The following is a 68639-nucleotide window of genomic DNA, read 5'->3' as shown; positions in this document are numbered from 1 at the left end:
GGAGGGCGCGGACGAGGTCATCCCGGACGGGGATTGTTCGGAAGATCTCCGACGAGGGGAACGGCGAGTGGAGGAAGAATCCGACCTTGGCGCGAGGGAATCGCTTGCGGAGGAAGGTGGGGAGCGCCAGGAGGTGGTAGTCGTGGATCCAGACGAGGTCCTCGTCGGGGCTGAGCACCTCGGTGAGGCGGTCGGCGAAGGCTCTGTTCGCCGAGAGGAAGGAGTGGTAGAGCGTCCGCTGGAACGGGAGGCCGCCGAGCGACGACGGCGTCAGCGGGAGGAGGTAATGGAGGAGCGGCCAGAGGTAGTGCTTGCAGAAGCCGTGGTAGAACCGGTGGTGGAGGTCGCTGGGCAGGTAGACCGGCAGGCAGGAGAAATTGGCCAGCAGGTAGTTGGACAGCTCATCGGAGGCCGCCTCCGCCGCGGCCGCCGGGAGGGTGCCGATGTGGAGGACGGGCGCGCTGGCGGGCAGCCCCGAGCGGAGCTGGTAGGCGACGGTGCCGGCGTCGACGGTGAAGGCGAAGCCGAAGGGCGCGGCCGGGTCGGGCGCGGCGCGGAGCGGCAGGCGGTGGGAGACGATCACGCGGCGCGGCGGCGTGGGCGGCGACGTGGGCGAGGCCGGGGACGCGACGGACATGACGCGCGGGAGGCGGAGCGGCGTGGGCGACGGCAGGGGCACCTCGTCGGCCGCAGCGAGGTCGAGGAGGTTGTGGCAGGAGAGCGAAGGCATCGCCAACCTGTCCCGTCCCCACCACCCCTATTCCTATCCGCGGGTGGTGCTGCAGAGGCGGAGGTGGCGGCGATGGCGCATGAAGAGAGGAGGATCGAAGCGCCGCGACGCGACGAGGAGGGTGCGGCGGTGGGGAGTTGGAGATGGATGGATCGATCGATCGCTTTTGCCGAAGCTTCTGGGGATAAGAACGGGGGGCGAGGAGGTGGGTCTCTAGCCGGGGAAGGAGGAGGAAGGGAGGTATAAATATGGCAAGCTGGATATGCGTGTGCCCCCGTTCTCACCGTGAGTAGGCGCCTAGGCGGTGTGATGGCATGGCACGGGGCTTATCCATAATTTCCACATCGCAACGCAGGCCGCCCGCTGCGCAGAAATGACGGGACTGACCCCCGCCGCGACGTGGGTATGGTTGGATGGGGGGGGGAGTGGATAGGTGTGTGTCGCGGTCGCCTGACGGTTGGGGTTATCTATCCGTCTGCCTCGCGCCGTATCCGTTCCGCGCTTGTCGAGTCGTCGTCCCCGGCCTGCCCGCCCCCTTTGGCCCGTTGGTCTTGGGCCTCTGCTTTGCTTCCCTTGCGGGCGGGATACGACGCCGCTGCGCCTGCGGTGCAGACGTACTCGCGTTCGCGTGCGTTATACTCCCTCCGTTACAAATGGCAGGTCGCAGCTGCGTGCGGCGAACTACCTGGTAGATGGATAGGATACTCACACCGGTGCCACGCTCCGGTGGATGACAGGTGGGGGCGGGCAGGAGGTTGAAGAAGGCTGTTGCTTTGTTTATGCTCGCAGGTGTTTCGCCATGACTGGTTGGGCTGAAATTGAATTATGGGATTAGGTGCTCAAACAAATCAGGGGGTACTTTGGGTCTGATAAATTATGAAGCCATGCTAATTGGGCTCCAGAACAGCAGGTTGAAGTTATTACTGAATCAACGGAATGATTTAAACCCTGTGTAATTTGACCACTCTTTAATTGCTCGTTGCACCAGTGGAGTCGCCGAATGTGGATGGAATCAAAACGGGCTACCTCAACATTGGCAGGATGGTGATACGTATGATCAAGGCTACGTGACACGGTTTGGGGTGTCCGAACATCGATTTCGTAGAAAATGTGGTCCTGATGTTGGGATCAACTGCGATCTGATGGCACAATAGAACCATAAATAAGACTATGGTTAATATGATAGGAATAGGATCACGAGATGCACTAATGCTCTTTCTTTTTTTTCTTTTTCTTTTTACTCAGAAAGAGATGCACAAGTACTCTGATGTGTGAGAGGTGGGGGATAACTATAAGGTTGAAGATCTTTGATTTGTCTATGCTCATAAATGGAATAAGGTATTATTATTACTGTCTCTATATAAAATAAATAGTAATTTCTATAAACCAATCTTTTTTATGGACCACTAGAAGTCTATGCCACTAAGATACGCAAAAGATTCATGGACTAATGGTACATAAAAAAGGAGAACATTTTATGGACCAATATGATCCAAGTAGGCTCCACAATATTTTGTAGTATCACATGATACTAAATAGACCAAAGCATTTTGTGGAGTCAGGTCAAAAAATGGGGTCCATTTTAGATAAAAAGAAAATTGCGCCCACGATAATCCCATGGGTATTGGTGGGCCTAGTCGAGCTCGAACTTTCTGTTTGTTTACATTTTGAAAATAAATTAAATAAATTGTCTGTATAGGTTCGGATTGGCCTAAATTTTTTTCGGAGCTAGTTTTTGCTGGGCTGATAAAATCAGACACTCTTGGACTAGGTCTAAAATGGTCGAGTCTAATACTAAATAGTACTAAATAGTGAGGGATATGGGTAACCATAGATCCTCACCGATCAGAATGCTGACCGGACCTGATAATTGGGCCCGCCCGACCATGGCGTGCGGGCTAAGGACATGAAGTTACCTAGAGTGCACGACAAGGCAACTAAACTGTCCAAATCCACCCGGATATTATGGGACGAGTATTGTAATCCGACTTAGAATACCTTCCATGAAAAGACAGAGTAGATTAGATCTAAAATAACTTGTAACTCTAGGTCGTCGGACTATATAAGGCAGCTAAGAGCGCCCTCCTGGAGCATCGGATCATTGAGCAATGCAATCCACCAATATACAGAACGTAGGGTATTACTCTTTCGAGGCCCGAACCTGTCTAAAACCCTTGTGTCCCCTTCATGTTCTCGTGATTACCATCGAATTCTTGGTTTTGTGACCGCCCTCGCCTACAAATCAACCACTTGGGTAACCCCTAGGTGGATTGCCGGGCTCATAACTCCGACAGTTGGCGCGTCAGGTAGGAGGTTGCGAGATCCCCTTTTTTTGACCTTGATGGCATCCCGTCCTCATGTTATTTTTCCCGAGAGCATGAAGGACTTCCTCAACAACCTAGTCCAGATCAATTTCGGGACCATGCCGGCGGATTCACTCCCGACCACTTTCTCCATCAACTCAACGGTTTCCGCCACCTCGGCGACTTCCACCGACTTGGCTACTTCTGTTGACTTGGCAACTCCTGTCAAGTCGGCTTCCATCGAATCCGTTCCAGCGGAATAGGTTCTTCATCCAAGGGTCATCATGCCGCTTGTCCAGCAAGAGGCTAGCTCTCCCTCTCTGAGAGGGTTCCAGACCTGATCATCGGCTCCCCGCTCGAACTGCGGAACTCGGCTTCCGAGTACTCCGTCAGGCTTGGCCAAGGTTTTCAAATCCGATCTGAAAAGCCTCCCGAACCCACCCAGTCTCCGGATTGTGGCGAATTCCAGACGTCCCGCATCGTTCTCACACCCAACCCTTATGAAAGCGACGACGAAAGCAACTCATCTACACCAGACCGTCAAGCCTTCATTGTCTCCATTGACGAACCACCTCATGACGGCGAAACGGAATCTCAAGAAGAAGGCCGTAATGCCAGAAACTGAAACCGTGCAGAACGACTTCAACAGAAGCAAGCGAGCGCCCAGCAGCAACATGCGGCAATCGCTAACGTAGCAGGCGACCAGCGCCAGCAACTGCACCATGAGCAAGACAAAGTCGACCAAGGCGGTGGTCGTGAACGACACAGGCATCACACGCGAGCCTGCAATCCGCTAGCTGACCTCATTCAGGCCGGGAACAACATCCTCGCTACACCCTAAGCTAACCTGGGGGCTGCAGTGGCCGAGCTAAACAACCTTAAGATTTATATCAGGTCCGATGAGCTAAAGCGTGACTTCAGGCTGCTACTATCCAGCTGGAGGCACGATCCAATGAATGACATGCACACTCCCAGTCCTCATCCTCCGGGCATTCCCGCTGTAGATCTGGGTACAACAAATCTGATCGTCGCCGAGGTGAACGCAGGGATGGCCGCCTACCCCGAATCAACGAAGAAGAAGTAGATCGGAACGATGTTCTAGCTGGCAATCCACAGGCGGGACAAGATACGAATCCACATGCCGGACAAGCTGCGAACCTACAAGCCGCCCAACCTGTCAACCCACCAGCAGTCCAGCCGCCCAATCCTCCAGTTAACAACGCCGTCAACAATGATCATCAACAACATAACAACGACAACCGCCCCCATGGCGGGAGAAACCACGATGGAGACAGAGGCCGATCGTAACGGTAGCACGATCTCCGGGATGACCTGCACAAGCTTCGCCAAAACCGTGACGTCCGTGCCGACTTAAATAAACGCCACAACAAGTGCGATGAGTATGAGCTTCTTTGCCGCGCCGAGTACGATCGCGACTATGGCGCTCCTATACCAAACCACCTTCGCCTGTAAATCAACCACTTGGGTAACCCCCAGGCGGACTGGCGGGCTCATAACTCCGACAAGTAGTATTAGATATGCTCTAAGAAAAGAAAATTCCATATGCAAGTTTAACTACCTTGGGGCTGGCCAAGGTGATGGACGGCTAAATTGTGAGATATCATAGCAAAGAGCTAAAGATGGTGTAATAATAGAAAATAGTTTGAAATACAAAGAGAATTCTCGAGCAATGCAATGGAGTAAGGACTACATTGCATACATGCTCCTACTATAAGGGTAAGCTAACATCAATTGAGTGTTTCAATCCTTGCGGCTTCCCAACATCTAATTCTTTTTGGCACATCAGATGTATTCTGCAATTGCGCTAGAGGCATCTTCTTGCCAACGGCCAAGTTATAGGAAAATGCACCATCATTTATAACATCTACGAAGTACTGTACAGTATGTTGTGGCATTTGCTCGTTAAAATCGGGTTAGCGTGACGTCACCTAATAAGCAATTACACCGTAATGCAACTGGAAAATTTGGGCTGGCTCATGAATTGACCAAACAATCCTACTCCAGCGCATAACCCTGCGGCGTTATTCGGAAGTTACCTTGATTTGTTTCACAGGTCCGTGCTCTTTTCAGGGGATACAAACCGGCCGCGGCCGAGGTATCTCCGCATGTCGGAGGTACATGCCGCGTTAACAGTAGTAAACGCCATCGTCGTCACCGCGTCAAGCGCCCTTCCCTCCTCTGCACACACAGCTGTAAAATGGCTGTGGTCTGTGGACCATGCTGCGCTCGTCTACCGCTGCTGCACCGCACGTCCCCACGCTCCCCGGGTGACCGACTGACCGTCAAGTGCCGGTCACCCGCGACAGGATAAGCTCAGGGCCCTCGCCGTCGCGCGTGCCGTGGCTGCCAGGCTGGGCGCAGGCCCCCGGGCAGGAAGCCTGGACCCACCCAATCCGATGCCGCCGCTCACGTGGACTCCTGCCCGGACAGCTGGGCGTTGGTTGTGTGCCACGTGGGAGGTGGGCACCGAGGCCTCTCTCCCAGCCGCGTGCCTTCGCCATGCCGAGTTGCCGACCTCACCGTTCAGCAGGCCGTGGAATGAGCTGCGCGCTTGGACGTGTACGCATGCCTATCACAACGCCTCAGACTTTTCTTTTTAATAAATCTAAAAAAGGTTAAGTCTCCGACTTTTCTTTTGTAGAAAAACTAAAAAAAGTTTTAAGTCTGCGACTTTTATAGGAGAAGTGGAGTTCCGTGCATACACAAATATCTCCAAACACTGGTAGCTATAGCAGCCAGACGTTATCCGATCTACTACTCCACGCGTCAGCTGGAGCACTACTATTCCTACACGTCTGCGGATGATTTTTCTTTCAAAAATTATTAGATGCGAATGCGATGCAGCAAGCCGAATAAATAAGATCCGGCAGACTGGCAGCAACCAGCAAGGGTCATTGCTGAGCTGCCCAAAGTTATTTCGGCGTCATGGCGAATTTGGCAAGCAAGAGAGGAACAATCACTCCATTTCGGGCAGCTCATGGCAGCTGCTGCAGCGGAGAGTGTGGGTCTCGTTATGGCAATCACGGGCGAGCAAACTGAACAAGCGATTGCCTGCCGCTGCTGGCTTGCATGCGGCGCATGGTATCGCAGGCAGGGAGCCATAAATCGCTGAAGCGCCACGTCCATGCCCTCCAAGGGATCTTTGCTGCTGCAAAGCCAGTGCCGTTTGCGGGCAACCGTCGTTTTTAAAGTGGTTGGGCGCGCGGCATGTGCACCGCACGTACGTAGAGAAGTTACAGGCCTCCACGTAGATGTTACTGCGATCATACGCGGAGAGAATTAAGCCGTACGCGTGGAGCAGTCACCGGCACACCAAGCTACACGTCGGTGTAGTGTTACCGGGGTCAAACAGTACCAGCAACGTGGTGGGGCCCGCCGGACGCAACCGCCACCCAACGTACCGCCCCTACTCCTACCTCGTATGCACGACACGTCACGGTCGCAGCAGGTTGACGTGAGCAGCAATAACGGCGTGGCCGGAGCGCCGCCGTCCGCGGGACCGACGCGCGACCGCGACACGCCACGTGGCCGCCTTGCGGGTCCACATCATCGGCCAATCGCGTCAACGAAAACCCGATAGGGGGGCGTCTCAAACGCATGTAGATTGACCGTTCCGAATCGGATTAGCATTGACAATTCCGCGGGAAGAAAAGAGAATACACAGACGAAAGAGGTGGTCGTACACGGTCGGCTAAATTAGGTCACACGTTTTATACAAATGGAATCCACGGCCCACGACAATTTACGCGAGCGGGATTGTTAGGGGCCATGGAAACGGAATTTCGGCACCGTATTTCATATTTATGTTCCAAGAGGATCACGAAAGAATCTATTTAGTTCATAGATGAAATAGAAATAATACATAGTTTCATCTTTTGATGTTTCCAAAACTACATGCAAGATAAAGATATTAGAAACAGTATACACATGATTTTATTCCCATGAAACCACTTTATTCTCTTACCTTATAAATAATGTGTCATGTCATCAAAATTGTATACGTGGCAGCTCATTTATTGTCCATAAAATTTCCATCGAGAATGACTAGGAAAAAAAAAGCAAAAGGCACTACAGAAAGAGAGGTGCTGTAATCACGGATCCGTATCCGCTCGTCGATCCTATCCAATTTGTTTTAGCCGTGGGGAGGAGGGCGGTAGGAGGCCCACACGGCGCGGGTGTGGGGCCGCGGGACCCTTCTAAAGGCAACGAGAAAAAGAAGCGGATGGCGTAGCACGCGGCGGTGCGTCCCCACGTTATCCCCTTCGCCCCCTCGCGTGGGCCCCGCGTTCCGTGCCGCGTAAGCCACTGGCGCGGTGGACCCGCTCCTCGTGCGAACAGGAGTATCAGCAGTGGTCTGGAGGACCCCCCAAAGCCCGTACGGACCGCCTCATTCCATACTGCAACTTGCTGCCGCTGATCCTATCCTAAACAGCCAAGGGTCTTCGTCCACACTGTAACGCCATGTGCTCTACTACCAACTGCTGCTAATTACTGGTTCCTGCTCGTCATCGTCGTTACAACCTGTGTGTTAACTACTGCTGCAAGGTGAACGGGTCCATGACCATTATTACCATGAGAGAGAGAGAGAGATCAGACAAAGATAGGCAGAGAGAGAGGTTGACACGATCCGGCTGGCATGGGAAAACAAGAAACTGTGAAAGGAACGCTCGCTCGCGCCCATCAAAGTCACTTATCTTGATCCGAAAGTAAAGCACGCGATCGGCCAGCTGCAAAAGGCAAAATCCTAGGACGACAGGGATAACATTAACAAAGCGTTTTCGCATGCATGGGGCGGCGACCCAGACCCAGCTCTTTTGGCGATCGATTAAACACTGTTGCTGCTACAGTTAGTCGGGAGAGGGTAGGAGTACGACCCCCTTGTGGTCTACTGTGTCTCGGTGATCGAGTTAGGTACGAGAGGGAAAATCTTTTCTGGTTGCAGATGAAACAGTAGTGTCACCGTGGGCCCCGACATGGATTTGCCCGCGACGTGAAGGATGTGCCTGCTGCGGTATTTTTAAAAACCGGCAACTCTCTGACAGTGCAGCAACTCTTAGCTAGATCGATGGTCTACTCCACGCGGCTAATTAACTACTCGATCGGATTAGCAGTGCAAGTAATCCACGGATAAGGCTACTTGCTCGCCACTACTGCTAGGCATGTGACCGCGCACTATACTATTGTTAGCAGAAGTGCTACCTCTATTTTACTACGCCACGAATCCACGATGGTGGCCGTAGCGTTTCCGTAGCGACGACTGTGAAAATTGAAGTCTCCGCGCAGTTCCGACCGGTCTCTGAATCGTTTTTTACGTTTCGGTCAGTTTTTTTTTCCACTGATGGGAACTGTACGTATTAGCACGTACAGTGGTGGTCAGGTAAACGCTCACGACTCTTCCGCAACAGCTCGCCCTCAGCTTCCACGCAACTTGGCCAATGGTTGCCACGCTCCGTCCTCCACCGCACTCGTCGCCGCCGTCTCCGTCGAGCCGGAGACCTGTCGGCGTCGCCGCCGTCGCGCCTCCGATCTCTTGTCGGCATCTATGCATCGTATCACTCGCGACAGAAATGTATCAACCCCGCCGCGCCGCTTCAAAGCGCGCGCGTCGTGCGCTCATGCCGGGAAACCGCCGGGCCGCCGCCGTGCCGCGGCCGTCGCGATGATGCCGTGCGCGTCACGCAGGGGGTAGCTCCCCGGCCAGACAGAAGTCAGCGCCAGGAGTCACGTGGCGCTGGCTCGACGCGACGCGCGCGAGCCTTCGTTTCCAGGCTCGTGACCTCGATTGCTCGCGCGTTCCACGGCGAGACGTGATGATACGCCGATACCGCCTCGCTGTCGCGCGTCCTGTGGCTCTGTCGGATACGGGGCCGTTGGGACGTTACTGCTGCGCCTGCACGGGAGCCGAGCGGCGAACCGCGGGTTACCATGTGTAAAGCGCAGCGAACAACCTCGTGCAGCAACCAAAAATGTCTGTTCCAAGTCGCACTTAGGTAGTGCGCATGGTGCGATGTTGTTGGCCATCTTGGGTTACTTCTTTCGTGTCTTCAACTTTAACCCTCTCCGCAACAAACCAGACGTTGTGAGGGAGCGACACACGCTAGATATTTCATCGATGGGCCACACCTGTTGTTGTTCCTTCGAAAGGATGGCACTTGCATTTCAGGTCTGGAACAGAGGCGAAGTTTTCGCTACAGCGATCCGAGTGTGAAAGAAGGCCAGGTGTCAACGAACACCCCAGAGAGAGGATTCACTGTGCGCCGGAAAGCTCAAGTGCTCCACTGCACCTCACTGCACGTCTGCATGCACACCTATCATTCTCCCTGGAAAAAAAGCACCGACTCGACGGGACATGTGTGCGCCGCCGCGCGGTGACAGCGCGCGGCGCCACTGCTCCGAGCACTCGATCCATGCAGGATTATTCTTGCCTTGGACTCCATGATCCATCCCGTGCCATGTCGCGCCCCAGCCAGGCAGCGGGCACGCCCGTTTTGACCCCGATCGCGCTCAGAACATGCTCCGTTCCCGGCGCGCGGCTCTTTTCGCTTCCCCCGCCGAAATGCTTGACGAGTGACGACGCCCTGGCCCTGGGTTTTAGCATTAGCTCCTCGATCGGGCCCCGGGCGGCACCACCACCCCTCGCGGTCGCGGCCCAGCTGCCCCTCGACGTGCCCATGCCGTGCCGACACGCGGCGCGCGCGGTGAAACTGCCGGGCGGGGGCGGCAACCCAGCCGAGCGTCCCCGCATGCCGGCAGGGGCGGCCCCAAGCGGTCAACCCCTCGTGCCGAGCCGTGTTCCACGGCGCGGCGCGGCAGGACAGCCGTCTGGGTCTCGGTTTCCTTCCTCCGGCCTCTGACGCCAGAAAAATTCGGCGGAATCACCCGTGCCCTCCGTGGCGAGAATGCCGTGTTCTTTTGCTAACCCGCGCACTGATCCCTGACGCACTCCTGCGCCCGTCAGTTCGGGCGGCGTCCGACCAGACGCAACTACTACTACTACTACCGCTGCACTGCTAAAACTAAAAGGAATTCCATTGAAATTTCGTCAGAGTAGCGTCGTTGGTGGTCAAATGATTGGTCCCATCCAAATCCAATGCTGGCGATAAGATTTTTGGGCCGGTCTGAACCACAAAGACCGGGGGGATCAGCTCTACCTCGCGCTCGCTGCTCAGGATGAGGATAACGAGGAGCAGCAGCAGCAGTTGGGCGGGCGGGTAGTAGTGGATGTGATTTGCTTTTGCTTTCCGGCAGATTTCCGGCTCATTGCGAGATCTTTGCCGTGATTGTATGGGTTTGACTTGGACGTACGTTCTGCCGGTAAACTAAATTGCTGCTTGTTTAAGCTCACGATTAAAGCCTGGGCAGCCTAGGGCAGCATTATGTCTCTAGATCTTCTTCTCGAGTGGTAGCAATTGCAAATCCTCGAGGTGGATCGGATCAGATCGGGGACGGTACAAGTTGAGAGGCCGGACCATGCTAGTATAGGCACCACGGCAGTGATCTGTACCTGGGGAGGAAGCCAAGTCTGGCGGCAGCAGGTCATGTTCCGGGCATTTTGGCACCGTTCATTGGCCCGCGGACATGCTTGGCGCCAAACACGTAATTCCTCCGTTCTAGATTATATATCATTTTAATTTTTTTAAGACTCGAACTATTTTATGTTTGATCAAAATTATAAAAAGATTACAAAGATTTGTGACACCAAATAGTATACTATGAAAATATATTTAATGAAGAATCTAATAGTACTTATTTGGTATAATAAATGTTAGTACTTTATTGATATAAATTTGATCAAACTTGAGATGCTTTGATTTAAAAAAAAATGAAATAGCTTACAATTTGTAGGAAGGAGTACACAGGTATTCCGGGAGATGACTTTAGTTATTGCTAAAGTTGGAGACGGACGCGTGATCTTATCTGGTTATCTTCGCACCCTGTGCCAATCTGCATGCTGCTAGGATATCATATCCGCGGGCGCCGTACGCCGTGGCAACTTGGCCAACGCCAGGTTTGAAAAGAATTGGCAGTCGTTGCAAGTTGCAACGACTCCCTGCATCGTATCCATCTTGAATTCGTAGTATACAAGGAGAAACTTATGGTCATGATAAAATTTCCATTCCATCCGTAGATCGACTAGTTGTGTGTACGCACATGCATTGTCGCTGCATCGTGCACTTACACGCACGCATGATGAACTGCTGAGGACGGCATGCCCATTTGCTATTTCCTGCCGCCGGCTGCTGGGACTTCACATGGCCACGGGGCTGCGAGCCTGCAACCATGCTTGACCAACGACCTGCATGCCGCTGATCGCCGTCGGTGTTTGGAACGGAGGGAGTACTCCCCGAATCAACAACTTCGTACACAGGTAGTTTTAACTAATCCTGTGGTGAAATGATTTGGTACGCAGGACGGGAGACAAGACCCGGAGCTGAGCGACGTGTGTGTTCCCGGCACGACAGGGCTACCACCACCAGCAGCTGCCGCCCCCGCCGGAATCGTGGAAAAAGTTGGTACGGCTAGGGCAGTATTCCTCCAGTAACTTCTGCATCCATTCCATGGCGACGGAGCGCCGGTGCCGCACGCAACAGCTAACCTCACACTACGCAGGGCGAGGGGTAGCTCGGTCGCAGCATCTCACCACGCCTGCCCTGCTGCGGCTAGGATAAGGACCCGGAGACAGGAAGCGACACGGAGCGAGACAGCAGCAGGAGGAGCTCCATGCGTGTGTGGCACTGCTTCGTGTCCAGAAGACCGGAACTCCCGGGTCATGGCTCGTGCTCTTACATTTTCTGGGAGCATCGCAATCCGGATGGAGATTCCGGCCGGGAGTATTACCATCGGGGCAGACAGACGGACACGATTGGGATGGGACCAAAAATGGGGATAAACAAAGGCACGTTTGGGTTGCCGAAGTAAGCCGAACTGGTCGTGCAGCCGGGGAACCGGCCCGGCGCGGATACGTGTCACCGGCGCCATTCGCCGGCTGACATGGCCGTCCGCGACTTCTCTCTTTCCCGTTGTTCAGAGATGACCGATCGCCATTCGTCGGTTGGCAGGGCGCGCGGCGGGTCATTATGTTTTTGATCGATAGAATAGAAGTGGTTAGATTGTTCAAATCCCCCGATTACTGAATCGCTAGTACGCACCGTCACGCCGCGCTTTATGCCCGCACGACGACGTCGTCTTGCGGTACGTCGGTACCTGACCCAAAAACGCGACGAAAAAGCAGGCCTCCGATACTCGAATGGATAAGCGCGGCAGGCAGGAAGAGGGAGTCGAGGGAGGAGGAACGGTCCGAGCAAATGCTACGCGACCTTTGGACACGGTCCGGCCAATCCTCTTGGCTCCCTGCCCGGGTCCGTTGGGCACAGGCAGAGCCAGTGGCTAGGCAGCTAGCAGAGGACGCGATCAATGGGCTGTTGCCCGATGGCAACGGAGTGGCAGGGCGCGTCGTGCTCGTGCCCAGAGTCTTCTGCAGACAGAGCGAGCGAGTACAAGGGCGCAACTACCGCCGGGATGGACGTGTGCTACGCCCAATGGCAATGGGGGCGCGGGGTCCGTAGACGTTAGGTGCGGGGAGAGGAGGTTCGTACATGGCTGCTCGCAACTGTTGCGTGGTGCCTTATCCGGATTCGATTCTAGAAGGGTAGGGGGGTGGGGGGGTGAGCCGGTTGGTCGATTGGACTGGGGTTGTTAATTGCTGCTCTCCATCGATCGTCTCGTGATTAAGGAAGGATAGGACAGGGCCGGTGCCGTACCGACGAGTTGAGTACAGTTACGACGCGAACGGACGAACAGTGGGGCGTCGCTGTGATGATGATGCCATTCCCCTCCGTCCTGTGATGATGGCATGCCCTTCGTCATCATGGGTCGTGCCGGGCCGCCGAGGCAGCAGAATGTGGTTGTGTGTGAGGCCACGGGAGAGGGTCCGGATTAACAGCAGTTCGTGAAGGTTGGCAGCTGCCAGTCATCTGCACAAACAGCCACAACACAGGAGAATCGGATATGAGCAGAGCAGAGCAGATGGAGATTAGCGAGTGCTGCGGTTCGTGTTTTGTACATGGTGGGCCATTTTGCCCCACTACTCCGAATGGGCCAACTTATGGCCCATTTTAAGTCCACAAGGCAGCTGATGGCAGTCGACAAATGGCCTTCACATAGGTCGCATGGACCGAAGAGAGAAAGATCAACAAGACTTGAAAAATATTAGGGGTGTTCGGGAGACAGGGGCTAAACTTTAGCCCTGTCATATTGGATGTTCGGATGCTAATTAGGACGACTAAATATGAGCTAATTACAAAACTAATAGCAGAACCCCTAGGCTCAATCGCGAGACGAATCTATTAAGCCTAATTAATCCATCATTAGCGAATGGTTACTGTAGCACCACATTGTCAAATCATAGACTAATTAGGCTTAATAGATTCGTCTCGCGATTTAGCCTAGGGGTTGTGCAATTAGTTTTGTAATTAACTAATGTTTAATACTCCTAATTTAATACTCCTAATTAGTGTCCAAACATCCGAGGTGACGGGGCTAAAATTTATTTCTTTGTTTGCACACCTTCTTACACACGTTGTCCATCAAACAGGTAGTGCATACCACTCGACTGAGCCACAACAAATGACAATAACCACACGTACAAGTTATTTTTTTACATCTTCCTGAAGGAAGCTCGAACAGTTCTGTACCAAGAAACCATAAAGTCAACCATGTCACGAACCCGTAAGAAAATGAACGAACCAACCACTAAACTGCACAAAAACCTGTAACTTCCCACACTATCTTACACAAATGAAAAGAGAAACCAAAACCACCAGAGTTAGCGTCTATTTGCCATACTGAAGGAGCTGACTTTCATTGGTGTAGCGACCACGAGAGGAGCCTCAGGAGAGTCATTAGTCGCGAACTTCTCATGCATGAAGCGGCTGTCAACGATTGATTCATCCTTGAGGACTACCTTGTAGCAGTAGCAGCTTTTGAGGCCCTGTTGATCACGGTAGCATTCATGCTTGCTGTCCTTGACTTGCTGAAAGTTCCATACCACACTGAATTTGCCGACTGTAGCAACGAGATGCTTTTCCTGATTTCCATTCTCTGTAACCTGAGGAAGTAATTGGGATACATAGGAACAATGATCAGAATGAATGCTGAAGAAATTGAGAAATCACAAGCCAATTTACAAGCAAATGATCACAAGGAAATAGCAGCCGCTAGTAGATGAGTGTGCATGAGTGCAATTCGTTGTGGTGTGCACCGGACCATTAACCCATTACCTATGCAATCACTGTAATTGGAACAGCAAATCACCATTAAATGCTATGAGAAATACCAAACGAGGATACATTTGAAGGTGGTCTTTTAAGCAAGCTTATTTTTCGCCTTCTCAGTTGTTGAAGGCTGTACTCAAGTTTATGCACATGAATATAATTTGACTGGAAAATGGCAGATAAGTAACACAATTATATGACCCCTACAAACTGATACTTCTTACTGAAGTCATGCAGTCTAAAACTCTAAATTGACATGGATTACAAAATAATCAGTTAATACTAGATTTTACACTTCGAAATAAACATGAATTAGAGCTAAAATACATAGAACACTCAACACTGTGTGAACAAGTTCTTTCCCCTTGTAAACTGGTATTTAATTTGGTAAGGATATACGTCTTGTGACAATAATGTGGTCGGATTCCACAGTTACAGCAAGTTTACTAAACAACAGCCATTATGGATACAAAACAATTGCATATATTAGTTAGTGCAATAATAAACTGTTACTACGACCAATACCGGAGAAATCTAGATAATTTGCTTAGCATGCGCATCTGAATAAGTTTTCTATTTAATTTAACTAGATTAGCAATAGGAACAACTATTATTATGTGCTCAAAATAGAACTTACCCATGAGAACTGCCCACCATGGAACTTGTTGTCAGTCCCTGCCAAAATTGAATCCAATGGGGTGAGCTTCAGCAACCTTGGCGCAGCAATCCTATTTCCCATTCGACCACTGAACCCAGTCTTTTCTTTCCCATCCTTGTCCTTAAAGATTGTGCAGATTAAAATCAAGTATGTATCAGTTGTGCCCAAAATCCATTTCCCATCGTAAGTAACATCAACATGTGTAATTGGGGACCCAAGCCCTGGGAATGCCGTCTTTGCCATTCGCATTGAGCTCTTTGAATAGAGTCGGATCTTGCCATCCACCGAACCAACAACAATTGAACCGTCCCCAGTACTTGCAAAGCACTGGAAATTGGTGCCCCGCGAGAACTGATGACCCTGTGACCAGTTCAGCACCGGCGACTCTGATGAGCTACCAATTGTCTGCACCCTGCCTCTGGCATCGCGCATGTCCCACCTGCACAACCGGTTATCGTCCAGACCCAAGAATGTCGATCCGGAGGGGTCCAGCTGCGCAGCCTTACTGTCATTGGCAATGTCTCGCATTGTGATGTCAGTTCCATCCTTCTTGAACCGCCATTCGGCCACAACCTTCCCAGTCTCAATATCAACATGGTGGACGCCATTAGAATGCAGAGCCTCTCCTGGGCTCATCAGCAGCATGTTAGTCTCGCCGCGCATCAGGAGGGCCTTCTTCGGCATCGAGTACGCGCTCCCACTGACGCCGCGGCCACCTGAGATCCTCACCGACGCGCCCTTCCCGTGCAAGCCGTGCCGGAAGTTCTTGACAACCTGTATCCCGGCGCCGCCTACCAAGAAGCTGTTGTCAAGCGCCCCCAGCGCGAGGCTCTGGATGCTGTCACCGTCGCCGGCCTCCTCCTCGAACTCCTTAAGCAGGTCCCTCGCTGGTGCCGCGACGGGAGGGGTGAGGCTTTCCTCGGCGTCGGCCCAAACGGCGTCGTCGGCCTCGTCGGGGCGCGCCCACGCGGCGAAGTCAGCGCCGAACACCTCCTTCCGGCCCTCATCCGTGGCCTCGACCCCGTACGTGTTCTCGAAGAGGCACCGGTCGTAGTCCACCCGGAACCGGCGGAATTCGGCGTCGGTGGGCAGTCGCAGAGCCCACACGGAGCCGCCCGCGGCGAAGTCCACCCGGCGCTGAGCAGGGTTCGTCTTGAGCTGGAGCGCCGAGTCCACGGGCGCGGAGACCCGCGGCCCCGGGCCGACCTCCAGGAACCACCTGGGGGAGGAGGTGTCGTCGCTCGCCTTGTCGACGAAGGCGTAGCTCGCGCGGCGCTCGTCGAGCACCCAGCGCGCGGAGGGCGTGGCCCCGCCGACGTGGAGGTAGAGCTTGGCGGCCGTGGGGCGCTGGTACTTGAGATCGAGCGACCGGAGCTTGGCGTCGATGGCCTCAAGCGACGCGGGGGTGGCGGTGCGGAGGAGGTCGTCGTCGCGCTGGCCCGCGCTCGCGGCGGGGTCGGAGATGGGGGATGGGGCGTCGTAGTCCTCCTCCCCGTACTCCTCCTCCTCGTCGGAGGAGGTGAGGTCGATGTCCTCGCGGCTGTGGGAGCCGCCCATGGCGGTTGCGGTGGAGGGGAATTCGGCGCGCGCGGGGGTTGCGAGGTGCGTGCGGTGCGGGAGAGGAGATCGTGAATTCGTGACCGGGGGCGGGGAAAGTGAGGTCGGAGCGGCGGGGAGCGTGTATAAGTACGCTGCGGGGCTGTGGAGCGTGGATGTGGGGGACGCGGGGACGGCAGGGGATGGTCGGTGCGTGCGCCGGACGCGACGCGCCCCACGCGCCGGGCACGGCGAGGTGGTTTGCTTCGCGAAGGGGGTGAATGGATTTGCTTTTTTTTTTTCTTCTTTTTGTTTTTTATTTTACACCAGGAAAGGAAAGGGAGGAAGGGAACCAGGAAGAGAGAATTTCTTATCTGGCCTAAAAAAATGGTGCTTCCTTATTTGGCCCTCAAAAAACAAATTTGACCTATTTGGCCCTCTTTTTTATCATTCATCCCTCATTTGCCCCTTCCGTCCACTTGACTGTTGATGGACTGCAAAAAATACCTCTTTGCCCCTGGCGAAAATTAAATTACAGCATGCCTTATTTGACCCCCCCCGAAAATTATAGCATGGCTTATTTGACCCCCTCACAAAACAACAACAAATTGCATATCTACTGAACATGTGGTACTTCCAAATATCCTGGTGGGTACTGCTTTCAAATCTCATCAACCAAACCCTTCTCAAACAAAAACAACTGACATCCTTTCTAGTTTTTTCCTCTTATTTGACCCCCCCCTAAAATGCATGCCTTATTTGCCCTCTGTATAAGACAATAGATTGCATATCTACATGCGGTACTTCCAAATATCCCGGTGGGTCCTGCTCTCAAATCTCATCAACCAAGTCCCTCAAATTAGTTGTCACTGTAAATACTCTTCTCAAAACAAAAACAACTGCCATCCTTTCTAGTTTTTTTTCCCTATTGCCAAGCAATTTAATTTTCAGCAAATAACTTGATTTTGAATCCATCCCGACGCCCTACACGCCGCAGCCTAGTCGGCGAGCGCCCGAGGCTTGTGGCCTAGCCTGCGCGCGCCCGACGCTCCGTGGCTTGGCTGGCCGTGATGACTCCTCCCTTTGCCTGATTGGCCGCCGCCACGACACCTCTTCCCCGTCCACCGTCGACCAAGATCGCCGCCTGCTCGTCTTGCCGCCACCTGCCCACCTCGACGTCGCCGCCACCGCTGATTTGGATCGGTTCCTGGTGGTAGTAGTGGATAGGGTTTGAGATGTTTCGTGGGAGAGATGGGGAAGTGACTCTTTAGTCTTTAGTGGGATCTCCTATTTCGTGGGGTCCAGTCTTGGGTCCATGTGTCAAGCAGTGTGGTGACACAAGGGCATAATGGTCCATTTTGGAAAATTATGACGGGAGAATAGCAAAACTGAAGGAACGTCGACTGAAGGGCCAAATAAGGCATGAAAGATAAGAAGAGGGCAAAATAAGTAAATTTTGGTTTTTGAGGGCCAGATAAGGAAGCGTCATTTGTTTTAGGGCCAAATAGGGAATTCTTTGAAGTAGGAAAGCACTGGTGACCGTTGGGCCGGGCCTGGAGAAAATCATTTGCCTTGCGTGCTGGGCTGAGAAACCACAAGGCCCACGTGAATATACGGCTCGCGTGAACGCCTGATATATGGCGACCCGGCCGCCCGTCCGTGTCTCTCTTTCGTATCGCCTCCACACCGAACCAGAAGCTTCGCTTCACTCCTCCCTCCGCCGCCGCCGCACCTGCAGCCGCCGCGGGCGGGAACTTGCCCTTGGCCGTGCCGATTCCACGCGCCCGCTCCCGTCTTATCTCGGCGAAGGTAACCCCAAATCTCTCCGATCTCGTATCACGTCTAGCTCTGCATTAGTTAGTCACCCTAGATTTCGGAACCCTAGAAACGTATCTGTTGGTTTTTGTCGCCGTCTCCTCTCGATTCGAGCACTGGGCGGGCGATTTTGTAGTTGGTTTGGTCGGCAGTGGTGATTCGATTCGCTAGAGGTTTTTTCTTTTGAGTGATCATACCGTGCCAATCTCGCGGTTGAGCATGAGTACTGTCGTTAACATGCGACTGCTTGTTAGCTCCACTGTTCCGCAGTGTGAATAGAATTACCTCCTTGGTTTAGGCTAGCTTTGCTCTCAAGGATTGGAGATTGTTTCGTCTTCCCATTATGATTCTGACTACTATTGCTGGAAAATTGTGATGTTTCAAATCTTTATCTGCAACAGCAAATCATCAGCTAGTACGCCTTTGTTGAACACAAAAATACATATCATTGAATTACGAATCAAGGCGCTATTAATTCTCTGGATATTGTGGCACATGGTGTCTGTGTGACGTGGGGAGGTTCTTGATTGATTTATGTCCCTTACCTTTATTTTAGACATGAAAATTGTTTGTGAATGAGTTCTCTCGGTTAATTATTTGAGAATACAAATTTTAATTACCTCAAATGTTCTTCTTTTGACTAAATTCAGGAATCTGTTCACAATGGCCCGCGTCTATGTTGGCAACTTGGATGCCCGGGTGACTTCTGGGGAACTTGAAGACGAGTTTCGTGTGTTTGGAGTTCTGCGAAGGTAACTTTTGTTCAGACTTTCTTCTTGTATAACAGTGTTTATGTTGCAGTAATGATTCATGATGTTTTAGAGATTAATGAGTTCACTAACATATTGGGGAGGGCAATGGTGCATAACCAACTTGATTTCTGCTCCCTCGTTGTTGATTAAATGTTTGCGTTGAGCTTGAAAGGATCAAATCCCTTCCAGTTCATTAGACTTGTTTCGTACAATGTGATATTTCACTTTCTAAAGGCTCCGAATGGCTGGCGAAATTTATTGGTTATCATCCGCATATAGAAATTTTTCATATTTAGAGGTACTTTGTAATGCTATGCTCATCGTTCAGTCCCTTCCAATGTTGTTTTCTTTTATAAAAAGTGTTTCCTGATTGGAGGTATTCATTGATACTTATGTTCATGTGGGTTCTAGTGAGCCGATCAGTTGTACCTGTTGCATATCCTTTGTGACTTGTTGATTTACAAGATGTAGTTTGAAGTTGTTTCTTCTATGGCAATTTGCTAACTATTGTTCCTAATGCAGTGTCTGGGTTGCGCGTAAACCCCCGGGCTTTGCATTTATTGATTTTGATGACAGGCGCGATGCGGAGGATGCGATTCGTGATCTAGATGGTATGTAGTAGTGCGTTTTGGTTGAGCTTGCTTCAAGCTTTGCCTGGGCATTATTTAACTTTTTGCAAAATTTCCTGAAATTGTTTGATCAGACATGTAAAGCTCGCTTCCCAGTTTTAACCTTGTTTGGGTGAATGAAGCAATAATTTAGTCATTCTGGAGTTGCATTTTGTTACTCGTTGTTTAGGCCTTATTTATAGCTGGCATTAACTATACTTTGACGCATGGTTTCTAAATAGGTAAGAATGGATGGAGAGTTGAGCTATCTCGTAATTCCAGTGGTCGTGGTGGCCGTGATCGGTATGGTGGATCTGAGTCGAAGTGCTATGAGTGTGGTGAGACTGGGCACTTTGCGCGTGAATGTCGTCTGCGTGTTGGCTCTGGAGGCCTAGGCAGTGGAAGACGTCGCAGCAGGAGCAGGAGCAGGAGCAGGAGCAGGAGCCGCAGCCGCAGCCCCAGATACCGCAGAAGTCCAAGCTATAGTAGAAGGTAACCAGGTTTTTCTTTTTGTTTAGCTTTGTATGTTTTGGTTTGGGTAAATTAACTCTCAACTTTATTGTTAAACCTTAGTTGTTTATTTCTTTCTTTGGAAACTGCTATTGCTTTGATTTAATGCCCTCCTATTGCCGATTCATCATGGGCTTGGTGAGTCTGCTATTTGCTTCTACTTTGCCCAATTGATTGTCATTTACCAGGCTTCTCTAATTCTTTTTTTTTTAAAGTTACGTCGTACAAAGCTCTGACTTAGTTAACTACTCTGCTTGCAGAAGCTATAGCCCTCGGTATCGCTCTCCAAGGCGCCGTAGTCCTTCGCCAGCTCGTGGACGCAGCTATAGCAGGTCGCCGTAGTACAACCACGACTGATATGTATCTCCCTATGTTAATGGGTAATGCAAATCAGTGAAATCTTCAATTCTAAGTTGCTAGACAGATTTATAGAGCTTACTATATCTTACATTGCCGCATGCTGTTTTGCAGAGATAATGATGCCAGTACTGGTGACCTGAAGCCCGTGCCTGATTATAGTTCTGTGTGAGAACTTGCTCCTTGGTTTGGCTGCCAGGAACAAATTCAGAACTGTCGTCAACTGCATGACTTCAGTTCAGGTTTACAACTTTATCTAGCTTATTGTGATTGTCTTGATTATGTCATTAAAAGATATTAAGATTTGGATGTATTATGCAACTAAGACATTACCTTTCTTCTGTGTGTTAAAAAGGCGTGTTCTGCTTAAACGACTCGGCCCTCTACGGCTCTCAGTTGTAGTCTGCATGGTTTTGTTCCTCCATTCTTCGCACGCCTTTGTCTGCAAACGAATGCCAATCTTCCATTACTCCCTGCCTTCGATGTCTCATCAAGTCATCATGACTGATTCTTCACCGAAGATGCTACTTCGTCACAAATTAGTAATATCCCTTTTCTTGAAATAGTTAATAAGGTTTGGGTGTACTGAGAACTAACAAATGCAGCTTGCGAAAGAAATAGGACCATTGATTTTCTTCATAGAACAAGAACTCCACATCATATTGCTTGCGCTGCCGTGTGAAAATAAATCTACAACTGTGCATGCTGGGGATTGGGTTGAATGAAGTGTGGCCTTCAGCTGCACCTAGTTGGGCATTCAAGGACAGCACAGCCTTCGACTTGTTGGTCTTATTCACTGTGCTTTTGGTTTTTCAATTTCTGTTCACTGCTTTCTTCCTTCACTGCACCACTGCCATTGGGTAGCCTTCTTGGACAATGCCTTATATGTTGTGCTGTCGTGGTAAGTTTTTGTTCATGCCTTCAGCTGTTTTCTTTTCTCATCAGTGTTGTCCGACATTTTGCTAGAGTTCGCTTCAATTGTAGTATATAATATATTTCCTCTAGGTAATTGTAATTTTATGCAAGTTCCCAACGTTCAGATATGAGGTATGATCTTGAATGAGGACCTTTCCAATGTTCCCTATAATGATCAACTTCTTTTTGGCAGTGCTGGGCTAACCCTCATCTCTGCAATGTGCCCCTGCCCTTTTCGTCCTGTTGACATTCAGTTGTTACATCAGTTGTACTTTTGTGCACTCATGTTACGCCTTAAGCCTACTTTTCCTTATGCGCTATATTTGGTATAAAATGATGTAAGGTCTGTGTTGCTTATGGTTGTTCTAATTGATCTTTCCATTGCTTTATCACGTGGCGTAGCCATAGAGGAAGTGCACTGATGAGTTAACTAGTTAGCCTTACCTGTATCCTTATCCGATTTACCCTTGTGTTTCTGCCGTTTTGGTCGTTTAACTTTTGTGAAGTATGACCAAATCTGGTGCCCCATCAGGCAATTCAGTTTTATTACTTTATATGCTAGAATCATCGCCCACTTCTTTTTATGGTGCGACTTCCTGGTGGGACTTATGTTGGTTTTGGCATTTGGGGCAATCGTGTATCGTTGTGTCATATTTCGTCGCCCGGTCTTTGGATTCAGCTAGCCTGCTCAGTGCCAAGCTTGTTTTTCCTGCGCTGTGTATACGGTATGCTACGCCTGTGTACATGTGTTGGCTACCTAGTTCAGACTGTGTGAGCTTCCACGGACTGTTTGGCAGGGCATGCCGTGCCGCACATGGGCACTTGTTGGTATTACTGAGCTGATGAAGCGTCTCATTACACCTTAGCTGTATCTCTGGTATATACAGAGACCGGTAGGGTTGTGCGATATATTATTAGTTGCCGTCATTGTCTCTTTTGTTCGTTTGCAGCCTTGCTACTATCGGACTGGAGCCTCACGTCGCAGCCACACCTGCTTGCTGGCTTGCTGCTTTGAACGTCTACCAAGCTCCCAAATAAAATCGCTATGGAGCACAGGGCCTGTTCGCTACCGAGTCCTGACCCGAGGGAGGAGAGGGGGAGAGGTGCCTCTCTCGGTTCGCCCCTCTGGGGTTTCGACAAGCTGCCGTGCGCGGCGTGGATGGCAATATGGCATGACGCGTGGGCGCTCCGGCACCAGCTGCAGCCTGCATCACGCTCGCCACCATACCTTTCGGCTTTCCCCTCCAGGCCTCCACGCGTGGTCGTGTAGTCAGATCGGTTTCCTTGGCCGTCGCGCCGGGTACGGCAGGTGGACGCGGCAATTTGCTTGTTTGCTCGTGATCCGCATCCGCTTGCCCGATGACGCGAGTTTCTGAATTCTGAGTGCGTTGCATGAAAAATATCCGGTTTCCTGTGCGATGCTCGGTGCCGCCACTTTTGCTATGCGGTCTGGTGTGACTGTCTGAGGCTGACCGCTTTTGTTTCGGTTCAATTCAACGGATAATCATGCGCTTTTATGGCGCCAAATCATCAGGGACCGAGACAAGCAGCACGTACTGCTGGGTGCTCGCCGCATTTAACAAATAAGCGAGCTGGTCCGGAAGGCGAAGTGGAAAGCGATGCCCTTTCCGGCTCCACGGCAGGAGAAAGGGCAGGCGCATCCGGTGGTGTCGCTCGCGCGTCGGACAAATGGTAGCGGCCACTGTTCGTTGACCTGCTTTTCACTGAATGCATTTCGGGTCGTGTTCGTATCTGATGAAGTTGCCAGCTCACTGCACATTTCCTGCTGATTGACTTGACTATGCGACAATTTTACCTGAATCTACCGCTCCTGCTTGTACTATATTTACGATCTGCATATCCTAAATTTTGCATTACGATGCGTATCCTACTGGTGTACTGGGTGGAAGGTCAGTCGCAGAATCGCTGACAGCCATTAGCTGCTGCATTTGGTACTAATTGGTAGTGTACTGGGTAGGGTTGTGTGCATTATTAGGTTGAATGTATGTGCGTTTATGAGTATCTGCGTATGTGATTTACCAGCGGTCTCAAGCAGGCTCCTCGTTGGTCGCGAGTCCTCCAGTCCAGTGACCATGCCAGTCCAAATACGGCAATACTAGTAAGGGGCACGTCATCTCCTTGCAACGGTTTCAACCTCCTCGCAAGTTGGGGCAGGTCCGACAGATGCAGTCACTGCGTGAAGTAGCCGAGGCTGAAAAAAACGTCCTCGATCTCGTGTCGCTTGATTCGTTTGCTTTCTTCAGCCAATCGCGATTGATTTTCGAAGCCCGTTCCATTTTAAAAACTAGACCTTTAAATCTCTACCAATATTAGGACGAGCATATGTACGTAAATAAATTTTATTAGGAAGCCCTCCATAGTCAAACCCGTTTCAGATGCCATGCCCAACATGTCTCCGGTTTGTTATCACTTATCAGCACTAGTCTTCCCCCCGGCGACCACTTGCCTTGCCCACCACCTCTTCTCAATTCTCACCACCATCGTCGCCGAACCCCAGAAAGAAAAAACTCCATTTACCGCCGCTCTTAGCACTAAACACAGTGAAAACTACCCCACTAACCCCCAGGTTTTAACCCGAAGCCCGTCTATTAGCGGCGTCTAATAAAGTAATTAAGCCACAGGCGAAGCATCCGCATCCCCCGGGAGTTTCCGCTCCCACGCCCGCCCCGCCTCCCTCCTTCCTCGAACTCCTCGCCGCCGGCTCTTCCCAACTCCGCCGACTCGCCTCGCTGTCCTCCCTGCCCCCTGCCTCCTCCTGATCCCAGATTCGCCTGGCCGGTCTCCGGCGCCTCGCCGGCGGCCGGGTCGTCGCCCTCACCGCTGGCGCCTGCCACTACCAAACGAGCCCGTCCTCGCCTGGCCGCGCCACCGAGCGCTCCTTGAGAGTTGACTACCTCCACCGAAGCACGCCGGCTCGAATACCCCTCTGTAGTTCCCCTCTCCATCCTCCTCCACTGCCGCCGCCACTGTAGCCACGTCCGGGCTTGTACAGGAAGTGCAGATCCATTCGGAGGTAGTCGGGCGCATTTCTCCTTTTGTTGGTAAGGAAGCAGCTGGATGGATCGTTCTGAGGGTCAGTTCTAGTCTTCAGTTTGCTACGAGTAATCAGATACAAGTCTTCCATTCCGGGATGGATTGCGATTTGTTCGCTGCGTGGTGGAGCAGCAGCACCAGATTATTCTCCAGAATTTTTCGGGGGTCGTCTGATCCCCCGGGGCCGGCGCCAATGAAGCCAGCAATACCGCTCCACCAGAAGCAGGCGGGGCTCGCTGCTAGCAAGCTCGGTGTGGGGACCTCGAAGAAGCACAGGGCTTTTGTAGCGGGCGATGAGCAGTGGTACAAGAAGATTTTCGATCCGTCAAGCGACTTCATCTTGACATGGAACCGCGTCTTCCTCGTCTCCTGCTTCGCCGCACTATTTATAGACCCTCTCTACTTCTATGTTCCCAAGATCACCTACGGTAGCTCGGTTTCTTGTGTTGGGACAGACATCCATTTAGCCGTCATTGTCACTTTCCTCCGATCAGTTGCTGATTTGTTATATGTCCTGCACATCATAATCAAGTTCAGAACAGCGTATATCAATCCGAGCGCGACTCTGAGGGTGTTTGGAAGAGGAGATCTTGTCACGAATCCCAAGGAAATTGCATGGAAGTATTTGAGATCTGACTTTGCAGTTGATGTGGTGGCTGCATTGCCTTTGCCACAGGTAACTGGGTACTCTATTTTTTTGGTTCTTGGTAACTCGAGTGTTACTAGTGCTAATGATCCTTGGTGTTAGGCTGTATGTCTTTAGTATTTGTTATGATTGATATTATTTTAGGTAACTGTTGACTGTAATGTTGATACAAATATGGTACAGATTGGACAAAGTTCATTGCGATGTTGCAATTCAAAATATGATGTGAATAAATACTATATGTAGATAGTATGTGTTAGTGCTGCGCAGGTCATGCTTTAATTACAATACCTTGCTTGTTCAACCATTTTATCTCCAACCTGGCCCTGATTGTTTGTTGTTTCAAAAGAAGGCATTACGTAAAAGATTTTGCTTTTGCTAAATAGATGACACTTAAGTTTCACCATGATAATCTTTAGTTCTTTACCCCGAAATAAATGTTACTTAATATTCTAAATGTCACTTAGAGATATTGTAGATGTTAAGAGATAATTGCTTAGCTTCATATGACACCCCTTGAATTTGTTCATAAGATTAATGTTGGATTTAGTGACCGGCAGTCCACCAGGGGGTTACCCAGGTGATAGATTTGTAGGCGGGGGAGATCGTAAGACCAAGAACTCGAATGGTAACACAGAGACGCAAGGTTTGGATAGGTTTGGACCTCCGGGAGAGTAAATACTCTACGTCCTGTATTCTGGTGGATTGTATTGCTAGTATGGGATGCGATGAGTTGAGGTACCCTCGGGGGGCGTCCCTGGCCACCTTATATAGGCTGGTGACCTAGTGTTACAATCGGATAAGATCTAATCCTAGTTGGTTGTTACATGAAAAGCAATCTGAGTCGGACTACAGCAAGTATCCCGCAATATCTGGGCAGAATCCGTTCGCCCGGCCTCCGAGCTTGTGCTCCATGTAGCTTCATGCCTTGGCCCGCACGGCGTGGTTGGGTGGGCCCACCTGTTAGGGCCGACTAGTATCCTGGTCGGTGGGGACCTGTGGATACCCTTATCCCTCAATTTATAAGTACATCTATTCTTTCTTTTCGAAACAAGCACATTGATTCCGATAGGTATTCTGTTGTTGTAGCATCATTGCCAAACACACATGCTGCTTCTTCATGTCTTTGTTTATTCCTGTTTATAGGTTGATTCTTAACTCCGTGTTAGTTTGTTGGTTACGATTTTAATAGTTACTATAATAGACTCTTAAATATGGAACTTCTTTAATGATGTAGTTCCTTCTCATTCAGCTATATATGCCTTAGAGACAGGAATACTCTCACACCTCAAAACACTGTGTCTTAACTTCTTATGCCAAATTTTATCTGGACAGCTGTGAATATCATGATCATTTAAGAAGAAAGAAAAAAAACACAGGGTATTAGGTGTGTTAAATATGGAAAGTAAAGGAACTCACTTTTGGTTAACATATACCTCACTTTGGACTATACCTTTTGCTTACTTATCTTCACTTTCTCTGCAGATCATTATCTGGTTTGTGATACCAGCTATAAAGTATTCCACTTCTGAACATAACAATAACATTCTGGTGCTTATAGTTCTTGCTCAGTATCTCCCAAGGTTGTATCTCATATTCCCCTTAACCTATGAAATTGTCAAAACTACTGGAGTTGTTGCCAAGACTGCTTGGGAAGGGGCTGCATACAACCTGGTGCTCTATCTGATAGCTAGTCATGTATGATATACATATACACAATTGGAATCTTTCATCATTTTCTATCTTGTATAGAAAATTTCACGAGATAGATGTGACTCAGAGTTTTCATCCCGTGTTCCTCTTCTCTCAGGTTCTCGGTGCACTGTGGTATTTGCTATCTGTCGATCGCCAGACAGCCTGCTGGAAGAAGAATTGCAGGGATGAAACTGGTTGTGATATTAAGTTCCTAGATTGTGATGACACCCCAGATAGTACTTGGGCAAATACCACTACCATCTTCAGTAACTGTAATGCTAGCAATACCTCCATCAGTTTTGATTTTGGCATGTTCCTGCCTGCATTGACGAATCAAGCACCTGCTGAACGTTTTGTAATGAAGTATTTCTATTCCCTCTGGTGGGGTTTGCAGAATTTAAGGTATTTCCTATTTCCTAAGCACACATTTTCATATCTAATCAATTGGAGTTCCTAATGGATAAACCAGTTATCGTTTAATCCCACTGTATGGGTGGGTTGGGGACCTCAGCAAGAACACTTAATATAATTTATTTAACAAACTATTAGGATCTTGCCCTTTTAATTGTAATTGTAGGTTTGGTGTTTAATTGCTATAAAGTTCAACCGAGTTCTTTAGTGTGGTCATAGTTTTTACTTAGCAGTTCTAAGTTAATAACATTATATATGGTTTTAATGACATGATATATATTTCTTTCATTTTCCAAACAGCTGCTATGGCCAGACTCTTACTGTGAGTACCTATCTTGGTGAGACTCTGTATTGTATATTCTTGGCAGTACTTGGTCTTGTCTTGTTTGCGCATTTGATTGGAAATGTGCAGGTACTTTTTATCCGCACCTCATTGTACTCTTTATATTGTAGAAGCTCATGTAACATCAATTTATTGTTTTAAATGATGTATTTATTTGAACATTCCTTTGGAACATTCTGAGTTAATGTGACAATTATTTTGAAGACCTACCTGCAATCTATCACTGTGAGGGTTGAGGAATGGAGATTAAAGCAAAGAGATACTGAGGAGTGGATGAGACACCGCCAACTGCCTCATGAACTGCGGGAAAGGGTGAGACGATTTATCCAGTACAAGTGGCTTGCCACTCGGGGTGTGAATGAAGAGTCAATATTGCAGGCCCTACCAGCAGATCTTCGGCGTGACATTAAGCGCCACCTTTGCTTGGGTCTTGTTCGACGGGTAAATTCTTTTATATGTACATTCCAAGCAAATGTTTGAAACTACTATGTTTGTCTTATTGATGATGGATAATTGCACAATGTTTCTGTAGATACCTAACTTCTAGAAGTATGCGTCACATTGCCAGTGTCACGAACGCAATTTGCTCCTTGTATAAAATATACAGCATTCATTTTACCGTAGACAGGCTGGTGATAGACTGATAGTGGCTTCTAATAAGAGCTGAAAAAAATCTTTGGTAAATCAAATTCTTGTTAAACCGGATGTTATGACCCTGTTTACATTGTTAAGAAGAAATGTGTTCCTCCTTGATGGCTATTGCATATCGATCTTTCTGCGAAGTAGAGAATTTAGCATTCTGCACTTATGAGCTCCAAAAAGTACTGTACCATCCCAATATAACTGAGAGTCCAGGGCCCAGATGATAAATTTTAGCAATCCATATGCACTTCTCTTTCCAAAAACGAAAATCGCTACTAATTTGTACTAAAGATCGCCTTATGCTTTATTGTGTGCTAACCCCTCATCGTATTGCAATGTTTCAGGTTCCATTTTTCTCCCAGATGGATGATCAGCTTCTTGATGCCATCTGTGAGCGTCTTGTATCATCACTTTGCACAAAGGGCACGCATATCGTCCGTGAGGGTGACCCAGTGACTGAGATGCTCTTTATCATTCGTGGGAAACTGGAAAGCTCCACAACGAATGGTGGCCGCTCGGGCTTCTTCAATTCAATCACTCTAAAACCTGGTGATTTCTGTGGCGAGGAACTTCTTGGATGGGCTCTTGCCCCGAAGCCTACCACCAACTTGCCTTCATCCACTCGGACCGTGAAGGCACTCATAGAAGTAGAAGCCTTTGCCCTCCAGGCTGAGGATCTCAAGTTTGTTGCCAATCAGTTCAGGCGGCTGCACAGCAAGAAGTTGCAGCACACTTTCCGGTACTACTCGCACCACTGGCGAACTTGGGCCTCGTGCTTCATCCAAGCTGCTTGGCGGCGGTACAAGAGGAGGAAGATGGCAAAGGACTTGAGTATGAGGGAGTCATTCAATTCCGTCAGATTAGATGAAGTGGATGAGGAAGATGAATCTCCACCCAAGAATAGCCTCGCACTCAAATTCATAGCTAGGACTAGGAAAGCTCCTCAGAGAACGAAGGAATTGCCAAAGCTAAGGAAGCCAGACGAACCGGATTTCTCAGCTGAACCTGATGACTAAGGTCCTATGCTACATTCGTGGTTATTTCTGCATCTGCTGCTGACTCTGCTGCCAGTTGCTCTATTTACGCATGACACTACAAGCCAACTTGATACAATGAATTGAATTGGGTGTTGATGCGAGGAAGGTAACTCAAAGCTCGAAATGCGATGACGCTTCTGACTGAGATAGGTTGAACGGTTGTAAGTTAACTAGATGTTGTTCTGGTGTTATCATGTTGTAAATTCAGACGCCCTGTGCCTATAGAATTCTTGAAACCGAAGAAAAGTACATTATTTACATAGACTGATAGCTTACGAATCTAACATTGAAGCCTGTGAGTACGTTGCCTGTAACTGTGGAGTCTGTAAATTGTAAGGCTGGATGTATTTCTTTCGGGAAAAAAAAATGTTGCACCACACAGATTGCTGTGTCAGATGCCTGTGTATCTGTGGTCAGAAGGCCATAATGTAATATCACGCACACTGCACACACATCCATCCCTGCTTCAGAGGTTGTAAATTTTACAAAAAAAAAATGATACCAAATGAGTATTGCTGCATGCTACTTATTATGTGTTATGCTCCATTCCATGTTGGTGGCTTGGTTGCGGAGAAGATCCCTGCACAAAATCTCGTTCGAGAAGGAGAAGCTATTGCAGGATTTTGGATGGGAACCCGAACCGGGGCCAGCCTGCATGAAGCTGGGCGCTGGGGGCGCCGTCACGTTGCCGTGCCCATGTGCGACACCCACATGTGCCAGGCGGAACGGCCTTGCCGGCCGTTGCTCGGCTGCGCGCGCAGGGACCCGGCGACAGAGCTGACGACACGCGCATCTCGTCGGCTGCTCCTCTGAAAAGGAGACTAGGAGAGTGAGGCGGGGCACTGGACCAGCCCATGCGGCCACGCTGCATGGCTGACGGCTCCTATACTTGTGATGCGATTCTACAGATGCTACTAGTAGGCCGCGCCATTGCTTTGTTTCGGTACAAGCCTACAAGGTCACAACGACTACTAGGACTGGACTGCGCGAGGTCGCTGCTCGATCACTCACCTTTCTTCTTCTTCCTCTCTCACTCTCCTCTCAGAAAGAAAAAAGAAAAGTAAAGACAAGAAGGAAATCCTCTCCTACGCTACATATGCAATAATGAAGCCCACGTCCCTTTGCACGCACGGAGCCTGGAGCCGTGTCAGCATGCTGCGTGTAGAGTAAACAAACAAAAACCAACTCGCCCGGCCGCCGGCGCCTTGATCGAGCTGGCGAGAAGCGGCCAACAGCAAGCACCTTATTATTTTTAGTTGTTGACGTGCATCATGCTACCCATGCCGTGGTGATGACCAATGTACGTCTCCTCTCTCATGCATGTGTCTGATCAGTGTGCGGTGTGGCATATAGTTGTTGCATGCTGATGATTTGCACGGCGATACAGTACGCACATGCCAGGCCGGCACACTTTCCGTATCCGTCTCCCCAATACGCCACACGTACTTGTCACGTAGCCCAAAAAGTTGGCCTGCCCCGTCCGTTCCGTCGTCCTGGACCGCCTCGCCTCGATACCCTAGCTCCGATCCCCGGGCGTCCACACATTGCGTGTCCGTCGACCAGGGACCAGCAAAGCTCAGAGATAATGGCTTTAAAAACGGTTTGCAAGCCATATCCGCCAGATGATCCAAAGCCTTCTCTCGCTCGTATGGGCGCTTTCACCTGCAAGCAACTAACGATGGCTAGCATGCTCCTCTATGACCAGATGTCCAGATATATGTAACTGTTGTGCTCCAGTACGTACGTGCAGATCCTGCCAGTGATGTAGCCAAGACAGAGGAGAGTAGTTCCATCCTGTTCCGAGATATCCGCCCCACTGCACTGAGGCACTGACCCGGCCACATGCGCGTAGAGCTATCGTGTCTAACCGATCCGTCGCGTCAGTGATAACGAAGAGCCAAATAATTGCTGGTTATGTGTCCACCATGCAGCCACACCATTTCGCTGCTCTTCGAGATATCTTCCCCGCTGCAAATCTCACCGCTCAGGCGTCGGCCGCCCTCACTGCGTGACCGAGCCCGTTTGCTCCCTCTCTGTTGTAATCCTCAATGGACCAGCCTAATCACAACATTTTGGTTTGGAACGTTCGTGGGTTGAATGCTCGCTGCCGTAGAGACGCACTGCGAACGATGGTAGGAGACGCAAACATAACATTGGCGTGTCTCCAGGAGACCAAGCTGCAAGACGTCTCGCGTTTTCTTGTCTGCGAGATGCTTGGCCAGCTTTCACAAGCTTCGCGCAGCTCCCGTCTACGGGTGCAAGTGGTGGCATCCTCGTCGCGTGTAGAGGCCCGGAGGTTTCATGCTACACCGTTCACACTGGCTGGTTTTCCATCACCGTGAACATCGCCCTGGCACGTCAGATGATCAATGGAGTTTCGTCAGATCATCCCCGAAGGACGCCGTGCAATTGTTAGCTGAAATCACTCAAGAAGGGTGGCTCTGATGCACCTCCGGAGCCAAACATTTAGCGGCAGTAGGCTGACCGGCACCGACAGGAGCTCCGGATCACCAACTCTGATTTTTGTCATCGGTGCTTGCATCTTTTGCGTAATGTAAGCTAAACGATGAACGAAAATTGTGTGCGTGCGATTTGGATAAGCTCGCGTTGTAAATTTTTTTCTTCTTAATATAAAGATAGGTAGCTCTCCTGCGTATTCACGAAAAAATTGCTGGTCATGTTGCTTTTGTCGTGCACGTACATCTGCTGACATGGGTCACTTGCACTGCCCACCCGGCCTTTACTCGTTGCACTATATATACACGACGACGCTCGTTTTGGTCCAGCACCGGCGATGACTTGCTCGAGGGGTCCGCACTCATCACGTCTGCTCTAGTGCACTGTGCACATGACGGCATGAGGCCACCAGTGATCGATGAAGCTAACATGGTACGGTAGCTAGGTATTCTTGGCTTGGATCGGATCTGATCCGGACACCTGTTTGTCGAGATATCACCATGTATCTTCTTGTCAGTGGAAATTCCAGGCGACCACAATTATTGCTTGCGCGGCTTAGGGTCTCGTTACGTTGATTATAACCTATACTCCAATGCATGTCCAGCCCGTGGCGACACATAGGACTTCTTGCTAACTGCGTGTTAGGCTAGTCCGAGTGCGATGTTTCATCGCACTGTTTCCAAGGATGTCACATCATCCCATGAGGTATATTCTCATGAATGAAACAGAGAGTCCCAGTGTATAGTTTCATTTCACGATTTCATAGGATGACCATGATATTTAATTGTGAGGCATGTGATTGGATATGGTTAGATGAAATGAAACTCTATAGCCCCCAATGCAAGTTTCATAGTCTTGGAAACAGTGTATACACAGTTTCATCATGATGAAACTCCTTCCCTCTCTCACTTCATAACTATCATGCCATGTCATCACGTATGCTGATATGTCACTGTATTTAATGTGCATAAAACCTCTATGAAACCCCCACTGGGATTAGCCTTAGCTCGTCAAATAATAATACGGATCAAATTAGTCCACACTATATGTGTCTTCCTGCTAATTGCATGCGCCTATTTTAGGGAATAAATATATTTCCTACACTAGTACAGAAATCATTTGCAGGGGAGGTAAACAGCGACCAACGCCTACTACTTTTCGCATCTAATAATTACTATTTGCAGGAGCGGGCGACGAGCTGACCATGCTGTTGCCGTGACCTACCCCTGGATGGAAATAGTTCTTTGCCGGAGGGGTCCGTGGCATCAGTTACGCCTGCAAAGTCTTGCTACATTTATTTTATAAAAAAAATTCGCCAAATCATATAAGATTGTATGCAATTTAATCTTCGTGCAATTCTAATTGATGTATTTCGACTTGCATATACTCATATAGAAGAGTAGCTCTCTTCGCTTGTAGAAACATCAACTAAACAAACTCAACGGCCGGAGAGAGTGAATCAGTAAATCTTTGTTCTGTTTTGGCCTCTGTGTGATTGTATTTTCCCTTCTCGTGCTACTCCCGTAGGCTGGCTAGGAACCCTAGCCACTTCAGCCCCGTGGGCCCAAAAAATGATTTTTGTGTGTATGCGTCATGCATGATGAAACTCTCTTTGGCAGTTTATCAATTCACTCATTCTGCATGCCGCTCGAGCAAAATTTTGATTCTGCATGCGTCGATTTGGAGGAGCCCTCTGACGAAAAACACCCAAATGCAAGTACACGCCCAGCCGCGAGCCGCCAGACGCCAGGTCACGTCCTCCTCTCGTAACCGCCTAGGCGAAGCCGCTACACGCTGGCGCACGGGGGAGCCCGGAGCCCCACCCCGCCACGCTGCTCGGGCCCGCACGTCAGCCTCCCGTCCGCGTCCAGTGAGAGCCAACTGGCCCCGCTCCGACTACGAGCAGCTCGCGTAGTCGCCGGCCGCGTGCGCGGCGCACGCGGCCTCCCTTCCCTTATTTCAGCGCCCGCCCGCCCCCATGCCCCCGCCGCCGCACCACGCCTTCCAAACCCCGCCATTGAAAACATTCCCTCTCGTCTACGTACAAGCGGATTGCACTCCCCAAAACCCGGCCATTAACACGCGTGAGAGGCGGGCGTGATGGCGGCGGCGGCGGACTGGAAGGAGGAGCAGTCGGTGGTGGAGGACGGAGACATCGAGGACTGCCTGCTCGGCGGAGTCCGCGGCGGCAGCGACGACGAGGTGGAGGCGGAAGCGGGGTCGTTGAACTCCCAGCGGTGGCCGCGGAGCTTCCGGTGCGTGCGCGGCTCGCTCTCTCTCCTCAATCTTGTTTCATCTTTGTCCTGGAGTACGTCAGGAATAGAGGAAGTGCTCGCGCTTCGAAAAGGATTTAATGATGTTGCTCTTGGCTCGGAATGCAACGGGCGATCTTTTTCGAAAACGATTTTTTTTCTTGGCTCGGAATGCAATGGGTGATCTTTTTCGAAAACGATTTTTTTTCTTGGTTCGGAATGCGTGGACGATCTAGTTCGAAAACGATTTTGTTATTGGCTCGGAATGCGCGGGTGATCTTGTTCGATAACGATTAAACGATCTCCTTCATCTGTGAGACGCCGTTTTTTTTTTTCAGGGAAGCTACTGACTCCTTCACAATTGCTGCGCCTCCGGGCTTCGGTCACCTGGGCGGCGGTGACGGCAGTGGCCTGGGCTCTGACCTGAAGCTGCCCCTTTTGTCGGACAAGCCAGAGGGGAAGCAAGATTCAGTCAAGAACTTGCTAGCAGAACCTTTGGTTTCGGTGCTAAGTGATGGGAAGCTCACAGATAATTTGAAACAAGCTGCAACAGCCCCAATCACCCAGGGATGCAGCCTAACACAAACTGTATTCAATGGTATAGTGCTATCTCTGCATTATATACTACTGTAAACGAAAATGACACTTATTTTCCTAGGATTGGACAAGTCTCATATTTTTTTCCTTTTAAATTTTTTTAATTCACCTTTCCTTTGTTGGCAGGGGTCAACGTGCTTGCTGGTATTGGCATTTTCTCTGCTCCATACACGATTAGTGAGGCCGGATGGGCCAGCCTTGTGGTTCTGGCTTTTTTCGCTATTGTTTGCTGCTACACTGGGGTTCTTCTCAAGTATTGCTTTGAGAGCAAAGATGGTGTTAAAACCTTTCCAGACATTGGAGAGGCAGCCTTTGGGAGGATCGGTCGTCTTCTCATTTCTGTAAGTCCTGTTTATTTATTATATAAAATGACTCGGGGAAAATTTATCTGATATGCTAGAGAATCTCCGAACAAGTTTCTCACCAGACTTCCTTATCAATGGATAACAAGTGAAAACAACAACAGTCAATAGATGTTTGCAAGCTTTTGCAATAGATTAGTGGTTTATATATTTTCTTAACCACTGTCTCACGTTGTATAGATGAAATAGAATCGTTCCAATATCTCATTTCTACCGAGTTCCTAACCATTTGATGCTTATGTTTTTGTCTCTGCAGATTGTTCTGTATACAGAGCTATATGTAAGCAACTCATTTTGCTAGTTTCTGTTGTGCAAATTTTTCATCCAGAGCAAAACACAGTACCACTTCATGTTTTTACACTAGAATCACCTATATATTTTATTGCAGTCCTTTTGTGTGGAGTTCATTAATTTGGAAGGTGATAATTTAGCATCAATATTCACAAGCACCACTTTTGATTGGCATGGAATTCATGCTGACGGGAAGCACTTCTTTGGAGTGTTATTTGCTCTCGTTGTCTTGCCAAGTGTATGGTTGCGTGATCTTCGAGTGATATCTTATGTTTCAGGTTTCACTGCAACCAATTTCATTTTTCCCACTTTATCACCAATAATATTAAGATAGCGTGTTGATTAACATGCCCTAATTGTTTGTCCAGCTGGTGGTGTGTTTGCAACTCTTCTGGTTTTCCTATCCGTTGGTTTAGTTGGTGCTACCAGCAGCGCAGGATTCCATATGACGGGGAAAGCAGTGAAGTGGGATGGTATACCCTTTGCTATTGGGATTTATGGTTTTTGTTATGCTGGGCACTCGGTATTTCCAAATATCTACCAATCAATGTCCGATCGCTCACAATTCAACAAGGCACTGTACATATGGTAGGTAACTCGGTATCAAGTAGTAAGTTCATTCTGATATTGGTGACTTATTCGATCTTCAATAATGAAATGTCTGAATGTTCTGAATAATATTTGGTGTCGTTCAGTTTTGCAATTTGCACGACCATATATGGTGCTATTGCTGTTATCGGCTATCTCATGTTTGGAGACAAGACTCTATCACAAATAACATTGAATCTTCCAAAAGATTCATTTGCTTCAAAAGTTGCACTGTGGACCACGGTAAATGTTGTTTATTTGCCTTGTTCAGTTCCCAAGGTACCTTTGTGTTCCTTCATCTATAACCCTTATTGTACCCCTTTTTTTTTTCTTTCCAGGTGATTATTCCTTTCACGAAGTATCCTTATACGCTTTAGTTATCAGACTTTGGACACTTGAAGCTTCTGGGATTACATTGTGTTTGTCGATGTCTCCAACTCCTATTTCAGATTGCTTCCTCCTTAAATGCATGCAGATATTCTATAGTGATAAACCCATTGGCTCGGAGTATAGAAGAGTTGCGTCCAGCAGGGTTTCTTACTGATAGAGTCTTCTCTGTTACTCTGAGGACTGCCCTTGTTGCATCAACTGTATGCATTGCCTTTCTCCTGCCATTCTTTGGTATGTAAGCGCTCCATTTTCTATAAGTGTTGATTCCTGTCTGCATCTGTAGTCATGAGTAATTTTGGTATTTTCAGCATTGTTAATGTATTGAAACCGCTGTGGGTCCTGTTTTGGAAGCTTTCAGAAAGCATGCTTTCTTTTATTCTTCAGAAACACAATTCAATCTTTAGTGTCGCTCATCTTGAGCAGGTTCAGAAGCTATAGAATGAGAAAATGATTCACTTGCTGTTAAAGGGAGCAAGAATTCTGTTTAACTGTTATTAGGCCGAGATATTTTCTAAAAACTACAAAGGAGACCCATGCATCTTCAATTTTGGTGAGGTTAATTTCTTTGTTGTTTATCAATGTATAACATCTGAGTTGTGTTGCCCATTATTGCAGGTCTTGTGATGGCTCTCATTGGATCTCTCCTTAGTATACTTGTGGTATGTTGCTTCAGTTCACTTTTCAGCCTGTATGATCACAATCACAAGTCACAATTCCTTAATAGTCATGCTAGTTTAGTAATATCAAATGCACGAAAAAAATTGGAAAGGCAAAAGATAACTGTAATGAAACAAAGGTAGATCGTCCTTCTATCTCGTTGTACATATCTTTTTTTAAAGAAAAAAAAAGCATGCTCTTCTGTATACTACATCTGAATAGCAAGCAAAGGTGTGCTAACTGATTGATGAAGCCTCATTTCAGCATCATATTACGCGACAACAGCGGTCTTTTCAGTTATTATAGTGTGACATTCCACCAGCACACGGATGATGAACAGAGCGACAGACGTGTTCTCTTCTCTCTAACACTGATCGCCTATCATTTTCAGGCGCTCATCATGCCCGCCCTGTGCTTCCTGAAGATCGCTCGGAATAAAGCGACACGCTCGCAGGTAAACATCTGGGCTTCAAGACATGCAAACAGCTGAATCTTAACAATGACTTGCCTGGTTATTTCTCACTCTGCTGCAACTGTTGAAGGTCATCGCAAGCGTCGTCACCGTGGTGCTGGGCACCGTCTGTGCCGTTCTCGGGACGTACAACTCGATCGTCAAGATTGCTGAGAACTACTGAGAAGAAGCATCCAAGTTTGAGGCACAGGACGCGTCCAAGTCTTCCATGACCCGTACGTCGCGCCGGCGCAGGGCGCCATCGTGCCCTGTAACCCCGTACGTCTTTGATCGTGCATAGTGCAAACTGTGTTTTCGGTCTGTCGTCAGTGACCCAACGCCTGTACAGGGCACCATCGTGCCCTGTAGGCCTGTAATAAGAGGGGGGATCCTGTGTCTGTCTGTCTGTCTGACCGTGTTTTATGAAGACTTCAGTGTGCCTGTATTAAAAAAATTAAATATAAAAATCGTGGACGCGCGGGCTCGGCCCATGGCTCTGGTTTGAAGGAATTCTGTGGGCCGACCCTGCCTGCGTCCCAGGCTCTCGGCCTGCCTGGAGGACGATATACCACCTTTCCGGGCTGGGCTTCACGCCACCTTCCTCGAGTCGGACAAAAATCCGTCGAGTAAACTGCAAGTCACCGGCTGCTAGTTTGCTTCTGTTGATGAAGTGATGAGGCGTTAACGACGTGGAGGATAATGATTCCCGCTCGCTCGCGATCTCTTGTCGGAATTTCCTTGCTTGCTTCGCAAAACTCCACACGCCCGACCCGATCAAAGATGTCGCACATCCCTGAACTGAATCACACCCAGCGCACGAACCCACTGATGAATGTCTCGCGACGGGTTGGGTAATCTGATCGACGACGACGCGTAACGTGGCGGCAGATCGCATCCATGGCGGTGATCTGGTCTCTCGCCGAAATCCCGCATCTCGTCGTTCCGGGAGAAGCAACAAGCAGAGCCAACGGAGCTTTTGCGCTTTATGCAGCAGGGTCCGCGTGCCCGGACCCCAAGTTGCCCGTTACAGCAGGGCCGCCGACCGCACACCCCGCCGCTTTCCCGATTGGGCCATTTGGAGCCTTGCTCTCTCGCACCGCCCCGAAAGCTTGTCGTGTATTGTGTAGCCACCCTCGTAGCATGTGTAGTCTCCAGCCTTATGATCGTCAGAGAGATAAGCTAGAAAACCCGTTGCGATCGCCTGTCATGGAGGAGATTGAACAAGACTCGCCAGCTGCCGAGGCTCCTTGTCCGGCCCTGCACTTGCGGGGCGCGGTCACATGACCGTGCTCCGTCCGAGTCATGGAGATACCATTTGTTTCGTCGCATGTGTGGGCAGGTCGCCCCGGTCGGTCGCTTCACCTGCCATTTTCGTTTTGCTGGAGGCATTCGTCAAATCCGCTGCACGATTGCAATTTTATACGGATTGTTCGTTGGATATTATTGTCCGCTGAAACAGCTCGCGGAGGTATTTTGGAGAGAGTTGGCTGCCAGTGCGGATTTGTCGCAACTGTTTCAACAAGGTGAACTCAGAGGGAGATCGAAACAGTTAACTTTCGTAGAAAATCAGCAAAAAAAGAAAAGGAAGAAATAGCACGCAGCAATGGGCCGAAACATCATCAGCCGGGGTAAAGAATTTGAGGCCCAGTAACAAACTCGGCTCGGAAAGCCCGTGAGAAGTTACGCGCGCACCATGATATGTCCAGGACCCCAGGTCCGTCCGGGACGTGTGCTCCGCCAGGCGCCAGCTCATCTCTCCTCCCGAACTTGCTAAAGTTTACCGCCATACTCAGACAGCAATCAGCCGCGGCGGCCCCACCACCCCGCTCGCGACGTTTGGCGGCGCCACGTGCACCCGCGGCCCACGCGCCAGTGGCACGAGGCCCGGGGAGGGTGGGGTCGCCGTCACAGCAAGCGACCCTCCCCCTCCCGACTCCCGAGTTCCGAGCAGCCCGCCCGCGCGCCTCTCTGGCCGCCCGCCGCCTTGTCGCGACGCGCGATCCCATCCCTTCCCTTCCCTTCCCTTCCAATCCTATCGCGGCCATTAAAAGCCTGCCCGCTCCGCTCGTCTGGAACCGTCTCCTCCCACCTCTCCGCCTTCGCTACGCAACTCCAACCCACGCTTTCCAGTTGTGAGCCGCGACAGAGAGGCGGGCGGAGGTACGGTCGAGATGGCGGCGGAGCAGGAGAAGAAGCAGGAGAAGAAGGAGGCGGAGGAGGAGGAGCTGGTGCTGGAGGACGGCGGCATCGAGAGCCCGCGCCGCAGCTTCGAGGACGGCGACGACTACGAGGAGGGCAGCGACGGAGGGGACGATGACGATGACGGGGAGCGGGACGGCGACGGGGTCGGTTCGCCGCGCTCCTTCCAGTCCCGCCCGTGGCCGCAGAGCTACAGGTGTGTGCGCACTTGTCAATTCAGTCCCCTGCTTGATCGCCGCTTACGGATGCAATTGATATTTTTAAAAAAATATTAGTATTTAAGCATGCTATTTTTAATTACTAGTTAGAGTAGCACTGTGCTTAATGGTGATGGAGATGGAATGATGGTGGTGGGGTTGCTTCGGTGATTCCCCTGTTTTTATTAAAGTTCTATGTTGATTAGTGGGCTCGGCCGAATTGTCAATTCCGTGATTGGGACGGATGTGAAACGACTGTCTCGGAACATTGACGTTTCCGGTTGGGAGATTTTAGCTGCCGTTTTTTCCCCCCCATTATCTCACGTTTAATCGGAATGGGCTAGAATCCACACCTGCGGCTGTGCTCTGAAAATAACTGGAACGGTTCCGAAGGGCGTGGTTGTTCTGAAACTGAAACGTGGCGCCGATTAGCATGGCGGTGACAGACTGACAGGTTCATGTACTGCCATTTGACATTGTGGAGATGCAGAACACATATTTGGGTTGGCTTCTCCTTTCATCAGTATACACAGGATTTCTTTACTAAAAAGTAAAAACAAAGAAAATCATTATCACGTTATGAAGCTTAGATTTTTTTTACCAAATATATTGGTCCTACTACAGTGCATTTTGAAAAGAAAAATGGATCCTACTATACCAAATTGATCATTTCTGCTTTGTTATAATCGAGTTTTTTTTTGAGGTGTTAATCTAGGTTGACTTCGCACTAACAAGAACTTAAAGACATTTCCTGGCATGTAGTAGGGATCATACTTGAAGAACACGAGCAGATATATTTCAAGTTTATTTGCGGATCATTATGTACAAATAATGTGATAACGATATTCTTTGTTTTTCAGGGAAACAACTGATACCTACACGATTGCTGCATCCCCGAGCTTCGGTTACTTGGGCCCGTCTACAAGCAAATACTCCCTCCTCGATCTTGGTCGTAGCGGTCTGGGCTCTGACCTGAAGTTGCCTTTAGTATCCGACAATGCTGATGGAAAGCAAGACTTTGTCAAGACCTTGCCTAAAACACTTGGTTCAATAAGAGATGAGAGAGTCTCATTTCATTTGCAACACACTGGAGAAGTCTACATTAGTCAAGGGTGCAATGTGACACAAACAGTCTTCAATGGTACTATCATTTGAATACAAATGTGCTCAAATTACCTACATACTGATGAACATGTTTGATATTTATTTTGTTATTTGGCAGGGATTAATGTACTTGCTGGTGTTGGCCTTCTTTCCACTCCGTTTACAATTCACGAAGCTGGATGGACAGGCCTTGCAGTTCTAGTATGTTTTGCAACTGTTTGCTGTTATACTGGAATTCTTCTGAAACATTGTTTTGAGAGCAAAGATGGTATTTCAAGTTATCCAGACATCGGAGAGGCTGCATTTGGAAGAATTGGTCGCCTGTTCATATCTGTAAGTTCTGGTATCTTTAGATGAAAGAAATAGGACTATCTTTCAAGAGTATGTAGAAATGCATGTGCACCAACTAAAGTTACATGTCACAATACCTACAAGCAACTATTGATGTTTTTTCCCCACCGACACACTTTCTTTGCATGGGCTTACTGTCATATTGATTGTCAACTATCAGCGCCCACCTTAATAACTTTCGTATATGAATGTTTGTAGTTAGGCAAAAGCATGAAGCATCTATCTGCTCAGACTCTTAGTCTATTTTTTTTAAAAAAATGTCGCAGCCTTTTCATAGTGCATATCACACAGATGAATCTGAGAAGATATTACATTCAACCATTGATACCTCAAGGCTAGGAAAATTCACGCCCCCCTTTTATTTTTTTTTCCATTCTTGTGATGTTTTCTAAAACTTTTTTGTTTCCAGGGAAGAAAAACTAACTGGTGATTATTTTTCATGCAGATTATTTTGTATACCGAGCTATACGTAAGTATATCATTTTCCATAGTCTGTCGTCTAGTTGTTTGTCACACGAATCACAGGACTAAATTTTCCCTTTGTCGTGTTATTTACTGGCTGCAGTCATATTGTGTGGAATTCATTATTCTGGAGGGTGATAACCTCACATCAATTTTTCCTAAAGCTAGTTTTGATTGGCTTGGGTTTCATGTCGACGGGAAGCATTTTTTCGGAGTGTTAACTGCTATTTTGGTCTTACCAACAGTATGGCTGCGAGATCTTCGAGTGCTATCGTACCTTTCAGGTCTCGCTTATCACAGTTTGCTCTATTTTTGCACAGTATTATTAGTAATATCAGGGAAAGAAGTATCAAGATGGCTTTGTACGATTTTAACTAATTATTATTATACTATATGTGCAGCGGGTGGTGTGATTGCAACTCTTTTGGTATTCGTGTCTGTTGGTTTAGTCGGTGTAACTGATAATATAGGATTCCATTCGACGGGGAAGGTAGTAAACTGGACCGGCATGCCCTTTGCTATTGGTGTTTATGGATTTTGCTACTCTGGGCATTCAGTGTTTCCAAATATCTACCAATCGATGTCTGATCGCTCTAAGTTCCCTAAGGCACTGTTTATATGGTATGTTCGAAGTGATTACTGATTTGGTTTATCTTCTTGTTGATAATAATTGGTCTCATGGTTGTAATGGTGCTCTGCAGTTTTGCAATTTGCACAGCAATATACGGCTCTTTTGCTATCATTGGCTTTCTCATGTTTGGGGAGAATACTTTGTCACAAATCACTTTAAATCTTCCAGAGCATTCGGTTGCCTCAAAAGTTGCCCTATGGACAACGGTAACAACTCCTCTTGACCTAACTTTACTTTCTCAAATTCCAAAGTTATTTTCTTTATTATTGCTCAGTAATTTTTTGTATGTTTTCAGGTGATCAACCCTTTCACCAAGTATCCTTATCATCAAAACCTCGAAATTTTAGTTTTCTAGGATAACATTTTGATTTCAATTGTTCTGATTCTCTGTGGAGTTGCTTCATCCTTAATGACAACCAGATATGCCTTGTTGTTAAACCCAATAGCTCGAGGTTTAGAAGAGTTGCGTCCTGAAGGTTTTATGAATGAAACGTCCTGTTCTATTATACTGAGGACTGCACTTGTTGCATCAACTGTATGCATTGCCTTTCTTATGCCATTCTTTGGTAAGCATAAGCACGCATCCGTTTCCATACTTCATATCTCTGCTTCTGTTTATCCTGAAAGTTTTCAGTATCTTCTATCGTGTTAATGTACACAGACTTTTTACCAGTATTGTCAAGCCAAGTTTTGCCTTCTTTCGGAATATTTTAATCTTTTTTCAACTTAAGGAACTTCAAGCGCTATACTTCAAGAGGCATCTCGCTTTACTGTCTTGACTGGACCCTGCAATTCTGAATTCTGAACTGTGTTGCACATTTCAGGTCTTGTGATGGCTCTCATTGGATCACTTCTCAGTATACTTGTGGTAAGTCACAGCTTTTGATTTAACTGGCTATAACTATATTGAGCTGTATTGCGAGACTGAAGTGGCGAATTTGTTGAGATAAAAGGTTGTTATGCTGGAACGATAAGACCAATTTTGGCACTTGTTATTCATGTCTAAAAAACATTTCCTAACTACATGTACTATACATCGCACTTTTCAACTGTTTCCCTAGAACAGCAGTCCTGTTTAGTTTTTTCCCTCTGATATACTCTGCGTTTCCTTACAGCTAACAGACTTATATAAAGTAATCAGACAATCTTTTTCTGATATACCATGCATTGTTCTTTGTTTATTCGCCTAAGCAGTAGTGAGAAGCATAGATGATAGAATAACAAACGTGTACTTTCCACGATTGCAGGCAGTCATAATGCCGGCCCTGTGCTTCCTGAAGATCGTACAGAACAAAGCGACTCGTTCACAGGTAAATGACCACGAAATAGGAGTTATCACCAAATAAATATTCTTTCCTGCACATCAAGGTCTCAACTGGTGGAAATTTTCTTTACGGAGGCAATGTGCAAGCTTGATGGCTGATATGATTATATGGTTGCTTCTTATTCCCCAATTTCAGGTAATCGCAAGCGTTGGCATCATAATATTGGGCATTATCAGTGCTATCGTGGGGACGTACTCCTCCATAGAAAGGATTGCAGAAAACTACTAAGCTCTACTACTAATCTTGAGCAGCGGCAACCCAATACGTGCAGATCATTACCTGACTCCGCTTGTGGGACCTGAAAATGGTCAGATATGTTGCGTACGATCAAAATTTTTGCTAGAATTTCTGAGGTTTCTGTAGATTATTATTCGGACCACAATATATATTCGACTAAAAACTGTGTCGTCACTTGCAATAATGTAACCATGTGCCTTTTCTAGCTGCTTCTCTATCATTTCGCTGTAGCATGTTTCTGTTCTGTCGATTTTTTTTTCTTTTGAAATAACTGTCGCTTATTGCGGTTAGATACTGTTTGTTGTTAAGGCATCTATCAGCTTATCTCCAGTTGATTGATCACAGCTCTTCAAGATTCCATATCCCCATTCCTCCTGTTGCTCATAGCTTCGCTGTTTCCAATGGAAGAAAGCTACACGTGGGGAAATGGCGGATAGCGAAACCGGTCCGAAAAGGCCTAGTTGGTGCCTTGGTGGGAATTAGTAGATGGGCCGGGCCGGTCCTGTTATGATCCTGCTGCCTGCTGGCGAAGGCCTCTCTCTCTCTGGTCTTGCCCTTTTTTTGGCTTGGGGATGGGAAGGAGGAAGGGGATAGCGGGAGTGGGCCCTTGTAAGACATAGAAATAACAGGATAGCACATTTTGCATACGCATATCTACTTGGCAGCCTCTTTATATGGGTGTTGGAGAGAATCTCTTGGGTTATCATTCGCTGCATGCAAGCACTTGAATGATTAAAAAGGCACCTCATGCTTTTATGCGCAACATAGAAAAGTAGTACTACTACCATAGTCTAAAGAGGCTGTAGCTCGAACTTGAAACACTGCCAATATTCGTACACGCATCGCAGCAGGAATAAGCGAATGTGTTGTGGCACACTGGAAAAAAGGCAGGGAATTGTTAAGCTTGACAATTCCCGCACGCACAAAAGAAGCCGAGTGGAGGGGGTTTGCTTTGCGGAACTTTTCACACAAAGCCGGAGTTTGCCGCTTTATGGGGCTCCAACTTTCCATTGGCACCTCACATTTGTTTTTAAGGAATCCAAAGTGACCAAAAGGCCCCTCATCTCCTTCTCTCTCTCCTCCCCTAGTAGCAGAAAGAAAGAGAGAGAGAGAGAGAGTGAGGGACGGACGAGCAATTGCAAACAGAAAGAAGAGTTCGTGTGTGTGCTGCTGTGCTGCCTTTATGCAAAGACGGGCATCTTTGCAGAGTGCATCCCACTTCGCATTCCGGTAGGCAGGCAGCCCATCTCAAAAGACAAGCGCTCTTTTCCTCATGACTTTTAGTAGTGCAATCTTTCTGCCCTCAAAAGTGGCTAATCCTTTCTCTTCCTTTCATTGGTGTCTCAAACTCCCTGGCCTTTTCTCCTTTTTCACCCGAAAAGGGCATGGCCATGCCGTCTTTTTGCCACACCCTTCACCATCCATGCTGTGGGCCCGCTGGAGCATGATGCTCTGCTCTGCTCTTTCAGTTTGTCAAGACCTCCCTCCTCAGGTGCCTTCCTTCACATTTCATCTTAGGGAGAGAGATAGAGAGAGAGAGATGAGGCTCTCAATGGGCAATCAATTATAAAGCTTGCCAGCTTTACTGGTGGCCATGCAATTTTCCAATCCAGCTGCCTGAGCTGGAGTGTTTCCCTCATGCCATGCATCCATCCCATGGTTAAAACGTAACCCTACTACCTGCATCACTAGCTACACACTAGAATAAAAAAAATGAGAGAGAAAGTTAGCGCTGCCACTGTGCCTGATTAAAGGCTTGATAGAGCTAATCATGGTGGTTAAAAGGTGCAACCTTTATTTAGGTGCTGTGGGTGGGTGCGTGGACTATGATGGCCCGGATGCGATTCACGCTTTTACTTTGCACCAACTTTGTTTCTTCAAGCTAAGGATTGACACACGGGCGGGCAGGCAGCAGGCAGGCCATTATTCCTCATCATGCTCTACTTTGAGTTGCGCAGCGGAGATGCACGGTAACTTAAGCAACCGGAAAAGCGGGCACACAACGCAGGATGGAATGGATGGCTATCTTTCTTCTCACATCCTCGGCTCAAGATATGAGAAGGGAGAGAAGAAGGGGAAGGAGATGAAAAAAAAAGCAGCTAGCGAGCAGCAACTTTGCTTGCATCTCATGGCATGAAATGAATCGGCATGATTTCACCACCAAAGTGCCGTCCACTGAAAGACTGAGGAAAAGGCCACTTCTTAAAAAGACATGAACCAAGGAAAAAAAGGGCCTAGCCAAGTGAAATTATGCGTGTATAAACCACGCTACTAGCCCGCTTTATATTATTGGTGCTCACAGGAATCATGCACGCTCGATTGGGTTCACTTTTCACCTTTCCTCAATAATTACGCACGCACAGGGACACACACACACACACCACCGTATAGCTTGTCGAAAAGGGTAGAAAAGGAGGAGGGAAAAAAATGAATTATGTGACAAGATAGCTCGCATCATTCCTACCTGAAAGACGCAGTATTGTCGAGCTCCATTGGACTTGGGCTGAGGCCTGACGATATTTTAACTTTTTTTAAGAAAGACCACGGCTCCTGTAGTCCTGTCGATTTGAACTCCCATCCAGCCTCACTCATGTCCAACTAACCCTTTGCCCAAATCCACGCCCAGCCCAGTCCATTCATTTGCGAAGCTTGGAGAGTGGAGACCCCATTCGTATACATTGCAAATTTCAGTTTCCCCATCGAGCAGCAGATATCCGGAGATCCTATCCATCTTCCGGAAGGTGGACATGGTTGGTAACTTCTAATATTTAAGATCTGTGTAAGAAATGAGGTCCATTAGATTTGCATCAAACCCTAGGTCCCCACCTTGCACTACCCCTACTACACCGCCACCTCCGAGCGGGGCCCACACTACCTCCGCCCGCCGCCGCCGCCGCCCGCCCGGCGCCGTCGCGGCCCACCACGACCAGCCGCGCATGCCACTCCGCGCTGCCACCCTCATCAGCCCCCGCACCACCGCGGCCCCCCGCATGGGCTTGCCGGCGCGCGCCGCTGCCGGTCGCCAGAGCCGGAGAAGAAGGTTGCGGGAAAAAATGATGAAACTTTTTTTCTTTAAAAATGTTGAAACAAATTTTTCAAAAAATGTTGGATCAAATTTTCTTAAAAAGAAATTGGTTCAACTTTTTTTGAGATTTCTTGAAGAAAATTTGCTCAACATTTTTGGGTTCAATATTTCTAAAAAAAATATAGGTTTAACTTTTTCGAAAAAATGTCCGTGAAAATGTTGAATGGACTATCATCAGTTGGACCTCGGTGATTTTGAAACGGAAATATAAAGCTGGATCTTACTGAAAATTATAATTCAATTGTTTAACCATCTTCCCGTACATATATAGGAGGCCCGCATATATCGATCAGTTTCTTTTTATCTAGAAAAACAAGACAGACATCTCTCAACTGTTCCCAACAACAAACAAACACATCCATGTATCTGCTGATGCTACAGGAACAGTAAACGCTTAGCCCGCCGGCGATCCTCCATCCTTTGCCGAAAAAAGGAGGCGGATCGAGAAAGGAGCTACAAAAAGCCAAGCGCCACGATCCTATTTTACCACCGCTTGCTGCATGCATATCATCAGCACATGCCTTTCTTCTCAGCTGTGTGTATGTGTGGGGAAGAAGGCCAGAAGGGTCACCGCACTCATTATACTATGATGCGGTGATGCCGCGGGCCGGGGCGAGCACGCACGCATATGATTCGGCGCAGAGCAGACGGACAAGGAGATAGGGGCTGGATCTCGGCCAGCCGGCCGGCCACCCGGGCCGGATCGGAGGAGCAGGGGCAGGCCGCGCGGTGTGGGGATCATCCGGGATCGTACGTCGTGGGCAGGGGGGCAAAGCGATGGAGCAAATAAAAGCTACCCGGCCCTGGACTCGCGCGGCCGCAACGCACCTGCTCCGCCGTGTGCGCGTAGGCACACGGCCACTTTTCCACGGTGGGGGGCACTACGGCGACGGCTACAATGCAAGTGGGGTGGTGGTGCACGCTGGACCCGGGCGGCCGGGGGGGGGGGGGGGGGGGGGGGGGGGGGCCCCCCCTTTTCGGCTTGTTGCGTTGCGGCTTGGGCGGGTAGCGGCAGCCCTTATGCTTCGCTGCTGCTCCCTCAGCTCGATCGATCGATCTCGCCGTGCCCGGGCGAAAGCGAAACGAGGTGTGGTTTGGTTGGTTGGTTTGTGTAGCGAAACATGCATATGTACCAGCCGGGTGACGAGGCGTCGTCGTTTGGTTCGTTGGTTTGTTTGCGTCAACCAGGTACGGATGGATACGATCGGTGCGTGCGTGCCTGCATGCATGACAGGGAAACTTCAAACATGCATACCGGGCGGCTACCGCAGGGTTGTGCCCATGCATATGCATGGTTGTTTGCTGGTGGCTGTCCTGATCTCTATCGATCGAGCAGCACACGTACGTCGATCAGCATCGTTCCATGCATCTCAGTGATTTTGAACTAGACTATATACTGGAAAGATACTCGATGTAGCGGTGAATTTTACATGTATGTTGCCTATATTTCCGCACCATAAAAAATCATACTTTATCGTATATTTCATAATTTATGCAACATATGATTAGCTGTTATTCCATCTGTTGAACTACTTCATATCTACCCTCCTCCTCATCCTTCCTCAAATGAGAGTACAAACATTACTACACTCACCTACCATTTATACTTATTCTTAGTATCGTATTTCATTCATCCTTTGCATCGTGTTTCTATTCTTTACCTACTACATGCCATAACCTATCTACGGATGATGGATGATGTTGTGATATCTTACGTAAAAAGGAACTTTGTCGTTAATGGAGATGGGTACTTGGTTTGAAAGTCAGTGGCAGACTCAACGCAGCAACAAGGGGGCTTGAGGCCCCCCCACCCCACCCCACCACACACAAGCCATGGAAGAGAATAAGTATGTTGAGCCGCATTGAAGGTTAAAATTTACCGGAGCGTAGTGTTGAGCTCGACTTAAGCTTTAGGTTTGCATCTATCGTAGTTGAAATGGATGTCTTGGTGAAACTCCTAAAATGGAACCGATGTAAATTTTAATATTTTATTTTAATTTCAAAGTTCCATCTATTAGTCGAAGCATAAGGCTTCATTTTTTTAATTTTATAAAAATCTAATTAGTATACATTTCAATTCAAATCTCTCTTCTCAAACGGAAAGACTCATGTACAATAGCAGTTTTTTAATTTATTGGTTCCATGGAGGCGGTTTACTTATAGTATTCAAAGTGAATAACCAATATAATTCCATCGTTCATACTCCCTCCATTTTTATTTATAAGATATATAGTATGACTTGGTACGGTCTTCCAAATTATAAATTTTTTTGACCGAAGTCAGCAGGGGAAGCCCCTAACTAATTTTTTAATATTTTTTTATTCTAGATCCGTTTAATTCGCTCCCACGGGGAGTCGAAATCAAGACTGCTGGGTGCTACTCAGGTGCTCTAACCTCTAGGCTAGAGGCTCTTTCGCTTCCAAATTACACTTTGACCATTTATTTATCTTATCTTATATTGTTTATGGTTATAAACTTATGATCATTGTAGAGTATATTTGATTACAAATCCAACCATATAAAATTTATATTATAAAAATAAAAAAATTTGATAACTCATCAAGAACCCAACCTATTTTTTATAATTTTTTTATTCCAGATCCGTTTAAATTATTGGTTAAAAAAATCTTTATAAACAAAAACAGTAGCAATTATAATACATTCTTATAGAAATATTTATTGATGAATTTAAACCACATAACACGAAATATGTGTCATAATGTTGAAATATTTTCATTTATACAACTAAGGTGAACTTTTTTATCGATACTACTAGCCTATGTCAATGACACGTAGGACATCTCACAAGTCGTAATTGACTAGCCCAGTGGTATCGATGAAAAGCGACCTCAAAGTGATAGCATGGATGAAAATATCAAGTAAAATGGCAGTGATCATCCTTTGCACGACATCCGAATTTGCACGTTTGGAAGGGCCCAATCTGAATAGTTCTCTTGCTTGCTTGATGCGTCGGGCCCACTCTGCCAGAAGCACATACACATGCTTGCACGTTAAATAATCTCCTTCCTGTCCCCCGCCTCTTTTTCAGCTGCACGCACGCTTCGCCTGTTTACCACACTTACCACCACTCCAAGTCTTGGAGCTCCATCACATCGCCAAACCAAACTAACCCACAGCAACACCACGTACGCCTCCCGCCCGCAGCTAAAACCTATAACACCACCGCAACCGCAACCGCCCGCCGGTGACTGACCGCAGCAGCGCCGGACGACGAGCACAGGCATGAGAGCCTACGCGGCGGCGGCACCCGCCGTCGCCACGCTGCCGTCGGCCGCGCCGCCGCTGACACCCGACGCCGCGGCCGTGCTGTCCCGCGCCGCGGCGGACGCGTCCAGGCGACGCCACGCGCACACCACGCCGCTCCACGCGGCGGCCGCGCTGCTCTCCGGCCCGGCGCCGCTGCTTCGAGATGCCTGCGTGGCGGGGCTCGCGTCCCCGCACCCGCTCCGGTGCCGCGCGCTCGACCTCTGCTTCTCCGTCGCCCTCGACCGCCTCCCCACCTCCACGGAGCTCCAGCACCACCACGACGGCGGCGGCGGTACCTTCCATGCGGCCGCGCCGCCGCTCTCTAACGCGCTCGCGGCCGCGCTCAAGCGCGCCTACGCGCACCACCGGCGCATCGGGAGCGGCGGCGTCGAGGCCGACGACCACCGCGTCGGCGTGCCGCACCTCGTGCTCGCCATCCTCGACGATCCGTCCGTGGCGCGCGTCATGCGCGAGGCCTCCTTCTCCAGCACGGCAGTCAAGGCCGCCATGCTCAGGTCCCTCTCCGATCCGGCGGCCCCCGATTCCGGCGTCTACGTCAACGCTCGGGTGATGCAGCGGCAGGCTTCCCACCGGGAGGAGGAGGTGGCGAAAGTTGTGGAGGTGCTCAAGAGGGGCAAGAAGCGCAACCCGGTGCTCGTCGGCGACACGGCGGACGTGGACGCCGTCTTGCAAGAGGTCATCGCGCTCATACAGAGGCAGCGACTCGGCAACGCGCGGGTCATCTCCTTCCCGAAAGAGCTCGGCGACTTGGTGGACATGGACAGGGCGGAGCTCGTCGCCAAGATCAAGGACCTCGGCGAGGTGGTGAAGTCGGCATTGACCAGCGCCGGCGTCGTGGTCAACCTCGGCAACCTGCAGTGGCTCGTCGAGGAGAGGTGCGCGGCTCGTCAGGGAGAGCAACACAACAGGAGGGACGTGGTGCTCGACACGGCGCGAGCCGCCGTGGCGGAGATGGCGCGCGTTCTGAGCCAGTCCGGCGAAGGCGAGCACCGCGTCTGGGTGATCGGCACGGCGACCTGCGCCACGTACCTGAAATGCCAGGTGTACCACCCGGCGCTGGAGAGCGAGTGGGACCTCCAGGCCGTGCCCATCACGCCGAGGCCTCCGCCGCCGCCGCCGCCGCTCGGGATCTCGCCGAGGTTCGAATCTGTCGCGATCACTGCACCATCTGTCTCATTGCATCTTTCCCATGAGAAATCTGACAGAACAGTTGATCATCATTGAAATCCTAAGTTTGTTTGTTTGCCGGATGTGACAGTGTCGGAGCCAACAGGGGCATCCTGAGCAGCTCGGTGGAGGTGTTGTCAACGGCGATGACGGCCACAATGCAACGGGCGCCGAGCCTTTGCAACGCCTGCGTCGATGGCTACGAGCGTGAGCGCTCCGAGATGGCTTCCGCCGACCGTGCTCCCTGTCACGCCGAGCAGCCGATGTCGCAGTGGCTGCAGATCGGGACGCCGAGCAGCGCACGCCCGGTAGACCGCGCGCAGGTCAGTAAATTTTGTCAGCCACATCACGTCGCGTCCACGTCATGCACGTACGCCTCAACTCCTGTGTCGTAGGAAACGGTCTGACACGTGGAACCTGTCGCTTTGCAGGAGAAGGCACGGGAGGCTGACGAGCTGCGACGCCGGTGGCTTGACCGGTGCGCGCAGCTGCACTCGCATGGCCGGCCACCACCGTTGGTCACTTGCTCGGAGTGGAACGGGGCTAGTATTCTTGGCAACATGCAGGCGCCGCCGCCGCCGCCGCCGGTACGGCTACCGGTGCAGCCTAAGGCTACGGTGGACACGGATCTTGCGCTTGGCCTGGCGGCGGCGGGGCCGGCGTGCGAGACGGACGACAAGCTGCTCGCAAGACGGCTAACGGAGGCGGTGAGATGGCAGCCCGAGGCCGCCGCCGCTGTTGCCAGCACGATCGCCAAGGCCAGGTCCGGAGGCAAGCGACGCGGCGCGGGGGCCAACAAGGCCGACGCGTGGGTCGTCTTCGCCGGGCCGGACGTGGTCGGGAAGAGGAACATGGCCGAGGCGCTCTCCAAGTCCGTCTTCGGCACGGGCGCCGTCACCGTGCGCCTCGGCTGCCCGCCGGCCCGCGACGATGGCGGCGAGTCCGTCGTGTCGTGCCGCGGCCGGACGGCGCTGGATCGCGTGGCGGAGGCGATACGGGCGAACCCGTTCCGCGTCGTCGTGCTCGAGGGCATCGACCACGCTGACGGCGTCGTGCACGGGTCTATCGTACGTGGGATCGAGTCCGGCCGGCTCGCGGACTCGCACGGCCGCGACGTCGCTCTGGGCAGCAACATCTTCGTGGTGATGTCGCAATGGTCGTCGGATCACTTGAGGAACTCTCTAGAAGCTGCACCACTTCCAGACCTGCCATGGTGCAACCTGGAGCACGGGACCGGAAAGCGCAGGGCGGAGCAGGAGCTAGAAGGAGATCGGCGCACGAGGGCACGTAAAGATCACTCCGCGCGCGAGCCGCTCCCCCTGGACTTGAATTTGTCCATGTCCGACGACCATATCGACGCCATAGACGACAGCGGCGGCGAGGGATCACGGAACTCGTCAAGCGACCTCACCGTGGATCACGAACAGGACTACGGCCAGCCCGCTCCGGCGAGGTGCTCGGCGCCATCGAACGTGACCGAGCTCATCAAAGCCGTGGACGGGGTGGTCGTGTTCAAGCCAGTCAACTCGGAGCCTCTGAAGCGGAGCTTCTCCGACCTGGTGCCGGCGAAGTTGGGAGACATCACGGGCGGCGGCGGGTGGCCGTCCGTTCACGTCGATGACGGCTTGCTGGACAGGCTAGCCGCCGGCGCCGTGCGGACGACGGCCACGCCGGCCCTGGATGCGTGGGCGGGCGAGGTGCTGTGCCCTAGCCTACGGCAGTTCAAGCGAAGCTTGAGCACCAACGACGTGGACGGAGCGACGGTGGAAGGCAGCGGCCGGAGGAAGGGCGGCGAGGTGTTCCCTATGCCGGTGACCGTCGACGGCAACTGATTTTTTTTCCTTTTTTTGCTGGTCATCAAAAAGCATGATCAAGCATGAACGGTGTACATTAGTACATTCATGTAAATTTTCAGCCATCAGTTTTTTGTTTCGTCGGAAAAACTAGCAGTCATGCATAATGAAGTTGGAGACGGGATCTAGAAGCTAGCCAGTAGCTCTTTTTTTCCCCTCATGTTGCTTCTGTTTCACTGAAGTCATGGATTCACTTGGCAACCATCTATGATTCGCATCTGCTGAACAATCGTGTTAATCGGTAGAGTATGATCTAGAAACCAGCAGCCTGCCTTGCTTGCTGCTGATGCATGCATCTGAACTTGAAACTATAAGTGCTCTAAAAAGATAGCATTTCCAGTATACTACTCGTGTTGCATCCAACGCTGCTCATACAGTACATTTTCTAGGTAATGAAAGAAGGCCGACTTTCATCAATTATCAACTACTATAGTGCACTGTGATTAATTGACAGTCATCATTACTTGATCATGATACACCTCGACTCCGTTACACGACATTCATTAATGGGTAAACACTTTGGGTATGCATGCATGATGGCGCTACCAATATAATGCATCCCATGCAGTACTGTCTCCACTGCACATCATGTTCCTAGTACCAAGTACAGATACACAGCTGCAGCAGTGTTTAACAGGCTAACGGCAATACAGCTTCTTGAATCGTAGGCTTCGTAGCCCAATCTGATCCGGATCGAGCTACGCGCGCGGCCGACGAAAGCAAGTCTCGGTCAAAAAAGGGCAGGCTCCACGGCGTACGCGACGCGCCTCGATCGGGAGGCCGGCCGGCAACCACCCGGAAGAAGGCATGCCGTTGCAGGCTTGCAGCTGCAGTGCCAAAGCCACCACCACCGCACGCCGCAGCGCATCGCACGCGGGTCGCCGGCCGAGCGGCCGAGCCGATCAGCCGAGCCACCGCTTTATCCATCGATCCGTTCGCCAGACAAAAGGCAAAGGGGGATGACGCGAGGGTTGATGAAAAGCAAAAGTTACCGCAGGGGCGCAGGCGCACGCCGTAACTAATTCCCGCGCTAATCTAATCGAATTAACCCTACGCGGTTGTACGTACGCACGGATCCGATTGGCTGGGAGCGAGTGGCCTCCAAAGATTCACCCCACCTCCTCCGGCCGGGCTGGCTACCCCCCCTCCCCCATCACCGTACGGACCATGGCCATCGCGTCCCTATATTTTTTTTTTACTATGCATGATCTACCGCCTTTTCATGGGGGATTTCTGATGCGTCCGTGTATTTTACTTGATCTCGGCTTTGGAGGCGGCGATACTACTGCATGGATCGGCCTAGTTGTACGTATAGTGTGCTAATCTTCCTATTTCTCGGATAACTCGGTAGTAAGCATTCAAATTGTGTGATTAGATATCATCACATAATGATGAACCATGCATTACTGCTGCTAACACTGATGAGAAAATCACACATAGCTAGAGTTCCCGACACCCTAGGACAACTATTGCCTGTAGGCATTTAGGAATTTTGGGAGTTCTATTCGTAACAGCTGATGGTAACTTTATTGAACCCGGCCTGCCCCTGTCATCCCAACAAAAAAACAAAGGAAAAGATTTACTGAACCTCGCCAATAATGCAGTTCCACCCTTTATTGGCTGTGTCTTTTCGGCGGCTGCATATTGTTTTCTCAATGCCCTTTTGGTCTGATAGACAGAGAGAAAGAGAGAGGATGCAAGATCCAAACTACCACTCTGTTCTAAATTGTAGGTTGTTTTGACTTTTCTAGATTCATAGATATTATTATTTATATAGACATACACTATATCTAGATGCATAATAATATCTATGCACCTAAAAAAGTTAAAACCATCTACAATTTGGAACGGAGGGAGTATTTCTGCTGCTGAGGCCATTTGAATAATCCAGCTTGAACACAAGCACCAATGTTATCCCCTAGAAATGCGCAAAATGCTACACCATCCCATCATGCATGCAGCATTCCGCAGCAGGACGTAGGTACATCTCGTGTGTTGAAATGGAAGGGAATAGAGGGAATGATGGTTTGTCGCCGCGCTGAATTCCCTTTTGCAGGTAGCAAAGCACTACAGAGTGGTTAAGCGGCGGTAGCTGACAGAGACAAAACGGCTGCATGTTTAGGGATAAGGGCCAGAGGACAAACGCTCACTGTAAGTTTCGTTATAACAACTACTCTGCTACGTACAGCCTCTGAAAGGACTCGCATTAATATACAAAAGTTCTCAGCTGGCCCATGTGGTATGGTATACCAACAACATTGCTGCACACATATGCATCAGATCAGATTATCAGTAATCAATCTGCTGGATCTCTAAAAAAAATAATTTGTAGATGAAAATATAATACGGCCTGCATGGATGGTCCTGCGAATAGTCTACTGATGCTACATATCCTGTTTGGAACTAGAGAAGAATAATGAACAAGCTTATCTTTCAGCAGTTTAGATAGATGAACTAAGATGGTAATGGCAGTAGTAGCGTAATTTATGACTAATCTAGTAAATAAAACCCGGCCGGAAGCTTATCTAGTTATCTTTCTGCAGTAGGTGCAGCCTGCTTGCGACAAGGAGATGGATAAAAGAAGAGGGCACCTAGCTAGGTCGACAAAGGCCACAGATGGTAGCCGCAACAAAGCGGATCGAGAGGTAGACGCCAAGGACAAAACTGCTGCATGTTTAGGGATAAGGGCCAGAGGACAAACGAGGTGCACGTTAAGCACGTAACTACCTCACCTTTGTTGCCCACACCTTCAGATAAAGCGCTAAACCATCCCGGCAGCTTTAGCAGTAGCAGAGCTACAACTCGTTGGAATCGACGACGACGAGGGGGAAAGAAGCTGCTGGCTGGCTGCTGCTGCCGCCTGAATGCGCTCCCATTCTTTCAGACTTTGAGTGGCGCTGGCCGTGAAAGTCCGCGCCCACGCCAGCTTTCTGAATTTACCACTCCACGGTCGCCCCCGCTTTCAGTGCCATGCCAATGCCCATCGGTAAGCAAAACAACAACTCCACCTGCAAGCCCCATGCCGCCCGTAGACTGTGTTGGTGGCAGCAAGAGAGGTGCCTACGGCGACAGCGCCAAGAAGCGGCCCACCGCACCACAGGAGCAGCTACAGCAGTGCTTACTGTTCAGAGGTTATTAGTGTCTTGCAAGCTGCCAAGCTGGGGCTTGCAACTTCGTCACTGGTCTGTGGTCACACACCCACACCACAGCTTCTTCAAGATACTGATTTGGTTTTCATGCAAAAGAAAATAAATGGACGGGACGCATAGGGCGTGTTTGGTTGGGTGGCTATCCCCCAACTAGGCCAGCCCAATGCAAGATGCACTAGTTTGGTTGTCTGGCTAAAGGACTTAGCCAGCCCAGCCCAAACCACCCGAGGGGGATAGCTAGGCCCAACTAATACGGCCGAATCGGTTGTTTTCAGCCGGCCAGGCCCGACTTGTGCAGGTTCGTGGTCAGCTCCTTGACGCGGGTGGCCCGACTTGTGCATGCTTGACCTCCTAACCCCGCTAGGGTTACCGCTTGCCCTCCCCATTTGCGCTGCAACTGGGGTCGTGTGCTCATCCCCTCTCATATCGTCGTCACCTCCTCCCGTTCGTCTTCCTCCTCCAGTAGCAAGGTTGAAAGCTTCTTCGATCCGGTAAGATCGCTTGCCTAGCGGCTCCTTGGACGGGTTTGTGAGCGAGTTCAACTCTCAAGACTTGTCACTTCCGCATGATTTCCCTTCTGCGTGTGATGCTTTCCTATGAGATGCGTTTGATTTGCTTATTCTTGCGAGCAAGTTCAGCTTACTGGTGTCTTGATTTGTGAATTTGTGCGCTCATCTTCTTGAGAAATACTAGATCTACTTGATGAAATGGTACAATACTAGAAGGATTTTGTAGATCTGGCAGTAATGCTTAAATTGTTACCTTGTTACCTACATATGAGCGGTGCAGCAAGGTCAATGATGACAAATTTCTAATTTTTCATGTCTAGCCGATTGTTTTACTTAAACTGTGAGTAGCAGTGCACGGTTCTTGATGCTTGTCACTGGGAGGAGCATCTCTCTGGGTGTCGCAGCCATGACTTGCATCCATTTCTTTTCAAATGTTATAGCACAATTGATGAAATAGTAGTACATGATTCTGATATATGTGATGCTTTGTTCTAGAGGATGGATGGTGCTGAAAAACGCCGATGGCTGATTCTGAGGGGTGCATCACTTGTTGTTGTAGTTGCAGCTTGGATGTTTGTTAGGTTCAGGCGCCGTTGTCTCACCAGACCACCCATCACATATGCCCCCATGAGTGCTAGAGAGGAACAGAGGCAGAACAATCTCAGTTACATGTATCAAGCTGATGACACTAGGTGTGCTGACGTCCTTAGAATGAAAAGAGAACCCTTCTTCCAATTGTGTGACCTTCTCCGCACAAGAGAGCTGCTTAAGGACACAGTGCACTGCAATGTGGGGAAGAGCAGGTGGCAATGTTCTTGCATGTAGTTGGTCACAACCAAAGGTTTAGGGTAATCAATTTATCCTTTAGAAGGTCATTTGAAACCATTAGCATGCACTTTCAGGAGACCCTTTATGCTGTTGGTGAGCTTAGACAGGAGATGATCCAACCTTCCTCAACTGCTGTTCATCCCAAGATTGGGGGTAGCCGTCGGTTGAACCCATATTTTAAGGTTAGCATACACAAACCAGTGCATAGGTGCAATTGATGGGAAGTAGTAACCATCTGTTTTGTTTCACATTGTAGAATTGCATAGGTGCAATTGATGGGACTCATGTTCTTGCAAGAGTTCCAAGGTCAATTAGGGCTGCCTTTCTAGGAAGGAAGCACACAACCACCCAAAATGTGCTTGCTGCAGTAGACTTTGACCTAAGATTTACATATATTTTGGCTGGTTGGGAGGGCTCCGCTCATGATGCACTAACCTTGAATGATGCTCTTGAAAGGGAAGACAGTTTAAGGGTGCCACCAGGTAACTAAAACACAATAGGATGCTCCTATTTATACCACACACAATTAGAAACACCATCTCATTGGCTGTGTTTGTCACATGGTAGGCAAATTTTACTTGGTAGATGCTGGATATGCAGTGAGACCAGGCTTCCTGCCTCCATACAGAGCCACAAGATATCATTTGAGAGAGTTTGGTGCAAGGGTTCCACGGAATCCTAAATAGCTCTTCAACCTCAGGCATTCCTCCCTTAGGACCACAATGGAGAGGGCTTTCGGTGCTCTCAAGAATAGGTTCAGAATCTTGGACAACAAGCCTTTCTACCCATACAAGACACAAGTCAAATTGGTCCTAGCTTATTGCATCTTGCACAATTGGATCCTTAGGTTTGGAGTAGATGAGCATGTACCTAATGAGTCCACATGGAATGAGAATATGAATGGTGGGCAGGTAAATACTGGACAGGGAGGTGTTGGGCAGGTAAATGCTAGTAAGGGAGGTGGTGGGCAGGGAAATGGTGGGCAGGGTAGGTAAATTCTAGTAACGGAGGTGGTGGGTAGGGAAATGGTGGGCAGGGACTTGCAAGACTGGTGTGGACAGAAGTAATGTCTGCATTTGTCCTTAGGAGGTTCACTAAGCTTTTTGGGGAGGGATTGAAGACCGACAAAGGTTTTAAAGATGTACATCTAAATAGTGTGGCTAGTGATCTGCGTGAGTTTACAGGGTTGGAGGTCAGCAGAACTCAGGTGTACAATCACCTTCGCAAATGGCGGGCCAAATGGGTGAAAATCAGCAAACTGAAGGAGCTTAGCGGGTCAAATTAGGATGAAGAGAACTACATGATCACACTAGCACCAGAGCACTACAAAGGGCACCTCAAGGTGAGTTGCTCAATATCTGTGATTTTGCTCAATATCTATATTCCAACTTCCACATATCTTGTGTGATTTAGCTTACTGTATAGAACTACATTTGCAGGACCACCCTAAGGATGCAGAGTTCCTCAACGTCCCAATCAAGAACTTTGTTCAGATGCAGATGATCTTTGGAAGTGGTGTTGCTATAGGAAGGTATGCAATAGGATCAAATGAAACCCTTGGACAACCATTTATTGAGCCTGAGACAATGGATGTGGAGGTAGATGCTCCAGTAACAGCGGCAGCAATTGAAGGAACAAAGGATGTTGAAAGCTCTGGAGGCAAGGTTGGCGGGGGGGAGAGGAAGAGGATGGTAAGCGAAGACGATGCTTCACTGATGCATGTAATGAATGATGCTATCTGGGGTTTTGCAGCTGCTGTGCAAGATGCTGCTCATGGTGAAGTGTACCCTGGGACATATAAAGCATGCATGAACACTCCAAGTTTCCCAAGATCTCTGCTGATGAAAGCTTTGAACCACATGACCACAAACAAAGCAACTGCTATTTAGTTTGTGAAGATGTCACCAGAAGATAGAGACCTGTGAATGAGAACCTACCTGGAAGACAATAACCTTTTGTGATCATAAGGAAAGCTACCTGGAAGATGTCTATGAATGTCATGCGGACATAAGGAAAGCTACCTAGAAGATGTGATCATCAATTTTACATGCTTAAGTAGGAATTGCAGACTATCCTAGCTTAAGTAGAAAAATTGTAGGAGATGAACTTCTTTGATAACACAGGTTTTGCAGCTTAAGTAGGAAAATTGTGTTGTGTTGAATCTGTTACTTGTGAGACGAATCTGTTACTTTTGTGAGGTACTAGAAATCTTGCTCATATATCTTTGTTACCTCTGAACTTTTGAATTATGGATATCTCTAAACAATTTGTTACCTTTGAACTTCTGAATTATGGATATCTTTGAACATTTTGATACCACTGAACTTCTAAATTATGGATATCTTTTTTATTCACAAATAATGTGTAATTGCGTATTGAGCAATGGTTAGTAAACAGTGCACTCCAAACTGTTAGTTAAGACAACAGCGTGTAACTCTTTATTTTTTGTTTCAGTGCTAGGAAGTGCTTAGATCACAGGTGACAAGATAATTAGATATAACACTGATGCATGGTATTGTTGTTATATGAAAATTGGCATGACACTGCATGTGGAACCAGTCATTGTCCACCAACCACAAACTGCCTCAGATAGATCAAGGACTGAAAAACAAAGGTGAACAATAACGGCGATTGGTCACTGGTCACTTGACTGGGCTTGGGCAGTCCAACCAAACATGATGCAAAGCCCGTTATTATGCAGGCCAGACTGTTGGCTAATCAACCAAACACTAATTCATCTTGGCCTGACCTAGATTAGCCACCCAACCAAACAGATGGGCTCTAGTTATACTAACACAGGTTACATTGGGCCATGCATAACTATTAGCCCGGCTGCAACTAACCCAAGCAACCAAACACACCCATACTAATTTGGTTTTCATTGTTGAGGGTTTTATTTTTATTAGGGTATTACGCTATCGAAAAGCTGAAGCTAAAATTCCCTTGTTTTTATGTTGCTATAGTGCTGACTGATTTTTTTAGAAAGGAAATTGTTGACGGATATTTGATCGAATGGGTTGTGAAGAGTAAGTAGGTGGGCCTCTTCCGTGTGATTTTCTTCCTCAACTTTTTGGGTCGTTCGTCTTGACGTGGGCGCGAGCAGCAATGATGCGGCGGTGGAGAAGGACACTGACTCCTCTGAATATAGCTCTCCAGTTCGGCGGCCCAAGTCTCTATTGGTAAAGAAGACAACCAGTAGTGGAGATGTGGTGCACGTGTACAACTCGGATCCGGAGGTCGTCGACGCCTACCACAAAGATTATGCAAAGTGCCAGAAGAAATTAGGTTGGTTTGCTTGGCTTCCTTCCCTTATACCAGGGGAGCACTAAAGATAAAGAGAAATGTTTCACACTGAAAGCACTCATTCAGATTAACTTTACTGTTCTAATGCATTTATGCATGCATCTTGCAATCTGTATAGCTCATCTACAAGAGCTACCAACGCTCAAGCAGTGCAAGAATGCCGCGAACATCACTGATTGGCATGACCTTAAGAAGAAGAATGCAGTTCTAGATGTAGCCGAATCAGTGCTGAGCCTTTCTTCCTCCCATGGTATTACCTGTGTCCCTCTAATGTAGCATGCATATCCATAGGCCGTTATGTTAAGTTTTCAGTTGATGTACAAATGGCAAAGGGATAAGCCGCTGCAGTGGTGTTATCATTGAGTGGGTTGAAGTCAATAGATCTGCAATTGTTGTCACCTCTTCTCAAATCATATGCACAAATACATCATTGGATGATTGGGAGGATAACAATGTCTATGCTCCCAACATCAAGGTAATTACCTTATCAGTTCTAGTTCTCAGACATTTGTTCGAAATTATGTTGTTCCTTTATACTTATGTTATGCTCTTCTTTATGCTGAAAACTACACATAGTTCTTGGTTGTTGCCATTCCGTTGATGTTGGACCTCCACCATACTCTAGATAGCTACCTTCATCATTGTTATGTTACAGGACGAGTAAAGTGAGGTAAGGGCTAATCGCCACTAATCGTCGTGCTTTTGTTGTTGAGAGGAGGCTATGGTCATAGCCGAGTTTGGTGGGGGCAAAACCTTTTACTAGATTGTTTTTTCAATGACACTCAGAGTGACTCTGTTAAGATATATAGCAAGAGATGACATACTAATAATAACAAATCCAACTGACTAGGACTGTTAGAAATTTCCATAATACAGTTACCCATGAGCTAAATAAAATTTTCACTTTCACCTGGAGCACAATATGCCTTGAGCCTTTTCTTGTCACCTGTAGCAATTTTCGAATCAAGTAGTCTCTTTTGGCATGAGTAAATTGAAGAGTTTGGTAGTCCGGTATTCCCCTCTTTTAAGAGAAAGCCAGGAGATGCCTTCTCGTGGTCGAGTTTTTTTACTCACTGATTGCCCAAGCTAGCAAGTCAGGGGAATGCCTTCTTGTGGTCGATTTATTTTTTACTCTTTGATTGCCCAAGCTTTTGGCCCGCTTGATATTTTCATATAAACATTTTGCAAATACATGAATCATTTGTTGGAAAGTTTACTTACCTGACATTTCGAGCTATGAGTGTATGCATATTTTACTAGACATTATTTATAAGTACTTATCTTGGATGCTTGTAGTACTTATCTTGGATGCTTGTATCCACATTTTGCTATTGATTGTAGATGTTCACTTCATAGTTTGTTCTTTGTTTCGCTGTTGTTCCAAAGACCTTGATTTTATTATAAAACTTTGTATTCCTGCATAGTCTAATATTTGGTAATTGTTGTTTGCTTTCAATTACATCTTTTCTTTTCAGGTGACTACTCACCTATTGGATGGGACCACTTCTGAGTTGACATTATTATTCTTCAGCAAACACTACAACATAGCCTTCTTTGAGCTCATGGGAGGGTCAAACTTACATGTTGCATCGTTAGAGCCTGAGTTGGAGTTTGGTAGTGAAGCTTGTGTGTTAGCTACGGATAAAGATCTTGATTTGATTTGTAGATGAACAACAGTGAAAGCATTGGATCATTTGGATCACCAAAAGAATCACTATCTGTTCATTGGTGGTTCAATTCCTAAGGTGATAATAAACTCAATCTATTTGATTCATGTATTGTTAGCTATACTTTATTGCTATAAAAAGATTGTTTCCTGCAACTTAATTCATATTGTTCTATGTAGTCGTGCACTGGAGGAGCACTGGCAGATCGTAATCGAAATGTTGTGGGGATGGTGGTGAATGCTTTGCCGAACATTGCTTTTATTCCTAGCTACCTTATACTGAGGTGTTTGAGATTGTGGCAAAAGTTCAAGTTCGTATTCTGTTGCTTACGTTGATTCTTGACTTATTTGTGTTCAGTTTAAATTTTAATGATTGATTGTAAGAATAAGCCAAAATATAGCTAGATGCTTGCTCAACTGAATATTTTAAATATAAAAGAAGGACTTCAAGATGAAGCCCTTGTTTTAAATTGATGCAGAAAGTTACAATGTATTTTTTTAATCATTTTTCTCGAACACGCAGGAGAGCTGCGTATCTTTGATTAAGAGAGAATAAAGGTCCAAATTACAGGGTATCACCCCACCTTGGACCAGGATGAGGGATGTAAACCATAGGCACTAATTTTTTTATTATCAATTAACCACTTGGTGGAATTAAATCAACAAGGCCGCAAAAGATGCGAAAGGGTTTTATTTTTTTAAGTTCATGTCTGGTCCTTTACTACATAAATGCTCCTGACCATTGTGGCGGAACACCTCGGATTAACTTAGCTAAAGCACGGTTAAGTCACCTAACACGCGAATCTCATGCTTTAATCAAGTTAACTTGACGATCCGTCGGATTTCATCCGATTAAACCACTTAAACAGGACCAGGTTAGCAATCGGTTCGAAATCAGATTTTTACAAGGTTCAAAAGCAGCGGAAAAAGGTAAATATAGCGGAAGCTAGCGCCGAGGTCGGATGTTCCTGGTGAGGCCAAACAGGACATCAGTGATCCCGCTCCTCGCCGTCCGAGGAGGAATCCCACTCGACCGTCCACCCAGGAGGAAGCTGGGGCGGCCAAGTGCCAACAACAGTGAACTCAGAAGCTTCAACCTCACCTGAAAAGAGATGCCACAAACAAGGCTGAGCTTCTAAGCTCAACAAGACTTAACCGACCGGCGGGAAAACTACTCCACCACTTCTAGACATGCAAGGCTCTTTGGCTGAGGGGTTTGTTTTGCCAAAAGCGACTACAGTAGGTACTCACTCTTAATATTTTAGCTCAGATTCTAAGTTCCTTAACTAGTCTACATTGGCAACTTATACTAAACAAACATAGTTTCCAACCACAATGTGTAGAACAAGCAGCGAGTTCATAGCACCATCATGTTCCATCTTTACTCAGTGTAGCATAGCGATCAAGCAGTCTCAAACTGTGAGAGGCAGACGAATCGATTCAAGTTCCTTAACCATGCATGGTGAACCTAACCTCACGACATCCGCGCACCACCGAGGGTCGCTTCCTGTGTCGGCCGTCCCCATCAATCCCCTGACCCGTGTCGGGCCCACTTCTCTTGGTGCAAGGTTCCACAGACCCGGCCTCTGCCATTCCGTGACCACACTTGCCACCACATGCGGCCGTAGGGGAACTCTGTTCCAGAGACAGTGGATCGAACCACTCACGTCCAGGTTCAATCAGGTACTAGGCTTCCCCATCCCATAATGGGTATGAGATTTGTACTTTCAAATACTTGATCACGAACACCACCACTGTCGAACCTTAAACAGATTCAAGTAAACAGACGGGGCGATCAACCGACCACCAAAAGAGTTCACCAAACCCTGCCCCGTCCATCGTTCTTATAGTTGTAACCAGAAGACGAACAATCAGCTCCTATAACTCGCGAGTGACAGGAAATCACTCGACTTCTGCCGAGCCCTATTAAGCATTGCAACTACTCGGACTCAGCAGACTAGTGTTTAGATCAAGGGAACTAAGTCATGCATCTATGGTTTCAAACAACTCCTATAACATAAATGCACATACATATGAAGGAAGGCATATGCAAGTTTAGAAAGTTGGGTTCATACTCCGGGGCTTGCCTTCGAGCGGGGTGGAGGCAAACTGGTCCTCGGCGGGTTCTGCTTTAGCTTCTGCGATCGGCGGCTCAGCTACTGCTCCGTCTTCTGGCGCCGGATGCAGTTCGTATGTGCCGTCGGCGAGATTTAGCTCTACACGGAAGTGCAATGCAGGGTTAAACATTTAGACGGTTATTTCAACAACACTTGCACGTTTTAGCTCAGACACTTGTAGCAAAGCTGCAGGAAAGGTGTGGAGGAGTCCAACTTCAGTTGGTGGAGAACAAGATAAAAGGGTCGGATTGGGAGAAACTTATGACCTAACCGTTAGACTTAAGGAATAACTATACCGGGGTCCTCAGACTTAACACAGAGAAGTCCCCGAAATTTTACACAGATATCCTCGGGTCAAAGAAAAAGATTCAGCTGAGCCCTCGGGCGAGGCGGATAAGGGTCAGTGAAACAGACAGGGTCGGGCGAGACGGAAAAAGGGGTCGGGCGAACCGGGAAGGGGGCCAGCAGCTTACCTTCAGGCCTACTGGTGAAGTCTTGGGGTCGGGAAGGAACAGACTTAGGCGAAAGGACTAAGGCGCTAAGGCTTGGATGGCGGCGAGGTTCGACGGTGCTCCGACGGCGGCGGTGCTTCTTGTGGACAACAAGCAAGCTCTAGCACCGTGCGGAGGAACAGGCGGCTGGTGGGTTGGGGAGGGTTTGAGCGGAGAGGGAAACTTCCTCAAGAGGTTAAGCGGCAGTGCTCAAGTGCGAGCAGAGTATGGTGCGGCGGGGCAGCGATGGCGAAGGAAACTCCAGTAGGGGCTCTGGTACTCCCTTTTATAGCTGCGCGGAAGAGAGAGTTTGAGCAGCGCGAAGATCGGGAAGAAAAGGATGGACTGCTCTGCCTTGGTGGCGATTGGGCGGCGCCTCCATTGGCCGGCAAAGCAGAGCTTCGGGGACAGGGTCTTTGGTCATTGGGCACCGGAGACAAAGCCGGCGCATGTGCGGTTTTGCCGGGATTAAGAGTTGGCGAGGGCGAGCAGGATCTGGTCGCGTCAAGCGGCGGATTGTGGGCGGCGACTTGACTGGCGTGTGACAGGAAGGAAGGCACTTCAAGCGAGGTCGCAACAGGCGAGGTGACAGGGCGAGCGACGGCACGAGCGAGCGCAAAACAGCAGCTTGCCGGGGCGCGTTACCGGCAAGGCGGAAAAAGGAGCTGTCTCTGCCGGAGCCGTGGTTGGCGAGGGCGGTATCGTCGTGGAGCGCGCACGTGGGCGGCGCGACTGTGGAGAGATGGAAAAGCTGGAAGGCATCGGGGCACGCGGCCGGGGATCCGGGCGAGGTGATGGGTGCGGGATGCGAGGCGGTCTGACGTGGCAGCGACAAAAACCTCTGCCACGGCGGCGACAGGGCGCCTTGGCGCGGCCGGTGAGGGTGCGAGCGAGATGAGGTGAGGCAGAAAGGGCTGCAGGGGCTTCCGCGCGTGATTGGGAGGGAGGCGCGCTGATCTATCTTGTCGCGGCCGGCGACTGGGCAAGGCGGCACGCGTCGGAGAGGTTGAGCCACGCGGCGGGGAAGCTCTGAAGCGGGGCGCACGCTGCTCAGGCGCGTTTGACTTAAGAGATCCGTGGGATCTGGTTTTGGATCCACCATCCAGTCTCTGGCTCTCCCACAGCTCTAAGATTTTGGAGGAACACTGTTTCGGGACTTAGAGAAGAGCTGCCGTTTGCCGGGTTGGTGCGATTTTGCTGTGTCTTTTAGGGGTCGGCTGATGGAGACGACAGATTTGGGGTTTGCCTCGGGATTAACTCGGCGGATTAAACTAAGATCGTTACAACCATTTAATTTAATAATGTGGTATAGAATACTTGCTCGTCCGCATCTTGGTTTAAAGCTTAGAACTGTTGAATTTTTGGACATATCACATCTCGATCAGCTATCTCGCAATTTCAAAATCAGGTCTGGTCTTATTGTAGGAAAGGTATGCCTCTTTGTTCTAGTTTTTCTGATGATTAATTTTACAAATTGTTCCACAAAACCTCAATATACATCTCCTAAAACTGTCATAAAACCATTCTAATTCTTATAAATTGCTTCTAGGTTTCTGGCGGATCTCATGCTGAGGGAAATGGTATTAGAGTTGGTGATATCATCTTCAGCTGTCAGGGAGAGATTGTTTCAACTATAAGTCAGGTAGAATTACTTGCTTCTTATAACTGAGTGATTTATAGTGATTTGTTTTTCATGAATTGATTTGGTCCTTTCAGTTTGAAGGTACATTTGTTGGATGTTTGTGTGAAACAATTTGAGGAGGGTAACGATTTAAATTCTAAAGTGGATGTTGAGATAAGTTTTTGTTGTAGTTGCATTGTGGTTTGTAGTTCAGTTTCATTTATTTTTAACAATTATACTGTCCCAAATTGGCACATTAAGATATTTACTACACCTTCCATTTTCCAATGTATAGCCTAGGGAGTACGTTTCGCAATGTATACCCATGTGATAATTGATTTATTGTTTCCAAGAGAATTTAAATGCAAAGTGTGCCTTTTAAAGGGAAATGATCAACCCTGGTCTCAAAAAAAGGGGGGAAATGATCAACCCATGCAGTGCATATAATGTAGATTTAAGTGTTTCAATAGGTGTCCATGAGGACATCTAAGTGGTTGGTTTATTGCTTATTTTTCATCAATGTTAGGTTTCCTTAGTTTCTGCGCAATGGTAGGTGTGGGCTTACATTGCGAAACGGAGGGAGTAGCCATTTCCTTGACTGTATTTTTTCCCTAGCATGATGTAGGTTGCCTTTTTAGTTTTTTGTGGCATGCATACTAAGTCTTCGAGACAGTTCGCTATTGTAAGTTATTCTTTTTCTTTGTGCAATGAAATGGTTTGCATCTCTTCTGCTTGTTTCAAGAAAAATAGAACTTGCATAGCTGGTAGCCTGGTAACTACACTTGTGATTCTAGGAAAAAGGATGTTGTTAACACAAGTTTCCCTTACAGGTGAGCTTTCACTGAAGATTTATTGAAGTGTATGATTTAAGATGTTTCCCAGTGCCTTTCTTAGACATGCACAACTATTTTCCCATTATTTCTACTCTGTAACCATACAAGAAAGGTTGACCTGAATATTCTTTGCAAAACACACCCAGTTTTGTTTCTACTATCTTTTCTTTAGATTTCCTTCTCCCAGCAAGGAATATGATATTTCAACAAGCTTGTAAACATATAGAATAATGTTAATATGCTATCTTTCTCAAGTATTCCCTTTCGGAAAAATGTTTCTTCTGCTTTACAGCTTGGTGTCTATAAATTGTGGAAGCCTGCTAGGAGGAGAATGGTCACTTTGTCTGTAGAACTATCGGATTGTATGGAGGCATTTGATTAAGGTAGTAATTACCTTCAAAAGGTTACACCTTGTCTTATCCCAGAATTAGGTCATAACATTTCTTGCCGAAGTGTTTTTATTTCCTCCCCCCCAAAAAAAGACCGTTTTAGTTCTCCAATAACCTGCAGGGTTCTCATTGCACAAGAACTAACGAGTTGCTGTGAAGGAACCGCCGTGGTGCAAGAACTGATGAGCAAAATTTTGAGTTTGGTTTCATATTTGCACTCTCCACGCAAGCGCTATAATTAACTTGCTGTATAGCTTAACGTTTCAGCATGCTGATTGCAAGCACTTTTTTTAAGTAGGGTCATGTGGCAACCGGAATAAAGCTGTTGTATTGTGGACTTCGGCACATTGTCATAGAAATTGTTAGTACACTGGGATTTGAAAGTTGAAGCCACACAGACAAAAAAAAATGACTGCCTATTTCTAGTTTTTCTCTAAAAATGTAAGAAACATGGTACAGGTAAACCATTGGGGTTTTTTTATA

The 68639-nt window shown here is 48.6% G+C and overlaps 7 protein-coding genes across 8 annotated transcripts in view; 5 read left to right on the top strand and 2 right to left on the bottom strand.

The window, feature by feature from the left end:
• LOC101768584 (probable alpha,alpha-trehalose-phosphate synthase [UDP-forming] 11) overlaps positions 1–996 on the bottom strand; it is a 4344-nt gene extending 3348 nt beyond the window's left edge. The window contains exon 1 of the mRNA XM_004954125.4: positions 1–996. This exon is cut by the window's left edge and continues 1213 nt beyond it. Coding sequence (XP_004954182.1) covers positions 1–730 — 730 coding nt within the window. The 5' untranslated portion in view covers positions 731–996.
• Positions 997–13585: 12589 nt separating this feature from the next.
• LOC101768176 (protein CYPRO4) lies at positions 13586–16804 on the bottom strand. The gene is made up of 2 exons (XM_004954124.3): positions 14965–16804; positions 13586–14161 (listed from the first exon to the last, which is right to left on the bottom strand). The coding sequence occupies exons 1-2, from the start codon at positions 16540–16542 to the stop codon at positions 13880–13882; spliced, it is 1860 nt and encodes a 619-aa protein (XP_004954181.1). The 5' UTR covers positions 16543–16804; the 3' UTR covers positions 13586–13879.
• Positions 16805–18177: 1373 nt separating this feature from the next.
• Positions 18178–21688, top strand: LOC101767637 (serine/arginine-rich splicing factor RSZ21A). Of its 2 annotated transcripts, XR_214555.3 has the most exons (7): positions 18178–18330; positions 18987–19088; positions 19611–19699; positions 19939–20188; positions 20467–20586; positions 20678–20805; positions 20919–21688. XR_214555.3 is itself a non-coding variant. In XM_004954123.4 (6 exons), exons 2-5 carry the CDS (start codon positions 19000–19002, stop codon positions 20546–20548), a joined length of 510 nt encoding a protein of 169 aa, XP_004954180.1. In that variant the 5' UTR covers positions 18178–18330; positions 18987–18999; the 3' UTR covers positions 20549–20586; positions 20678–21650. The 2 variants fall into 2 exon arrangements, 1 of the variants encoding a protein (XP_004954180.1); XM_004954123.4 differs by having other exon boundaries at positions 20678–21650.
• A 2262-nt stretch (positions 21689–23950) lies between these two features.
• LOC101767241 (cyclic nucleotide-gated ion channel 17) lies at positions 23951–29758 on the top strand. The gene is made up of 6 exons (XM_004954122.4): positions 23951–25208; positions 26664–26876; positions 26989–27275; positions 27585–27696; positions 27832–28068; positions 28614–29758. The coding sequence occupies exons 1-6, from the start codon at positions 24630–24632 to the stop codon at positions 29283–29285; spliced, it is 2100 nt and encodes a 699-aa protein (XP_004954179.1). The 5' UTR covers positions 23951–24629; the 3' UTR covers positions 29286–29758.
• Positions 29759–33721: 3963 nt separating this feature from the next.
• Positions 33722–37818, top strand: LOC101766829 (amino acid transporter AVT1A). Its single transcript, XM_004954121.2, has 12 exons — positions 33722–34018; positions 34354–34613; positions 34739–34953; positions 35231–35254; positions 35363–35543; positions 35634–35853; positions 35961–36096; positions 36192–36211; positions 36329–36474; positions 36859–36902; positions 37292–37354; positions 37443–37818. Exons 1-12 carry the CDS (start codon positions 33864–33866, stop codon positions 37533–37535), a joined length of 1557 nt encoding a protein of 518 aa, XP_004954178.1. The 5' UTR covers positions 33722–33863; the 3' UTR covers positions 37536–37818.
• Positions 37819–39357: 1539 nt separating this feature from the next.
• LOC101766142 (amino acid transporter AVT1A) lies at positions 39358–44087 on the top strand. The gene is made up of 12 exons (XM_004954120.4): positions 39358–39746; positions 40608–40888; positions 40970–41184; positions 41648–41671; positions 41768–41948; positions 42066–42285; positions 42366–42501; positions 42591–42610; positions 42716–42861; positions 43120–43163; positions 43543–43605; positions 43756–44087. The coding sequence occupies exons 1-12, from the start codon at positions 39523–39525 to the stop codon at positions 43846–43848; spliced, it is 1647 nt and encodes a 548-aa protein (XP_004954177.1). The 5' UTR covers positions 39358–39522; the 3' UTR covers positions 43849–44087.
• A 5920-nt stretch (positions 44088–50007) lies between these two features.
• On the top strand, positions 50008–53454 carry LOC101765723 (protein SMAX1-like). Its single transcript, XM_004954118.3, has 3 exons — positions 50008–51369; positions 51489–51720; positions 51829–53454. The coding sequence occupies exons 1-3, from the start codon at positions 50186–50188 to the stop codon at positions 53227–53229; spliced, it is 2817 nt and encodes a 938-aa protein (XP_004954175.1). The 5' UTR covers positions 50008–50185; the 3' UTR covers positions 53230–53454.
• The last annotated feature ends 15185 nt before the right edge of the window (positions 53455–68639 follow it).

This window comes from Setaria italica, chromosome I, assembly GCF_000263155.2.
Source record: "Setaria italica strain Yugu1 chromosome I, Setaria_italica_v2.0, whole genome shotgun sequence".
NCBI lineage: Eukaryota > Viridiplantae > Streptophyta > Magnoliopsida > Poales > Poaceae > Setaria > Setaria italica.
Note: the sequence above shows the minus strand (reverse complement) of the source record. Positions and strands in the feature narration are given on the sequence as shown.

Excerpts from the sequence above, each read along its gene's own strand:
- LOC101768176 (XM_004954124.3), bottom strand. The coding sequence starts at position 16,542 with ATGGGCGGCTCCCACAGCCGCGAGGACATCGACCTCACCTCCTCCGAC. Across the intron at positions 14,162-14,964 it reads ATGGTGGGCAGTTCTCATGG|GTTACAGAGAATGGAAATCA; the intron begins GTAAGTTCTATT and ends TTACTTCCTCAG.
- LOC101767637 (XM_004954123.4), top strand. The coding sequence starts at position 19,000 with ATGGCCCGCGTCTATGTTGGCAACTTGGATGCCCGGGTGACTTCTGGG. Across the intron at positions 19,089-19,610 it reads GTGTTTGGAGTTCTGCGAAG|TGTCTGGGTTGCGCGTAAAC; the intron begins GTAACTTTTGTT and ends TTCCTAATGCAG. Across the intron at positions 20,189-20,466 it reads AGTCCAAGCTATAGTAGAAG|AAGCTATAGCCCTCGGTATC; the intron begins GTAACCAGGTTT and ends CTCTGCTTGCAG.
- LOC101767241 (XM_004954122.4), top strand. The coding sequence starts at position 24,630 with ATGGATTGCGATTTGTTCGCTGCGTGGTGGAGCAGCAGCACCAGATTA. Across the intron at positions 26,877-26,988 it reads TCTATCTGATAGCTAGTCAT|GTTCTCGGTGCACTGTGGTA; the intron begins GTATGATATACA and ends CTCTTCTCTCAG. Across the intron at positions 28,069-28,613 it reads GCTTGGGTCTTGTTCGACGG|GTTCCATTTTTCTCCCAGAT; the intron begins GTAAATTCTTTT and ends GCAATGTTTCAG.
- LOC101766829 (XM_004954121.2), top strand. The coding sequence starts at position 33,864 with ATGGCGGCGGCGGCGGACTGGAAGGAGGAGCAGTCGGTGGTGGAGGAC. Across the intron at positions 35,854-35,960 it reads AACAAGGCACTGTACATATG|TTTTGCAATTTGCACGACCA; the intron begins GTAGGTAACTCG and ends GGTGTCGTTCAG. Across the intron at positions 36,212-36,328 it reads GTGATTATTCCTTTCACGAA|ATATTCTATAGTGATAAACC; the intron begins GTATCCTTATAC and ends AAATGCATGCAG.
- LOC101766142 (XM_004954120.4), top strand. The coding sequence starts at position 39,523 with ATGGCGGCGGAGCAGGAGAAGAAGCAGGAGAAGAAGGAGGCGGAGGAG. Across the intron at positions 39,747-40,607 it reads CCGTGGCCGCAGAGCTACAG|GGAAACAACTGATACCTACA; the intron begins GTGTGTGCGCAC and ends TTTGTTTTTCAG. Across the intron at positions 41,949-42,065 it reads AGTGCTATCGTACCTTTCAG|CGGGTGGTGTGATTGCAACT; the intron begins GTCTCGCTTATC and ends CTATATGTGCAG.
- LOC101765723 (XM_004954118.3), top strand. The coding sequence starts at position 50,186 with ATGAGAGCCTACGCGGCGGCGGCACCCGCCGTCGCCACGCTGCCGTCG. Across the intron at positions 51,370-51,488 it reads CCGCTCGGGATCTCGCCGAG|TGTCGGAGCCAACAGGGGCA; the intron begins GTTCGAATCTGT and ends CGGATGTGACAG. Across the intron at positions 51,721-51,828 it reads GCCCGGTAGACCGCGCGCAG|GAGAAGGCACGGGAGGCTGA; the intron begins GTCAGTAAATTT and ends GTCGCTTTGCAG.